Genomic DNA, 72089 nt, shown 5'->3' on the forward strand with positions numbered 1-72089 from the left:
GGGTTTGACTGAGAACAAGAGAGGGTACATCTCTTGTGGATCAGTTCTAGTGGAGGGTACATCCACTAGGTTCAAAGAGAACAAGGGAGGGTACATCCCTTGTGGATCTTTGCTTGTAAAAGGATTTTTACAAGGTTGAAAGAAATCTCAAGGACCACAGGTCGCTTGGGGACTGGAAGTAGGCACGGGTTTGTGCTGAACCAGTATAAAAATCTTTGTGTGTTTGTTTCCTTCTTCCCTACTCTTTTACTTTCCGCTGTGCATTTAATTTCTGCTTTTACTTTCTGTTAAGATTCTCTTCTACTCCTCTTTCTCTTAACAATTTAGTAAAAGCCTTAAAAGAGTAAAATTTTAATTGGTAAAGTTTTAGGAATAATTAATTCAACCCCCCCCCCTTCTTAATTATTCTGAGGCCACTCGATCCAACATCTAGTAGAGAATATGGTTCAAGGAAAATTTACCCCAAATTTGGGGGAGTGGAACTAACTGGGATGCAAAGAAAGAGAGAAAGCATTAGCACACACAACAAATAAGTTGTATGTTAAAAAAAAGAGAAGAAAAGAAAAGAATAAAGTGTGCTGATGTAACAAGGTCAAAAGCAAATGAAAGTAAAAAGCTAGTGAGCAAGCTAAGTGTATTAAAAAGACCATTGGGATAAATCTGGGATTTGTGCTCTCTGAGAATCTAAACCTTTGAATCCTAGAAAAACCAATGAATTTTTGTAGCTAAGCCTCACTACAAGCCTGAGAAAGCCCTTCTGATTCAGTTTATACATTTCTGACTTTATGGCATGAGATGAAATTCAAAGATTGGACCTCTTACTAGTTGTTATTAATGAATAGCTTAAACACTTGTGCTTGAGTAAAATAGTAGTCGTGAGACTGTGGTTTAAGCTACTTTCCTTGATATCTGTCTTATGCCTAACTCCATCTATTTGTTCAGGTTGCATTTCATTCTTCTCTTTGGATAACTGCATACCTTGTGAAAGACAAGTGATGAGGGCATTTTACTCCATTCTCTTATTATGCTATCAGTAACTTTTGTTGCATACACCTTTGTATATAGTCACTGCATGTCATTGTCACTTGAGGACAAGTGAGTTGTTCTTGATTGCTTGAGGACAAGCAAAACTGTAAATTTGGGGGAGTTGTTAGTCGGTGAAAATGACTAACTTTTGTGTATAAAACTTGTATAAATTGTACCAAACTCTCCCAATTTATGGTTATTTTGTAGTTTTATAAGTATTTTTGTTAAGTATAGGTAATAAATACTTAGTATTTTCATTTTGTGTGTTTAATAATCATTTTCTCTCAATTTCAAGTTAATTAGGCAAGCTTTGGAAAGTGTTGTTTTTCACCTTCTCGCTAAGCCAATCTGCTAGCTTAGCAAGCATCCGTTAAGCGCAAGACTCCTGGGCTAAGCGCGAGGAAGACTCAAGAAGAAGATGAGATGTACAGGTTCGCTAAGCGCATCACTTCATCTCACTAAGCGCACCGCTTCAGTTCATTCGTTAAGCGAGAAAGGCGCGCTAAGCCAAAAATCACTAACATGCGCTAAGCGGTCCATACGTGCGCTAAGCGCACGAGCACAAACAAGGCCACCTATTTAAGCCTGAAATCAGATTTTGTGAAGGGAGTTTCGACTGGGATTCAGAGCTTTGCATGTCTAGGGTTTCTAGAGAGAGAAGGGTCAAAGTTCCAGAGAGTTTTGAGAGATTTTGATGTGTGAAGATCTGCAGAGACCAGAGCTTGAAGTAGGAGCCGGTTTGAGAGCTTGAGATGAGTTTGTGAGTGATTGTGAGATCCTAGAGGTGAAGGAGACATCCTCACCACTTGTATTTTTTCAATCTTTCATCTTGTTCTTCTCTTTTTTGTTCAGAAGGCTTCCTGATATGGAAAGCTAAATCCTCTGTTGGATTTTCCCTATAGGTACCTGATGTAAATATATTTATATCTATTCAATGATGTTTTGTGTGTTCTCTGTGCTATCTGCTTTTCATTCCAGTATTCCTTTACCTTGATCACGTCGATGCATGCTTTGTTAGGGTCATTCAACAGTGGAAATTGGTCTGACTCTAAAGTCCTTGATAGTGCAGGGCTGAGTTGTTGTGCTTTCATGAGGAATCGAGGTGCGGTAATTTAGTTGAGTATGTGTGTCTTAATGCAGTCCTGGTTGAGTTTAGTCTTACAAGAGGAATCTGCGGACGATGCTTGATCAGGATTAGGCTAAACTATCATGAGGAATCGGGGTTTAGTATCTCAAGAGACACCATAAGAACACATGAGCATTGTTAGATAGAGAATATCTTTTTAGCATCAAGCACCTATTAGGAAGAACAACGTGTTCTCTACTTGTACCCTCTCTTGTTCTCGGTATAACAATCCCCAAGTAGATGTACCCTCTACTTGTACCACAAAGGATGTACCTTCAATGTGTTGGGACAAAGAATTCTCAGGCAGTTAGTCCTTTGAATCTTTGTAAAAGGGAAACAAAAGATATCTCAGGTGGTTAGTCCTTTGAGATCTTTTGTTTAAGGGGAAGGAAAGAATCAAAAGAATTCTCAAGCGGGGTCCTTTGAATTCTCTCGGAAAGGGAGAAGAAAGACACAAAAGAATTCAGGCGGTTAGTCCTTCGTTCTTTTGGCAACGGGAGAAGAGAATGAAAAAGATGAATAGCACAAGTTTTTGAACAAAGAACTTTTCCTGGAAGAGAATGTGTTAATAAAAAACTTTTAGAAAGATGAAGAGAAAACAAGAATCATAAAATTTTGTAGACAAAGTTGAAAGATATTGAATGATGTTGAAAGAGGATTGAAAGATAGTTTGAAAGATAGATGATTATGATCAATTAATTTTTGTTTCATGCCAAGGTCACATATTTATAATTTCTTGATGACTCAAGTCAAAACTTGTAACTCTTGGCAATTCCTTTAAAACTAATTAATTAAAAAGTTATGACTTTTGAAAGAATCTTCAGAAACAAGTCACTTGAAGAATTGTGACTTTTGGAAATGAATTTTTCGAAAACAGTCACTGGTAATCGATTACCATTAAGGTGTAATCGATTACACATCAACATATGTGACTCTTTATTTTGAATTTTGAAAATCTTAACTTTTTAAAACACTGGCAATCGATTACATGATTATGGTAATCGATTACAGCTTTGTAAATCAGTTTGAAAAACAATGCTGGCTACTGGTAATCGATTACTACCTTCTGGTAATCGATTACCAGAGAATAAAACTCTTTTGTAAAAGATTTTGTGAAAACTTCATGTGCTACTCAATGTTTTGAAAAACTTTTTAGTACTTATCTTGATTGAGTCTTCTCTTGATTCTTGAATCTTGAGTCTTGAATCTTGAATCTTTAATCTTGAATCTTGAAACTTGAAACTTGATTCTTGAATCTTTGCTTGAAACTTTGCTTAACTCTTGGTTCTTTGGCATCACCAAAATAACCTTGGAAGGCATTGCTTCCATGGTCCGCACAATGATGGCCATAATTATTCCACAACGTCCCAGAGCTTCAACGTCATAGTTTCTAACCACATCCATGGTGGATTTCAGCATGCCCATAATGTGTCTTTTTGGCTGATATCTTCATGAAGCTATAGATAGGAGTTGTTTTCTATATCTTTTTATATTTTACCTAATTTACGAATTTGAGAGTACTCTGAGGGGTTTTGAGAGTTTTGAAGTGTGGGCAACACCATGAGGATGGATTGTGATCATTGTTCCTACCTTGTGGTATGTCTACGCTAATTCTTATATGTGTTTATGGTTTTGCTTTGATCATGAGCAAATAGTCACCCTAGTCCGGGAGTTATGATATAAGTGTCCAATTGTACCCTTTTCTCTGTTCTTCATGAAATTTCTCATTGTTTTATGCTAATTAATTATCTTCCTTATTCTTATTGTTTAATTGGGAAATGATCAATCCTATGCTTAATCAAATGTACTTTGGTGATAATTTGCACACATTAGGTAAACCTAAGTAGAGAATGTTTTACACCAAATTGCATGATCAAACTATTTGATAATCTCCAATAGATTAATTAATCCTTAATTAATCATACATGGTATTGATTATATCCTTTTGCTTAAATTGATATGTCCATGATTATTGATATAAGGCAAAAAGCATCATTTGACTTTGATCATAGACTTTGGTTGACTTTGGAAATCGGTAATTAACTATGGAAGAAACTTCATTAGAGTTGGGATTAGGGAAAAATTGGTACTAGTAAATCATAATCCTAGTCGCTTTCAATATCATAAAATCTCTCTTTTACAATAGTTAATTTGATTTTCTTTTGAAAACCAAAAATCACAAAAATACTTAAATTCTCTTTTCAATCATCTCAACTACTTAGTTTAATAATTTTGACTTTTGGGAATACTGCTGAATTTTAAGGTTTGATAACCAAACTTTTAGTTCATTGTCACTATTGCGTAGGATTTATTTATCCTTGCGCAAGCACTCTTTTTACGCATCAATGATCTTGCAAGTGTTATGTGTCATGGAAAATGTGAGAATTGTTTTAGAAGGAAGCCATGCATAGGGAGAGTAGGCCCTTGACTCCCAATTTCCCTCCCCGCCCCTACCCCCGCCCCCGAAACCGACAGGGGTGTATATTTGCATCTCATCCCCGTCCCCGACGAGGTCGGGTTTTCCCCACCCTGCCCTGTCCCCGACATTTTTATAAAATTTTTATTAAAAAATATAATTTTTCATAAAATAAAAATATATAATTTTAAATAAAACATAAAACTCAATTCAACACTAACATAAAATTCAATCTAATAGTTTCATATTTCAATGTGTTATATATATTAATTATTAGTGGGACGGATTTGGGGTCGGGTTCGAGGCAGATATTGAGAATCTCATCCCTAACCCCGAACCTGAATTTTGCTATCGGGAAAAACCCAACCCGGACCCCGACCCCGATCAACTCAAATTTTCCCTGTCAAAATTGGAGTGGGTCCGAGGCGAGCCCCATGGGTTCGGGCCTCGTTGCCATGCCTAAGGGAGAGTGTGTTTTTGCAAAGTGAGAAGAGGTCAAAAAGGACAAAAAAAAGTGAACTTCTTACTTATAAGAAAGAGAGCTAAGCCTTTTTTATTTAAGTTTTTGTACAAAATTCATTAAATTAAAAATTTGTGGACTTTTAACTGAACCATGTAGCTGTTCTGTTGACCATAAAAAATATTTTGTTTTTTTATAATTATTAGATGGTAAAAGTATTTTTTTAAGAGGAAATTAGATTAAAATTTTGAAGTAATTTTAGACCAAACTAATTTTGTCACCGTCTTCTATATATTTTTATGAGTCTCCAATTTTTTCGCGTAATTTTTAGATTTATTAATTATTTACATTCACAGTAATTGTTTTGCATAAAAAGCTTACTAATTAACTGTTAAATCTATTTTTTCAAATAAATATAATATTTGGATTTCTTGCAAATAAAAAAATCTATTAAATAAAGATAGGCTAATCATAATTTTTAATTTTTTTTCTTTTGCTTTAAAGCTCTCTGTTTAACTATATGTAGTGTCTCAAGGGTATACCAGTTAATTTGCAAAAAATAAGTGTCTTAATTAATTTCTAGAAAATTCTCATAATTATTGTTAGCTATTTGGAGTGTATTTGTCATTTAAAAATAATTTTAAAACTTTTTAGATATTTTTACTTTATTATGCATTTTTTTTAGGAACGTTACGACTACTTTACCGGTACTCGGGAACCAATCCGAATAAAATATTAAAAATATAAACTAGATACAACTTACTAATACAAATGTATTTGAGGGATCATTTTTAAGATTTTTCACTTGGTTCTTTATGATCAATTATAATATAATTAAGAAAATACACTAATCTTTTGCTGCAGCTCGCCATTTACGGTAAAAAAAAAAACGACAACTCTTAGTACACTTAGGATTATTCATACATCCACTTTCTCTTTCATTCCCCTTTACCTCTTTTATCTCTATCTCTCTCTTTTTTCATCGCCTCACCTATCACAGAATGTGATTCACATTCATTACTTTCTCACTCTATTTTTTTTTTTCTTTCTATCTTTTTTCTAATTCCCACTCCAAAACACCCCATAAATCACAACTTATACAAAATGGATTGATTTTTGACCATTTGGATGCACAATTGTGATGTTTCATTTTTTATTGCATGAGAAACTAAAAATATATTTTTTTAAAATTAAAACACTAAAGAAGAAAATTTAAATTTAGGTGAAAAACATAACAGTAACCTAAATTTGAGGGATAAAAACATATTTAAACATAATAAATAAAAACAAAAAAAAAGATTAAGAGAATAAATAATAAAAAATATAAATAATCATGAAATAAAGAAATGGATCAAGAAAAATCCTTCAATAAATATATTAAGATTATAAAAATAAAGGCTTAAACCTGCTCCCCCTTTACCTCAAATATTTGGAGCTTTGGTTGTGAGTGGAGAAACTTAGAGAAGTAGGAGATGAAACTTTGGTAACCAAACTTGCAAAATATGGTCTTGAAAGTGTTATGTGTGATGAAAAATGAGAGAAGAAAATTTAGAAGGAAGTCATGGAGAGGGAGGGAGAGTGTGTTTCTGCAAAGTAAGAAGAGGTAGAAAAGGGGAAAAAAGTGAATTTGGTACATATAAAAAGAGAATTAAGCCTTTTTATTTAAGTTTTTGTTCAAAATTCATTATATTAAGAATTTGTGAACTTTTAATTAAACCACATGATTTTCGTGCAAGCTGGTCTATTGACCATAAAAATTATTTTAATTTTTTTTATAATTATTAGTTGGTAAAATAATTTTTAATAGTTAATTAGGAGGAAATTAGATTAGACCAAACTAATGTTACCACAATCTTCTATATATTTTTTTGAGTCTCCAAATTTTTTTCGTAATTTTTAGATTTATTGATTATTTATATTTACAGTAATTATTTTGCATAACAAGCTTACTAATTAACTGGTAAATCCATTTTTTTTCAAATAAATATATAATATTTGGAGTTTTTAAAAATAAATAACATATATTAAATTAAAATAGGCTAATCATAATTTTTTAAAATCTGTTTAACTATTTGTCGTGTCTTGAGGGTATATCGGTTAATTTTAAAAAATATCTTAATTAGTTTTTAGAAAATTCTCATAATTATTATTAGCTATTTGGAGTGTATTGCTGATTTAAAAATAATTTTTAAACTGTTTTAGATATTTTTACTATTTTACTCTATTACGTAATATTTTGGGGATATAACATAACGATTATTTTACTGTTACTCGGGCACCAACCTGAATAAAATATGAAAAATAGACTTACTATATTGTAATTTTAAGATTGTCACCTGATTCTCTATGATAAAATACAATATAATTAAGAAAATATTCTAGTACCTAAAAGTAGGGATGATACACAAATTAGTCAGTTAATGGGTGATTATAGGTGTTCCCTTGCTCTAAAATTGCTTTTTCTATGAAGCGTGCATTCAATTCCAGATAAATTAATATTTTAATCCATGATAATCATATTAGTTTTTATAAAATATTTAATTGATTGCTCACAAAAAATAGCAGAAGCTTTTTTTATAAGCAAAAAATTATTATTGAAAATGCTTATATTGTTTGTTTCATAATATAATCTAAGTTTCAATTGAATATTATTTGTTATTGAAAATGTTTCATAATATAATCTATTATTTAAACTTTTAAAAATGCGAGATAGATTCGCTGTAGATCTATCCAAATTCAATAAAATCCAATAAAGATAAGACTGAATTTTTTTTTTTATTCAAACCTGTTATAACACGAACATACTTCGTCAGCCATACCCATTAAAAAACCATGGAATTGAAGGAGGATTTAACTGCAACTTATAATGTAATTTTATCATTTTTCTTACACGATATTAATACCAAATAACATTGAAAGGGATAATTAATTTTTATCAAAAATCATAAATATATATAAGATAAATATTTTTCTGTTAACATAATTTATTTAATATTTAAAATCAGATTCAAATCACTACAAGTCATACAAATCCCTACCACATATCTCCATCATTGTTGGTACGTAATTTTATAAATAAAATAATATAAATACTCTTAGAAATGAATAAAATAATATAAATACTCTTAGAAAAGGGCTCGAGGTGTAATTTGCATAACGTTGGAGGGTCAGTTAGCGCGTGGGTGCAGTAAAAAAAAAAGTTAAATAAATAAATAAAATAAATTAAAGAGGCGTGAGGTGAGTGGCAGGACCAAGAAGAAGAAACAACCTCAAAATCCCTTTCTTGTGTCGATTAGATTACTTTCACACCAGAGTCGTTCGAGTACTTCACCTTCTTTCTCTCTAAGCGCAAAACCTCGTACTGTTTTTGGCGGTTAAGGATGTCGGGGAAAGGAGCGAAGGGGTTGATCACAGGCAAAACCTCCGCCGCCAACAAAGACAAGGACAAGAAGAAACCCATCTCGCGTTCTTCTCGTGCCGGCCTTCAGGTTCTCAGATCTCTCTCTCTTTCTCTTTCTCTTACCTATTCCGATTCATTTTTACCTGTTCGAAAACTCTACACACTCATTCTGTAAATTGTTGTTTTTTAACCCTCGTTGTTGTGGTTGCACAATGTGAACCGGTTTTTTGGGGTCTCTTAGAGATTTAATGTTCCTTTTCGGTAGGATAGTTGAAGTAGCGGGAGAAAAATCAATTTTTTTTTTTGCTCATCTGAAAGGTTTAATAGGAGCCTTCCACTGAATTAGTGAGTTTGATTAACTTGTTGTAGATTTTACCCTCTCTTTAAAATAGGGTTTTGCGATATACTACCCCTAATATTCTGCCACGGGAATAAAAGGCTATATTTTTTTATTATATTATTAGATTATCAGATTAATTTCTTTATCGTGTATTAATTGACAAACTTTTGAAATGACGTTTAAAAGAGGAACAAAATTTATTTGAAATTTTGGCGGTGTGATTGAATCTTGAATAGACCACTTGTTCCTGTTATTTTGACTTATTTAACAGTCTGTATTGAGTCTTTGTGAATTTGACTGATACATGCCGAAATTTATTGTGATTATGTGACATTATTTTGCTTATAATATATTTGCATATCTAGACTTTCGGATTATTGTATTGAAATTATTTGAACTGCATAGACATGTAAACACGTTTATTGGACCCTAGTAAGATGACTCAAACCCATTTAGACCTGAAAATTTCCACTGTTGATGTTTAGAAGTAGGTCGCAATATTGTTTAAAGAAACATATCCAGAGTCAGGCAATTTGCTTAAACGAGTTTGGTCTGGTGTTTGTTTTCTGATTTTTAGTTAATTGTTTGTTATTATAAATTATAAATTCTTCTTCAGACATCACAGGTGTGGTTCTGTTGTGCAACAGTTAGCATATTCTTCAGGTTGATGGTGATGAGAGATTGTCCTATGTATTGGGTTCTTTTGCCTTTTGGGTGATTGAGGACACTGTTTAGGGAGATCCTTTGGGTTTGGAAATTGAAATCAGTCCCTTCTTGCTAGCCTAGTAGATTGAAGCTAATTACCCTGACTAGTCACTATTGATTTGATATTGATAATCTTATTTATGATGTTTTTACTGTATGACACTGAAGCAGAACCACGTATGTCTAGAGGCCATGCTTCCTAAATTTTCAAAATCACCTTTGTAATTTGTTTTAATGAAATATAAGTGTATAACTTTAATCCCACCAAGCCTTTTATTTTGGCCTAATCATCTTATTCTGATTCCACACAATATGCTAGCATGTATTTTGTGTGAGCTAGTGTAAGCCCGCATGTTCTTCTCTTACATAGCTTCTTCTATATTGTAACTTGCAGTTCCCAGTTGGTCGTATCCACCGGCTTTTGAAGTCAAGGACAACCGCTAATGGTAGAGTTGGGGCCACAGCTGCTGTCTACTCTGCTGCTATCTTGGAGTATCTCACTGCTGAAGTATTGGAGCTGGCAGGGAATGCTAGCAAGGATCTCAAGGTCAAACGTATTACTCCCCGGCATTTACAACTAGCAATCCGCGGGGATGAAGAGTTGGATACCCTGATAAAAGGAACAATTGCTGGAGGAGGAGTGATTCCTCACATTCACAAGTCTCTTATCAACAAGTCTTCCAAGGAGTAGATTACTAGTGAATAATAGCTTGCTTGATGGAAAATTTCTCTCTACTAATTGTGTAATTTTTGCATGGCACTTGAAAAACAAAGTAGGGCCTTTTATTTATGACTTTGTTGCCTGTTGTTGATCATGGATATAATATTTAGTCTTTCTCTTTGTTAATTTATTATGTCTCTATCACTGAAAATCTTAATTGAGGATAGTTCAATCTGATGATTTGAAATATGGTTTGATTCAACCTGTTTTTTGCATTGCATTTGATGATACTTATAATTGAATTCCTTTCCCAATCATGCTAGTAGGGCTTGTGCATGTTTAAAGGTTGATTTTTCTTATTATCGTCACCCTATAGGAGACTGTATTTGGCAAGCATTAAACTCATTGGAATAGTTTTGATATAAAGCATTTAATCTTTATATGACAATGACAGTGATGATAACATTGTAGTGATTGCTGTTGGCACGTCCTCTATGATTGCGGTAGGCAAAGTGCCGATATGGAACTGCTTTTGTTGATATAATAACAGCGTCGCGGTGCAGCAAAGTTGTTACGATATGGGACTACTTTTGTTGGTTGTGATGATAGTCATATTGATGGTTTGAATTATGGTAGACTTAACCATAGATTTATTTTTGTTTAATTTAAATTTTTGTGATGCAAGTTTAGTAGATGCTGGTAGCAATTTTGGCGAAGCAATTAGGGTGGTTACATTCATTATTCACCTTATTGCGGGCAATAATTTTGATTTTTAATTTTTCATCACTTAATATAATAAATAAATTAGTTTATCTGTTCATAGAGTTGCGGTGCTGACTATTTGTCAATTCTAAATACAAATCAGTTAATTTAATTTGTCAAACCAGTCTATATATACAGCCAAATTGTGAATATTTTGCTTAAGCCTTCTTAACGAGCACACCTTTTCATCAAATAAGGGATGAGTTTGTTGAAACTTAAATAATTTTAAAATAAGTGTTTTTTTTATATAAGTGTATTTTTAAGTAGATAAGATTTGTTTTTTAAAATAAGTGAAAAACTATTATTTTTTAAGTATAAGTGATTTAGACAAACATACTAAAAAAATAAAAAATTACTTATTTTATTAAAATAAATACTGATTTTAATAAATAAATCGGTCCTAAAATTCGATAGTTTGCATTCTTTTCTCTAATTTTCACATAACCCTAAACTTGTTGGATTCACACACGGCTACAACATCAATATGGAAGCTCAGAAACAACATTATCTTTAACAATCACCCTTTTGTCATCTCCAAGCTGGTGGATAATACAATTTTCCTCTCTTGGTCCTGGATGAGGGGGTGGGAAAAGGATTTTAGTGTTCCTTTTCACCAATGGTCATCATCTATGGCTTTAGCTTTTAAGTAGTGTTTGTGATGTTGGGAGGGGATGTATTGTTTTTGTTGGGGTGTTAGATACTTTTAATTGCTTTCTGACTCAGGAGACCCTACCTCCTGAGGTTTCTTGTAGTACCTCTGGTACTATGTATCTTTTATTATCTAATTAATATATTTTGGCCATTCAAAAAAAAAAAAAAAAACACGCGGCCAATAACATGTAATATATCAAAAGGCAGGCAAGAAAATAAAGAATGGTCAAATAACAGTGTAGAAGCCAGACAAGGACTCTCATCCCCCCCTCATCTTCACCAAGTTTTACTTCTTACCTTATAAAAGTTTTCATTTGATCTTTTTAAGCATGTTTTCAATTATCCTTTTTCAACTACTTTTTCAGTTTTTGATGAAATTTTCATTTCCTTTTCTTCATATTTTTTTTGTTCAATGTATTTTTATTCAAAAATCCAACTGTCCTCGAAATGTTTATTCTGAAAGATCTTTTTTTACAATACCTCCTCTTCCAATTGCTTTTTTTTTAAAAAAAAAAATTAGACATAGTTTCTAAGATGCATATTCCATTTGAATGATGTTCTTCATCAAAACCTGTCTATTCTGTGAAGGTTTAGGTATCTGGGAAAATCTTAAGATCTTGCATGCATGCTCAACTGTAAGATTTGACGCTAGCTCAGACATTTTCACCAGTGGGAATTCCAACTTCAAGAGCACAATGATCACAACATGGAGGACATCAAAGATTCTCTTGGTTTTTTATAGCAAACTCTTAAGACGCTCTCTGATTTCTTTGTGATGTCCAAATATTGCCCTACAACACTTTATTTAATGAAGTCTCACATTTGGTCATCTCCTTTCATTGCATTTTCATTTTATTGTCTATTGATATTGATTGATAGAAAAAGGAAGAAAACATCAAGATTTGATGCAACAACCAAGGGAGTATTTCTACATCTTATAAGTATCTTTGCATTTTTCGTATACTGTGCTTTACTTCTGTCTAAGCTTTTTGGATCTGATAGTTGTCTTTGATGCGCGTGCTCTGATATCCCTTAAAGTCCAAAGAACAGTAATTTTTTCCTAACTTAACTTTGATATTAAGAATAAAAAAATTATTGAAATTAACACCTCAATTAAATTAAGGATATTTTAGAAAAGTAATATTAAATAAGATAAAAATAATTAAAAGTTTCTTACATTTGAAATATAAAATAGGTGTTTTTTTTGTTATATTTGAGACTAGAGAAAATATATTTGTCTGTTGAGAAAAATTGTTTCTCCTATGTCATCAAATCATTGATCATTAAAGTTTGTCATCAAAAATTTTGACGGAAATAAAGGTTTTATATTTGAATGAAACTATGTTTTTTGTGGAGAAAATTATAAAAAACAGAGGAGAGAAGAGAGACAATACGTATGCGGAGGAAATAGAATTATTATATTCTAAATCAAATTATTCTCAGCAATGATACAATAAATAATAAAAGATAAACTAATTAGATAATAAAATATTAACAAAACATAATATTAAAACTAACTTGTTTCTTAAATATAGGAACTACTTATCGACTAGGCTAATCCATTAAAACTAACTTACTCCTAAAATATAGGAAACCAACTTATTTACTAAATCCTATTTTAAAAACTGAAAAATAAAATATTATGCAATTACAAAAGTATATCTTCAACACTCCTCCTTGCTTTTGGAACTGCAAACTTCAATTCTTTGCCTTAAGAGTTCAAGTTTATTGATAGGTAGTGACTTTGTAAACAAGTCAACCAATTGATCTTTAGACTTGCACTAAATTAAGTTCACTTCTCCACTTTGTTGCATCTTTATCAAATAATATAACTTGATGTTGAAATGTTTAGTCTTCCCATGACACATGGAATTGTTTGCAATAGCAATGGCTACTTGATTGTCAACAAAAATTCCAGTTTTGTTCTTTTGAGCAAATAGAATGTTTGGCCTTGTTGTAGTGAGATACATTAGACATCCAATCAAGCTCCTATAATATCCTTCATCAATGTTATCAACACCTTCTTCCTTGCTAAACTTGTCATTTTGATTCATTGGTGTGCTAACAGATTTGTATTCCTCCATTTGAAACTTCTTCAAATTTTCTTTTGCATATTTCCTTTTTTTCATGTTTAGCATTCTTTCAAGATGGCAATGACCAAGTCTCTTGTGCCAGAGTTCCTGGGTGTGACTTGAGTGAAATAGGTTGTATGCTCCTCCTCTACTGGATCAAATGAGAAGCTTTTACCTTTCATTTTAATCCTTAGAACTTCCCGGCGAACAATGTCATAGATAAAGCAATGTTGATGTTCAAAGGAAACTTTAAATTCCTTTTTAATCAACTGACCTACACTTAGTAAGTTTTGGTCAATGTTAGGTACATAAAGAACATTTGATATTAATTTGGTACCTGAACACGTTGAAATTGCAATAGTTCCTTTTCCTTTTACAGAAATATAGCCACCATTCCCAATTCTGACCTTTGAGACATTAGTTGGCTTCAAATCCTTGAATAGAGTCTTATCATATGTCATGTGGTTCTTACAACCACTATCAATCAACCAACATGTAGAACTACTCTTCATCGAATAGCATGTTGCAGCAAAAAATATAATCTTCTTCGTCTTGCTCAACAACTTGAGCATCGGCTTCTTGCTGCTGAAATTTGCTTTTACAAATTATAGCTTCATGTCCAAGCTGATTGCACTTGCTGCACTTTGCGTTTGGCCGTTTCCAACATTTGTATGGTGGGTGACCCAATTTTCTGCAATGCTGACAAGGTGGATAATTTTTCTTTTTATCCTTACCTTTGTTTTGGTTGTTTGCACTATTTTCGCTGCTTGCTGGCTGATTCTTCTTGAAAAAAATTCTTTTTGCTTTCATCAACTTTATGATGTTTGGCGGCCAAAGCACCTTCAACAACACGATCTTGCCTCATCAACCTTCACTGCTCTTGAGCTTGCAAGGCATGTAGCACTTCTGCCAATGTGATATTCGACAGATCCTTTGTGTTCTCCAATGAAGCTATAGATGCTTCATACCTCTCCGGCACCGTTACCAAAATTTTCTCTACAATTCTCGAATCAGCAAAATCACTTCCAACAACTTTATCTTGTTGGCAATACCCAACAATTTGTTTGAGTATTCTTTGATTGTCTCTGACTTTTCCATCCTTTGAAGCTCAAATTTCCTCCTTAAATTCAGCACTTGCATGCTTCGTATTCTATCATCTCCAGCATATTCCTCTTTCAGATAATCCCAAATTGCTTTGGGTGATTTAAGAGTCATGATTTTGGTGAATATCATTTGTGAAACACCAGTGAACAAACATGACCTCGCCTTTGCCTTCTTCATCTTTCTTTCCTTGTGATTTTTAATTTGGGCAATGGTGGGATTTTCAAGCAGCGAATATATTTCATAATCCTTTTCCATAGCATCCCACAAATCCAAAGACTCCATGTAGGATTGCATTTTCACTTCCCAAAGATCATAATTCTCTCCATCAAAGATTGGAAGAGTTATGTGGGAAAAACTTGCTTCAACTTCTATGGTATAGGTCCCGTAAGAATAAGGCTCTCGATACCAATTGTTGGTTTTGTGGAGGAAATTATAAAAAACAGAGTAAAGAAGAGAGACAATAAGTATGCAGAGGAAATAAAATTATTCTATTCTAAATCAAATTGTTCTCATCAGCGATACAATAAATAGCAAAAGATAAACTAATTATTTAACAAGATATTAGCAAAACAGAATATTAAAACTAACTTACTCCTTAAAAATAGGAGCCACTTATTGACTAGGCTAATCCATTAAAACTGACTTACTCCTAAAATATAGGAAACCAACGTATTTACTAAATCCTATTTTAAAAACTGAAAAATAAAATATTATGCAGTTACAAAAGTATATCTTCAACAAACTATCTTAAGAGAATTAACAAAATGATCTGGTGTACAAAATTAGATGAGACTTGAAGAGCAAGATGGTGAGAAATTTAGTCTTAAGCATCGAACTATGGAGCCTTACAAGGATCGTATGAAGATTGTTTGATGGGATAATTTCCTAAATGCATATGCTATCGCTCTATCGAAAACATAAACAAGGTCGTGATGTATAAACTAGTTTTTGATTTCCTTTCTAACAGTGGTGAATGGACAAATGTTCTGAGGGCAAGATGTATATCAAAGGGCTCCTTTAGAACTCAATATGTCTCCTCAACAATATGGCTCAGCAAAGAAGAGTTGTTAATGAAGTCCATCTAAATACCAATTGTCTGCTTGGTGATGAAAGTCCATCAACTTTTGGAGAGAGATAATCTTCACACCATAGTTAATCTCTTCATCCATCAGAATTCTTGGATGATCCTTGAAGCTTTCTGCCAAATGATTCCTCTAGTTGTCAATGAAATTGAGGACATGGTCATTCCATTACAACCTTCCCAGGATAGGCTGATCTAAAACAAATCAATTTCTAGTATTTTGATTCTCAAAGATGCATAGTCTTTTATACATCATCCGCCCTCAACTCAGCTTTCTTTCAAACACATTGGCACCTTCAAATCTGCCTTCAGCTTCATTCCTGGATGGCGCATCATGCAGCAAAAACTGCTAACTGATGATAGATTTTGGGAAAAAAAGTGTTGGATCAAGTGGCCTCAGAATAATTAAGAAGAGGGCTTGAATTAATTATGAATGTGTCTTGAAAAATTAAAAAAACTATCCTTCTTAATGTTACTAGATTCAATTAGGATTTTACTACTAAGTTAAGAAAGTAAAGAATAGAAATAGAAACTTAACCAAAAGTAAAAGCGATAATTAAAAGTACACAACGAAAATTAAAGAGTGTAGGGAAGAAGAAGACAAACATAAGATTTATACTGGTTCGGCCACAAATCGTGCCTACATCCAGTCTCCAAACAACCTGCGGTTCTTGAGATTTCTTTCAACCTTGTAAAATCCTTTACAAGCCAAAGATCCACAAGGGATGTACCCTTCCTTGTTCTCTTTGATAAACCAAGTGGATGTACCCTCCACTTGAACTGATCCACAAGAGATGTACCCTCTCTTGTTCTCAGTATAACAATCCCCAAGTAGATGTACTCTCTACTTGTACCACAAAGGATGTACCCTCCAATGTGTTGGGACAAAGAATTCTCAGGCGGTTAGTCCTTTGAATCTTTGTAAGGGGAATATCTCAGGCGGTTAGTCCTTTGAAATCTTTTGCTTAAGGGGAAGGGAAGAATCAAAAGAATTCTTAGGCGGTTAGTCCTTTGAATCTTTTGTAAGGGAGAAGAGAGACACAAAAGAATTCAGGCGGTTAGTCCTTTGTTCTTTTGGCAAAGGGAGAAGAGAATGAAAAAGATGAATAGCACAAGTTTTTGAACAAAGTACTTTTCTTGGAAGAGAAAGTGTTGAACAAAAACTTTTAGAAAGATGAAGAGAAATAATTCAGAAAGATTTGTTGAAAGAGATGAAAGAAGATATTGAAAGATAGATTGAAAGATAGATGATTCAAAGATGATTGATTATAAAGATGTTGAAGGATGATTGAAAGACTCATTGTCATGGTCACATATTTATAATCTTTTGATGACTCAAGTCAAATTTTGTGACTCTTGGCAATTTCTTTAAAACTAGTCACTTAAAAAGTTGTGACTTTTGAAATAATCTTTAGAAACAAGTCACTTGAAGAATTGTGACTTTTGGAAATGTATTTTTCGAAATCAGTCACTGGTAATCGATTACCATTAATGTGTAATCGATTACACATCAACAAATGAGACTTTTCATTTTAAATTTTGAAAATTAAAACGTTTAGAAGCTCTGGTAATCGATTACAAGTACTGTGTAATCGATTACACAAGTTTAAAATGATTTAAAACTGTTTAAACACAAGTTGCAACTCTTGAAATTTGAAATCTTAACGTTTTAAAACACTGGTAATCGATTACTGATTACCAGAGAGTAAAATTCTTTGGTAATGATTTTGTGAAAACTTCTTGTGCTACTCAATGTTTTGAAAAACTTTTTTTAGTACTTATCTTGATTGAGTTTTCTCTTGATTCTTGAATCTTGAGTCTTAAATCTTGATCTTGATTATCCTTAAATCTTGATTCTTGAAACTTGATTCTTGAATCTTGAATCTTAATTCTTGAGAACTTGATTCTTGAATCTTTGGAATTTGTTCGACTCTTGATAACCTTCGAAGACATTGCTTCCACAAAAAGGTTGTTACACATTCTCTATGTGCAATCTCTGTGAAAATGCCTATGGAACCTCTGATCGCCTAATCCTCCATTGCCTTTTTTTCTGAAAATATATGGACTTGGATTCAAAGCCTGTTTAATCTTCTACTTAACAAAAACTCCATTCAGGAGCTTCTTTTTTCGATTCAAACAGGTAGGTCAAAGCATATGCATGAATAGCCCTGGCAGTAGTCATTTTCTCATTATGGACTATTTGGCATTGTAGAAATAGTAGACGTTTCAGCAACAAAGCTATATTTGTTCAGTCCTCTATATCTTTTATTATCGGTAAGACCAGGATCTCGGGGAATGCCTCATCAGCTTGTATGAACTCTTCAATGTTTGAATTTGTTATTAGAAAGATGCTAGGAATCAATTATCATCCTGTGAAAGCGGAGCACATATCCCCGTCTTCTGGAACTCTCCTTTAAGAAGATGGGTTAATTGCAACACAAATGGCTCGCCCAGGTATCGCGGGCTGTGGTGGAATTTTCAAAGATCATTCATCTGCTTTTCTTGGTTGCTTTTCTCATAATTTGGGAATAAAAAAAATCTTCTTTTGCTAAGCTATAATGGGAGCCATATTAGCTATGAAGATAGCTCATAAAAAGGGTTGGAGAAGTCTGTGGCTTGAATGTGACTCTACTTTGGTGGTGCAATCGTTCAAGATCGTCTAGTGCCTAGAGCAATAAAAAATAGGTGTAATTGTATGGAATTAACAATATATATATGACTTTGTGGTATGACACATTTATAGAGAGAAAAATACTTGTGCAGATTTGCTTGCCTCTAGAGTCTCTATTTATAATGGGATTCTGTCCCTCAATTTATAGCTTCAGATTTCAATAGAAATAGATATAGTTTGTATTTCAATAGAAATAGATATAGTTTTACAAACTATAGATTCAAATAGTTTGGTTTCTCATGGGGTTAGGTTCAAACCCGCATGCTTTTTGTTACCATTTGTTTTTATTTTTTAATGATATTTCCTAACATGTTGCTTTTGCGGATTTGCGTTAAGGGTGTCAACCTGATTAGAATGTTTAATGCTGATCTTTTGATGTAGTTAGCAGTTTTGGTAAAAAAAAAAAAACTCATATGTACACCTAGGACCGAGCTTCAGTACAAAAAATATGAAAGACAAGAGGAAGAACTAAATGGAGCAGTATCATGACATTAAAAAAAAAAAAAGAAAAAAAAAACTGACATAAAATTGCCCAATGCATAAAGCAAGTGCGCAAGACAATTACTCCATGTATTAAGGTTGTGTTTGTATTTTTTTTTTTTGAAACCCATATCTTTTACACTATAGTTTAATTCAAAAATGTCTCTTCTATTTTTATTATTTAAATTAAACACACCCTAATTTAAATATTCCTCCAATTCTAGAACCCCAAGTCACAACATTCATCTTCTCCAAATTCTATATAAAAGAGGATAATGATCTTGCTACATATCAAAAAAGCTAAGAAACATTATTCCTTTGTTCATTTCTAAGTTTCATTATTAGTTCTTGCACCTTTTGTGCAGTTTTAGAGAATACTTTCAGTTATCATGGAGTATTTATTGTCTATCTCCTAATAACATCAATTTTTTCTTTAAAGTGAGGCTAAAGAGGTTTCTTTGAAGAAAGAATACATTAGTTTAGAAAATAGAGACTTGTGAAAAGAATAGTAGAATGTGAGAAAACTATTTTTATTCTTAGTCTATATATAGTGAAAAATTCTAATCTATAATATTTGGATGTACTAATATTGTTCCACATAGTTTGAAAATGAAATATGATAAATCTATTGCATGATTTTCTTCTTTCTATTCTTAAGCTTCAATATTACTATTTTGGGGTCAATGTTGAGAAAAAATTCATGTCTCACATAATTTGAATATAGTGTAAAATAAAGTATATAAATTATGGTCATTTTTATTTTATAAGTTAGTTTTGTAGGATTGAATTAGACTTAAATCTATACTTTGATGATATCAAAATTTATTCTAGATTATTAAAAGGTTTTTGTAGGATTGAATTATTACCAAACCCACATTCTAAAAGTAGACTTTATTTTTTATTTGTATTTTTTAACTTTAACTAACATTCAAAGACATTGTCTGCTACAACCCAAAAAAAAAAAAAGACATCCTCTGAAACATTAGACGATACCTTTAAATTACCTCACTATCTTATTGTCTTATTTAAAAAAATTCTCTTAAACGCTTACTTTTAAAAACAATTCTTTTCTTTTGCAAAGATGTTTTAAAATATAATTCAACATTTCCTTGGCGTTTTATTACGTGATTTCTAGAAAATATGATAACAGTGTGTTTAGGATGATGTGGCAAATATGAGAAGACAAAAGAAGGCCAGGAAAGAGGAGTTGTTGATAAAAGAAATAAAAAAAAATGAGTGAAGTTATTAAAAAGAACTTCTATCTAAATGACACTACTTAAATTAATGGAAAAAAGACTTTTATGGTTGCAGTGATTACCGATTAGTATACCTTCCAAATCCCAAAAAAAAGGGAATGTCATGAAACCGGAGAATTTCTATATCAATTCGATGGTTGGCACCGTACAGGACACAGGTGCACGTTCATTAGAAACCAGAGTATTTCTATTTCAATTCAATGGCTTTTTCTGTCTAATAGCTCATAATCATTGTAAAGACTCATACATGTTCAAAATGGGAAAGAATTGTAAATGTATCAGACAAATCCCGAATAGAATTGTAATTACAATTCACTACCACAGAGCAATAGATTGCTGAGAACCCCGGCAGTCCAAAGCTCTTGCACAAGTCCTTGACTAAATTAATTAAATTTAATAACAAACAAAATCTATCCCAACAAGACCTACCCCTCATCCCCTTACACCACCTCAACAGCTACCACCTAATGCTGACCCAAAAATACGTAAAACTGCTTTGTTTAGAGGGGCGAAATCCTTGGAACTTCAACTGGGAACTTGTGGATCTCATCCATCCAAGGATTCTTCTCCTTGGCAGGGTTGATGGTCCTGAGAGCCTTCCACACTGCACTGTTGCACTTGAATCCGGAACCGAATGCTATCTGCCATGTTCTGTCACCCTTCCTGATCCTCCCTTTGGCTTCTGTGTAAGCCAATTCATACCAAAGGGAACTGCTGGAGGTGTTTCCGAAACGGTAAAGCGTCATCCTTGATGGCTCCATATGCCAAGTGGACAGCTGCAAGTTCTTCTCCAGTTCATCCAACACGGCTCTGCCTCCAGCATGGATGCAAAAGTGCTCAAAAGCCAGTTTGAAGTCTGGAATGTAAGGCTTGATCTTCATCTTGAAAAGCTTCTTCCCAACCAATGTGGCGAAGAACAGGAGCTGTTCAGACATTGGAAGGACAAGAGGCCCCAATGTGGTGATGTTGGTTTTCAAAGCATCGCCAGCAACTGCCATCAAATCTTTTGACAAAGTGACACCAATCTTGCCATTGGAATCTTCCTCTTGGACAACGCAGCCAAAGCACTTGTCATCAGAACCCTTATTAGTGCGAACGGTGTCAACCAGCTGGTATTTTGATCTTCTCCTATCAGAGCCTTTGTTTGAAAGCAGAATGGCAGCCCCTCCCATACGGAACAAACAATTGGAAACAAGCTTCGATCGGTCATTCCCAGAGTACCAATTCAAAGTGATGTTCTCAGTGCTAACAACCAATGCATAGGAATTGGGGTGGACTTGGAGAAGGTCCTTAGCAAGATCAATCGAAATGAGACCTGCACTGCATCCCATCCCACCAAGGTTGAGACTCTTTATGTTCCCTCTAAGTTTATAATGATTGATAATCATTGCCGAAAGCGATGGCGTGGGGCAAAAGAGGCTGCAATTCACAATCAGAATTCCAATGTCCTTAGGCTTCACAGAAGTCTTAGCAAACAGCTCATCAATTGCACCAAACATAACAGCCTCAGCCTCTTTTCTTGCCTCTTTCATTGAAGGGTTGGGAGGATCATTGAGAACAGCCTCTGGAAAGTAAGTGCTTTCACCAAGGCCAGCCCTCTCCAGAATCTTCCGCTGGAATTCAAGAGTTTCCTCTGTGAAAAAACCACTCTTCCGGGACTGGTCCATGAATATCTTCTTCGAGCATTTGCGAGCTTCTTCTGGCTTGTAACATGAGAAATTGACAAGGTACACGGGCCGTGGACGAGTCATAATGTATAGGGTAGACAAAAATACAATGAGAGTGGAACAAACAATAACGGATATCAAATTGTACTGTAGATTCTCCCAAATGACATGGAGATCTTCAAGGGAGAAGCTCGAGAGCTGTGCAGCAATGAGCACCACCAGAGGGGAAAGAAAGAGGTACATGCCATGTGTTATGAGGTAATGATAACCAAGCTTCACATATTTCAATTTCACGGACTTCTTGAAATCTGGAAGGTTCCGCGATGATGGTGGCATCAACGGTGTGTCTGGTTTTGTCTCTGCCATTTTTTCCTGTTCAAAATTTGATTTGAATATATTTAGCTTACATAACTTGATAGTTGAGACGATCAAAATGAGCATTTATGCATAGATACAGCTGAATCAATTTCATAGCTTACAATCATACAATGCAATCAAGCCCCTGAAATAAGATATGTTTGGATTGAAGTTTGGAAACTACTTTAGTGAATTCCAATTTCCAATGCACAATTACAAATTTCAATACACCCAATGAAGAAGGAAAAAATTGTTGCTTCGAGAGTAAAAGTACTTTTGGGTTATCTCAACTTTAATCCAAAATACACATAACCCTTCTCCAGTAACAATTTTTGCTTGAAAATATGGTCAAAAAAGGGTTGCTTTCCATAATTTATGATAACATTAAATGAGCATTTATGCACATAGATTGAGAGGTGAAACAGTTTTATAACTTAACAATGATATGACACAATAAAGTCTCTCTGGTAACAATTTCATTGCTTTCACCAAAGTCAACGAAATTGAAAAGGACAAAGTTATCAAACATCCTTGGATAATTAACTAAGTTGTTTCTATGGCAGACCAAGGCGTAAATCCAGATCTTAATTTCATATCAAAAAATGGGGAACTGTTTTATTAAAAATAAAAAAAATTCATTTGCATCAATCAATCGATATCTCCAAAGTGTCACGACAACATTTCAGCTAGATATAAAATAAATAAAACAAATAAGAAACAGATCAATCTAGCAGTGAAACAAAAATGTACCTTGAAAGGCCAAAGACTCCAGAGAACGCAGCAATGTGGGCCGTGAAACGCAAAGAGACGCGGATTAGAGAGAGAAAGAGTTAAATAGATTTGAAGCAGTGGTTTAAAATGACGAAAGTAAAATGGAGTTAAATCTGTTGGTTAAGAGAGAGAGTGTGGCGAAATGGAAGGAGATATATATATATATATTTTTGGGGGGGGGGCGCGGTGATAAAATGGAAGGAGAGTTAGTAAAGAAGTTGCATTATAGGATTATGATCTAATTATAACGTAAAATATATATGTAGGGAGGCACTAACTAGAAAGAAGGGTGGGAGGGAAGTAAGTTCGAAAGAACGAACGTTGAGGCAAAAACGGCATTGAGAACGCGTAGTGATTCATTCATTCGCATTATTTTTTTCAAGGGCGGCGCAGTCCAACTTTGACCGTTCGCATCACAGCCGGTCACTGGCGTTACATCCAACGGTTGTTATTGTTTGTCCTGCTGCCTCCGTCCACCCTACTGTTCCAGTCTGTCCTACTCCCCCCTTCTGTAATTTTTGTTTTAATATCGGTACGAAATACTCCTAACACTAATAACTAATATTTGTTGACAATTATTAACACATATATGGTAATATTTTTTAAATATAATTTATTTCATATTTAATGTTAGGATTTGTATCGTTATTTATTTAGTTAACAACTGTTAATTATTTTTTTAAGAAAAAGAATATTTCTATTCGGTTATATACTAGATATGACCTATGAGATGCACGGTGAATTATGAGAATATAAATTTATTATATATATATATATATATATATATATATAATTTTAATGATAACATTATGACACATAAAAATTAATAGATTATCTTTGAAATTGGTTATAAAAATAAATTATACTTATGTTATTAAAATACATGTTCCACGCCAAAATTCGTATTGATTTTTATTATCCATGTTAAAAAGTGATTATTTTAATTACTTATGTAATTGATTATAAAATCTAGTTATATATTATACACTGAAATTCATATTTATTTTTATGTCTCGTAATAAAAATAGATAGAATCAATTTTTAAATCAGTTTTATTAATAAATATCATTAATGTATTAATTAATTAACATTTGTCAATCTAAAGTAAAAAAAATGAAAAACTAATATAAGAATGAATACAATATAAAAAAATTATTTTAAAATATCAAATTTATAATATTCATTCTAATGTTTACCAGATTATAATTCAAAATAATAATTAAATGCAATCAAATCAAAACAATATAATAGTTATTTATAATTAAATATTAATAAATCAATCCATTTAGTGTTAAAAATGATTTTTTCCGTCATTCATCGTTAATTATCAACCTCTAAAATATCAATTAAAAAAAATTCAGCTCGATAACAAATATAGATTACACTTAATAATATACAAAAAAAATAATTATTCAGTATAATATAACTGTAATAATGTTTGATTTTTAAGGAATTCAAATATAGTAGATTTTCTGTGCATATTTATTACTGGCATTATAACTGAAATAATATTTGCATTTGTAAGGAATTCTTATCCTTTAAATTATCACTTAAAACAAAATTTCAATCCTTAGAGATACCGTAAAAAATATTGACAGTATTTATAAAATTTGAGATGTTTGGTTTGAGATGTAATAATTGTGTAAAGTTATTTTTTTAAGTATGATAGAATAGTTGTCCTTTTTCTGAAATTTCCTTTTGAAACATTTTACATCATCTTCTAAATGTATAAACTGAACAAAAAAATTCAATACCATATACTGAACAAAAAAATTAAATAAAATAAAATCTTACCTTACATAAAAAAAAAAAGACATGTGGTCTCTAATCCAAGACAGAAAAATAGAAATCAAATTAATAATGATAAAAAAATAAAATGTTTACAATAAAAGAAATATTACTATTAAAGAAAAAACATATAAACAAATGAAAAATAAAACAAAAACTAAGCCTCATCGGAATAATTTTGAAGTCTTTTGCATCATGTTTTGCGTTTGTTTCAAGGCCTGACAATATAGTAGGAATCACATCTTTAGAAATTATAAGTGAAAGTATTATTTCTAGGTATATTTAAAAATTTGTTTGGTTGTGCTTTAATATTCCCAAGAATATTTACAAATTTTAAAATAATTAAAATAGAAAAGGAAGTTATAAGAAGGATTGAAAACATAACTACTCACATTCGCATGGAAATCAAACTTACTCACCCCTAACCTCACCATGGCAATAAGAATGAAGCAAATTATGTGGTAATCATATTTCCGAAAATGAACAATACCCAAGAATATTTTTCTAAGACTTCAAACAAACATGGAATACTACATTTCCATGGGAATACTACATTTCCATGGGAATATTCCTGGAAATAATTTTTTAATTCGCAAAACACACTCTTAAATATATAAACAGCAGAAAAAAAATTATCAACCAAATTTTTAATATCATATACAAAACAAAAATAATTAAAAGTAATAACAAAATATAAATCTAATGAAAATTGATAAAAAGATAAAATGTTTTAAAAAATATTACTATTAAAGAAAATGAAAATAAATTAATGAAAACTATAAAATAAAATTAAAGAAAAACTAGATCTTGTTGCAATAACATTGAAGTCTTTTTGCATCTTCTTCTAAATGTATAAATTGCAGAGAAAAAAAGTTAACATTGGAATGTGTAAAAAAAAAAGTCAAATAAAAAGGCGGATAGGATTACGATTAAGAAATAATAAAAAGTTGATGGATTTGCATTTTTTGTTTGATTTAATCGATCCCTCCATTAAAATTGAATGAAGTGATAAAAATTACTAGTAATTAGGTATTTTAAAAGAACAAAATAACAATAAAATTGAAAAACAACAACGTACCTTCAGATATTTATAGATGAGTTGCTCATATTACTTTTTGTTTCATGAACCTCAAATCATGCAATAATTTTTATTTTTCTAATTTAAATATGAATTTGCTAAAATTTGAATCAAAACTGTTGACAATTAATATATTAAAGTAATCAAATCAAATAATATATAAAATAATACTATCAATTTGTATTTATTATAAAATGATGATAATAAAAATTGATTTGAAATGGGATAATTGATTGATTTGTTAACAATTAATATAATTGCATAACAAAGTTTTCAGAAAAAAAATCAAAAATTAAAATGGAAATGATTACCCGTATTAACGAGTATTTAACATGTGAACAGACAAACACATTTGGTCATTATGCTTTATATAATATACTAGTCTGTAACCGATGCACATGCACGGATTGTTTGGTAAGTGTTTTCTAAATGTTGATGGACATCAAGATAATAGAGTTGATTATAAGGAAAATGAAGATTAACAGCAAAATGTTGATTGAAAACAAAGTTGATTAACAGCAAAATAGGATAAGTAAACATTAACAGAGTTTGTTAGAACTAAAGGTAGTCTAATTGTTGTCAGTATGCTCCCAATCCTCTTGTCTCCTAATTATGATATCCCAAGTTTTTTTCATAATACCTATAGTAAATAGAGATTTCATCTCCATCATCAAAATCCATTTCTTTAAGAAAATCGTACCATGATTGGACAACACCTTTTCCACCAATAGCAGGATTCAACTATATAAGATTTAATTGCAAACAATATAGAATTTCATTTTCTGAAATGGAGTCAAATTTCATTAGACATTAAAATTTGCTAATTTAATTTGGGGTATTCTTCTTTTCTTTCCCTAAAACATGACTTAATAATAATAATAATAATAATAATAATAATAATAATAATAATAATAATAATAATAATAATATACATAAGAGAAAAAAATACAATTAGGGTATTCTTCTTTTCTTTCCTTACAAAGAAGTTGAACGACCAAAGTAGTCCAAGATTATATAAAAAATGGTCTAACTTAATGACAAAATTCAAAATTAGATAATCTCAATTATCACGAGACATGACATTCTAGAATCTAGAAAAGATGAAAAATAAATGCATCAGAGCATGTGCACTCATAATGCTTTTATCTAATAAGCACACTACCTTGTCAATCGTAGCATAATCAGATATCACCAACTGAAACTCGGCAAGAATCAGGTTTAAATTAAATGCTTAAAAAATATTAAGCAAAAAATTAAGATGAGTAGAATTTAAATAATGCAGGAAAAAATGATGGACAACTAAATTGAATTAAAGCTAGCAGCAAATAGTAAGTATGAGAGAAGGTTAAAGCCTCAACTGCTGGAGAAGTTGCACCATGAGATCCTCCAATTTCCTAAAACATGACTTAGTAATAATAATAATAATAATAATAATAATAATAATAATAATAATAATAATAATTTTCAGAGAATGGCAAGGTGGTGGAATCTTGGGATGTGTGTAAATCAAAGGGGAGGGAGAAGAAGAAGAAGAAGAAGGGGGATGAAGGGGATGCGCCTAAGGCTGGGTGTTGGGTCAGGTTGAGGTTCATTGGGAGCTACATTTCTTCAAGATCCAAGGTTGATACCTGAGTCAGTGGCACTGGCACCAACACTCATTATGGTAAATTCATCACTATTTTACTCTTATTTCATGTTTTTATTTATTTATTTTTATATACATCTATTGGTTTTTTAAAGTATACATTGAATATTTTCCTTGTAACCCAAGGATCATGTGCGTGGAATAATGTTAAAGTTGAAAATATTAATGCTTTATGACTATTATTATGAATAACCTTATGCAAGAAACTTGATGTAATGTGTAGGATCCAAGCGCCACAAATACAAAGAAATTTCTAGTCCTTTCCCGAAAGTTGATATCCAATTCCAAGCTCTAGATTTAATAGTAACTATAATAGAATCCATATTACATCTCTCCTGTTTGAAAATAGTTGCATTTCTATCCATTTCCAATCAACTTGTTGGTTACTCATGTTTAAAGATAGAAATAAAGAGAAGTAACCCCGCAAAGTAAACAATTATGCTATAAGATTATATAGTTTTTTTATCAGCGCTATAGGAATATATATAATTTGTAGTATAATCAAATTTTAGTGTTAATTTCATTGCTATAACATATTTGTAATTCCTTTTGGGCTATTGAATAACTATTCAAAGGTGTAGTATAAGATGCTAGCAAAATGTGTTTCAACCATAAAGTTAAAATAACAATCACATTTGAGATCATGCTTCTATTGAGAAAATAATCAAGATATTTCAATTTTGATCATAAGGTTCAAATGGCATGTTCATGTTCAATTATTCCCTAATAAGTCCCCTAGCTAGAAGCAAATAACTCCAAAAATTAAAATTATATAGCAGTTAATTAGTTAGAATCAACTAAGCAAATGTCTCTTTAGCATGATCTCATTCTAATTCTTGCTGAATGGAATAGGTGTGGTAGTCCTTTGTGGGGTCAAACCAAAGCATGTGCCTCATCTTACGCCCACGAGTTCCATTCTTGTATACATTAGTCTGAATCAAATAAAGCTCTCCTGTTTTGTTCCCCAAAAACTCAAAATCAAGCTCATCTCTTTCTGGCCCTGCACCATTTTCTGAGCACATCTGCAACAATTCCCCACTCATCACAATGAAATCAAAGAAACATTGACAGAAACTCATTAAAAAATAAACAATGTATAAGTGGACAAAACATATAAGCATTCTCAAAAAAGAAAAAGGCCCTAAATAATAAATAAATTGAAGCAAGCAGTTTATCCTTGTACCATGTAAATATACTAATAATTCAAAATTAATATACATTCTCAAAGTTACCAGCAACACACAAAATAGTAAAAAGTTATTCATATTCACAAAACTTATCCATAAAACTCGAGCCCTAAACACAAAAATGATCATTTTTTCAAGAACATTACACATATCACAACCAATATCAGTAATCCTGTTACTAAAAAATGTGTTCCACCACAAACGTTCGAGACAAAAATGATGCAGAAGAAAGCCACACTAAAGAAGCGGAATCACAGAGAAGAAAGACAAATAATAATAATAATAATAATAATAATAATAATAATAATAATAATAATAATAGAGAAAATGCATCATGAACCTGAAAGAGGGATTCTGCATAATCATTGATATTGTTCATTGCTCTGTGTTTCGCTTGCACCCTTCTAAACCTTCTTGAGGTATGGTTGCTCCCTCTCTACGATTAAACTGTTCTCAGCAACAAAACATGTAAACAACACTTTTCACGTAATCAAATTACATCGAACCCCCACACCTTCTCATTGATTCAATAAAAATAATATTGTTGGGTTATACAAAAATGATGCAGAAGAAAGCCAAAGCAAAGAAGCGGAATTGCAAAGAAGAAAGACAAATAATAATAATAATAATAATAATAATAATAATAATAATAATAATAATAATAATAATAATAATAATTAATCAAAACAAAAAATAACAAAAATTAAGAAAGAGTACAAAGAAGACATGTGTTTGTTCTAAACTTCATTTTTTTTTGCCCCACTGAACAAAGATAAAAGAAAATACAACAACAAAGCTACCATTAAAAAACAGAACAACAAAAGTACCATGAACAGAGAAAAACGATAAGCTAACATGCATGTAAGAAAGGATGCATGAAAATAGCATCGGAAGAGAAGCCAAACCTCGTCCAACACAAACAAAAATGAAAAACTAACATGCATGTAAGAATGCATACATGAAAACAACACTACTCTTGCTTTAAACAAATTGAGATTTAAGGGTAAAAATGTTGAATCTCAAGTACCCGTAAATTTATTTCAGTTTTTTTTTGCTTGTTGCAAAAAAATTGAAACTTTAGGGGTAAAAATGTTGAATCTCAAGTACCAAAAGAAAAAAGGTTTTCTAATATAAAATCTTAAATATAAGATTATATACTTTTTCCTCTTAAATTAGATATGACTCAATGTTAGGTTATTCTTTCTACAATAAATAGGAAAATTGTCATAAGAGAACAATGAATTGTGGCTTTTAAACCTTAGAAGAGAACCAACGGAATGCACAAACTTGTTTACTCCAAAAAAAGCCATGTCCTTTGAAGTTGCAGAAAATCTGATATGCATATGTATGAGGCATCCTTGCTGCATTCCTATTTTCCTTTGTTAACTAATTGTTCACTTTGTTTCTCAACTTTTGACTAAGAGAACCAAAAGAGCCTAATTATTAAATGCTGAAAAGAGACAAAATCAGATAGTGCATCAACAAAGGCAAAGAAACAAAAATGCGCATGGCAAAACGATTTATGAGTAGCTTGATATGGCATTTAAAGGAAAGGAATGTAACTTAAAATGCATGCCCCTTGGTACACGCTTTAGGGGAGTACCCAAAATAAATATAAATTGCAGAAGATTGAAAGATGTCGCAAGCCAAGAAGGACCAAAAAGAGAAGGCGGATACAATTTGCAACTCACATGTCATCTCCAAGTATGCCTCCATGATCGTTGTTGAGAAAACCATGTCAAAACCTCACTTCCTCTTTGATCATCAAGCAGTCTATAGTTTATAGATATAGGAACCTGAAACAGCGAATAATGATTAACAACAACATTCAATCTTGTTTCCAATGAAACTGGATCATCAATTATTATGCTTATTAATAAATATCCTATAAAAACCGCTTCGTTGTGCACAAAACTTATGCCGTCAAGTAATTTTGATAGCCTATCCATCCCATCCTGTACATCAGTAGCATTTTCAGTATGATTGGGAAAACCTTCAAGGCCTGGAAACATTTTCTTTGTCCTGTGTTTTAAAGACAATATATTAGAAGAGAGTGGTAACCAATGTCATTGATACCTAAAGTTTGATGCGGTAAATCTTAAAATACTCTTGCATTTTCGATTTCCAGCTAATGGAAGTTTCCAAAGCCAGGAAATTCCCTTCATGTGTTGCCACTGCAGAAGAAACTCCACCTTAAACCAATATGCCTGTGGTTCCTTCCTCTCCAAATGCCAAACCTATCAACATGTGGACACACTGCAATGGGCTTAATTTTTAACAATTGAAAATAAAAGCCTCCAGGAAATTTTTTTTGGAAAAATTTAACATTTTGAAACAATAATCCACGGTAACCAGAACTGTCTTCTCCACGATTTCTAAGTGCTTGATGAATTGCGCTACACAAAATTATTTTTAAAAAATAGTTGATTACACGAATGCTCATTGGTAAACCCAAAAAGAAAACAAACCAACGCAATACAAATAGAAAACACTCACCAATAGTCATTTCTCTCGCTAAACCCCCTATGAATATCTTTCTGCAATCAATGGGTCCAAGGTAATTAGATAGAACCAAATCTAAGAAATTTGGAGAAAGGGAGCAAAAACAAAGTTGAAAAATCAGTAAGAAAAAATAACTATTATTAAGATAAAAACATGCATAACAAAAAAAAAATTAAAACCTTCCAAATAGAAACAAATAGTAATGAAACAAACATGCATAACAGCAAAAGGGAAAAAAGTTGCCTAGTGGATGCTTCTTCGCGATAGTCTGGGAAAATAAAAAGGAACAAAAAATAGAGTTGTAAAAATCAGTAAGAAAAAATAACTATTATTAAGAAGGAAACATGCATAACAACAAACAAAATTAAAACATTGCAAATAGAGACAAATAGTACCAAAACAAACATGCATGACAACAAAAGGGAAAAAAACTTGCCTGCATGATGCTTTTTCGTCGATAGCCCGAGAAAATAAAATAAAAAACAAAAAAAGTTATAAAATCAGTAAGAAAAAATAACTATTATTAAGAAAAAAACATGCATAACAACAAACAAAATTAAAACCTTCCAAATAGAAACAACTTGCCTGCTGAATGCTTCTTCGTCGGTAGCCCGGAAAAATAAAAAGGAACCAAAAACACAGTTGAAAAATCAATAACAAAAAATAAATATTATTAAAAAGAAAACATGTATAACAACAAACAAAATTAAAACCTTGCAAATAGAGACAAATAACAACCCCAAAAAAGGGGAAAAATAGTTCAAAATGACACCTTTATTATTCAACACCGTCCTGACCTTTAGCACCGCCGTTGTTACTGTAGTCTGTCCCAAAAATCAAATCACAAAAAATCAGACCAAAGAATAGAATGAAGATGAGAAGAGAATCATATTAAAAACAGAAAATGCAACATGCACAACACAAAGAAAATGACTTTCTTGCAGCTAGTTGTGTTCGAATCGGAAGAGAAAAGAAGAAAATAGAAGAAGAAAGAAAGAAAGGAAGGAAGAGACAACCAACTCTACAGGAGAAATAAGGAGAGAAATGCAATTGTATAATCCCTCAACCTACGCGTCAACAAATGAAGAAGGACAAACTGCATGTGTCAACAAATGAACAAGGAAAAAATACATGTGCCAACAAATGAAGCAAGGTTAAAATGACCATAAATACAGGAAAAGAGACAGGTGTCAATTTTCTAAGAAGGGACACACCAGTAATTTTTTTGGGGTTCTCTTTTATAATATATATAGTAGATAGATAGTAGATTAGATTGATTTGTATTTTCTAAATCTATCTAAGAAAGATAAGTAATACAATATGTAGTTAATGTAAAATAAAATTACATTTTTGTTTGATAATATATTGATACGTCATCTCAATATATATGAAATTTCTCTGTCCATCTGCTTGTCATTGGCAGATGTCAACGACAGGACAATGCAATTTTTTTTTCACTTTTCACTTTTTTTTTTCTGTTTTTTAGTTTGATTTTTGTTTAAGTTGTTCTTTGCATGGGTCCCACTGCTAATATATATTAAATCTGATCAGGAGCTTGTCACGTGTCTAACTGTTAGACAATGCAATATTTTTTTTGTCTGTTTCTTAGTTTGATTTTTTTTTAAAACCGTTCTTAGTTTGATTTTTTTTTAAAACCGTTATTTGCATAAGTTATTTTATTCATACGGGATATTATTAAGTAACAGATATAAAAAAATTACTTATGCAAAGCACACAAATTAAATTTATAAATTTTTATATATTAAAAATATCTAAATAAAGAAGAAACTTCTAAAATTAGTTCATTAGATCATTTTTGTTTTCATTTTGTTTGTGATTCATTCTTTGGTGATCATTATGACTTGAGGTCGGGGTGTGCTAGAAATCTCATGCCCTCCCAATATTCTTCCACGGTATAACTCCATTTTTTTTTTCTAGAACACCTTTTAATTATTTATTTTTCCGTATAAAAAGATTTCTCAAAAAAATATTATAAATAAATTTATTTTGATATAAAAGAAATGTGTAATATTAATCAAATTTTAATTTATATTTTTTTTTACTAAATTGTATAAAGAAGTTTATATGGTTAATAATTGTTTCTCACACTTCTTATCTGTCATGCTTTTACGTCTTTTTCCATATCTGAAAAGATAAGCAGCACAACACAAATCAAACGACGTCACACATAATCTCGTTGAAACCACAACAAATTTATACTCTTCATTGAAAAATCACAACCTTTCACACAACTATATTATTGGAAATAAAAGCAAGCGAGATCGAAGCAAGAGTTGTCTTCCATGAAAGACAAAAACATATCATAACTCGCCAATTAACCTATATCTAAACAAGGAAGTCACAATGTGACTCTTTGTGAGGTTTGCGAGCTAGACCTCCACTGTTGCACATGATTGGGTTTGGCAAGTAGAGGATTTCTCATCTAACATTTACAATCAGGTCGGCGCGAAGATGAGCAATACAAAGAGGGGTTGAAGGTACGTTTCATTGGAAGATGATTCTGACTAGCTCGATTGGTCAAACCTCATCCACTACTGAGCATTGTTGTGTCTTCTTCTTTGCCTTCGTCAACATGCTACTGCCGGTGATGGTAATGAGACAATTGTTGTTAGGTGAGGCGACAATTCCGGTCGCGCAGGGAGGTTGAGATGGAGATGAGAGCAGGGACGAGCAGTAGTATTCTTGGGTCGACGGTGAGAGGTAGAGTGGCAAAAGGAGAAGATGTCCTTACCCATTGTGATTGTGAATAATTGGTGAATGTAATTATTATCGTTATTAAATGATTAAACTAAATGAAGAGAATAATAACAATAATAGGAGAGTGAATATTGTTGTTGTTTGTGGTTTCAAATTCATCTTTACTTCATTCACTTAGTGATTTTTAACTTTTTAAATAAAAAAGATAGTGACGATTTTTATCCATCAGTATGTTAATTTAACTATTTTAAAATTTAAAATACTTATTGACACTAATTTTTCTAACGAAAAATTGAAAAAAAGAACCAAAATCGCATATTCCAAAAACATAAAAAACTAAAATAAAAATTTTAAACATAATATTCCAAAGCGAAACAACTACAAAACGTAATGAATCAAAAACGATATTAAACCATTTTAAAATTTAAAAGTTCACAGTTTCTAACAAAGAATTAAAAAAAACTAAAATGATATTTTAAAATATAAAAGAGCATAATAAAACTTTTGATTTAAAGTTTTATTGATTTAACTACAAATAGGCCGAAGAGGCTACATCTATTTTCACTGATTTAAACTAATGCAAAGATTAGATTATATTAAATTGAACTTTGTTACTTAGGATGAAGAAGAAGAAGATTTCCACCAAAATTGCCTTCAGAAATTAGAATATCGTATTCTCTAGTTGCTGTGATTGTTTCTTTTATTTTCATTACTCAATACTCATTTATCAATTACTCAAATAATCTAATTTGTTATTAGTTGATAATTTACTCAATTCTTTGTGAGATTTGACCCTACTCATTTTTATCTTGACACGATCCATGTGCATTTCCTAGGGGTCTATTTCGGTGTAAAGTATCTTGAATAGATAAGATGATTCAAATTTAAAAGTAATCATAACGCAGTACCTTTTCTTTTGTTAAATTATGCCATACATAAATAACAGGTGTATAAAGAATAAATATATTATTGCTCTCTGTTCTTTTACAATTTAATGAATAGCAGCTAATAAACAAGTACCTTAATCCTCCCCTATATAACTTTCTACTTTCAATGCGTAGTATATTTGCCATTTTGGTTCCAAACATCCCTCCTTGATAAGAGAATTTCTAATCATATCTTTCATATACTCAGCCAAAAGATATGATAGAAAATTTGCTATGTGCAGTGATGATAAAACGCAGCTAGGTACGGTTACTGCATTGATGCTAATCCAACGAGAAGTCATCGAGCCATATGAGCATTTCATTCCTCTTCCATGTCATGAACCACAAAACAAATGAAGCAATTGTAACTAGTTAAGCAGATGAATATCAAATTAAGGTAACAACTTTAAAAAGGAGAAATTTGATCTTCGATGAACATGGAGTAATTCAACTATGGGCAAATTTCCCCAAAGCGGGTGCTTTTACAAAATATTTCTCCAAATGGGGTCCTTTCGAAAAATATTACATGAGGGGGCTCTTTTCTACATACTTTGCATGGATAATATAGCAAACCGCCACTTCTAGTGACGAGTTTGCTGGGAAAACGCCACGTGGCACGGAAAACGCCACTCGTAGTGGCGAGTTGCCCAGCTGCAGGCCTAAAGGGGAGTTGCAACTGCAACTTGCGATTTGAGTGCAAGTTGCAACTCCCATTGGCAACTCCCATTGTATAATTAAATTAGTTTTATATTTTATTTTGTAGTTTCCAGTAAAATAATTTGTATGATGATTTTTTTTAAGTAATTATTAATTAAAACTAAATGTCAGCTTTCAAGTAATTTTTTTAAATACATACATAAATTTAAATAAATTACCAATTTATTTTCCGATAAACAAAGTTCAAAGCTAAAACAAATGTCACAAATCTTCTTGATTAATTTTAATATAAAAAATAAAACTCTTTTCAAACTTCTGTTTTCTTCGTTGAGTTATATTTGAAAGGAGAAAAGGATTTTAAACTTTTCGTAGAGTTATTTTAAACTCTAATTTATGTATGTATTTAAAAAAATCCCAAAAATACAATGGAAACAGCGTGAGGAAAACTGATATTTGAGTATGTATTTATACTGCCCTAAATTGCCAATGGGAATGATAACCGCAAAATTAGAATAACTCTACGAAAAGTTTAAAATCCTTTTCTCCTTTCAAATATAACTCAACGAAGAAAACAGAAGTTTGAAAAGAGTTTTATTTTTTATATTAAAATTAATCAATAAGATTTGTGACATTTGTTTTAGCTTTGAACTTTGTTTATCGGAAAATAAATTGATAATTTATTTAAATTTATGTATGTATTTAAAAAAATTACTTGAAAGTTGACATTTAGTTTTAATTAATAATTACTTAAAAAAAATTATCATACAAATTATTTTACTGGAAACTACAAAATAAAATATAAAACTAATTTAATTATACAATGGGAGTTGCCAATGGGAGTTGCAACTTGCACTCAAATCGCAAGTTGCAGCTGCAACTCCCCTTTAGGCCTGTAGCTGGGCAACTCGCCACTACGAGTGGCGTTTTCCGTGCCACGTGGCGTTTTCCCAGCAAACTCGCCACTAGGAGTGGCGGTTTGCTATATTATCCATGCAAAGGACGTAGAAAAGAGCCCCCTCATGTAATATTTTTCGAAAGGACCCCCTTTGGGGAAATATTTTGTAAAAGCACCCGCTTTAGGAAAATTTGCCTTCAACTATGCATCATGTAGGTTAAAGTGCATTGATGAACATTTACATTTTAGTCCTCAAAACTTATTTACATTTTATATTAGTCCTTAATATAAAGTTTAATCACTTACCAACTTCACCTCCTTCTTCATGAAGGGGCGGGGAAAGGTTTCTAACACGGGTGTACTACAACCTTGCTCCTTTCACACATGGGTGGAGTTAACACAGTCAAGCTTCTACTAACCAAGTTCCACCAAATTTGCACAGCCGATAAATTTTTTATTGAGGATTAAATTGTAAAAATAAGAGTAAAATACTACAATGTAAGAAGTTTCGAGGACTAAAATGTAAAAGTGCGTCCATGCACCCTAACTTACATGGTACATTAATTGCTGCACATGTTCTTTCAGTTGCATTACAGTAGAAGGCTTAAATGCAGGTACAGTATACAAGCAATAAGAAAAGAAAAAGTTGAAATCAATATCTCCAATAGGGAAAATATAATACTTTGAGAAAACTAAATTCATTGGATTCATTAAACTAAGAAAATAGATGGGAATAGTAAGTACCACTCACCGATATAAATTACGAATCATGCATATAGCAGAAAAAATCAACCATAATGGACACTCAATTCCACTATGACGTGCATATACCCCCCAAGAAACAATTATTTTCAATTTGTTTTCTTTTACTGCTGATTCTTCACTTGTAAACAAATTTATGAGAAAGTTGTTTAGTTGCAGTATGACAAATGGAAGCAAAAACAGCTTTTGTGAATTAACATATCAAATCCATCTGTAAATACATTTATAGAGTGATTTGTCATATTTATGGAAAGAATCTAGATAATAAGTCTATGCTTTTTATTGCACATTTTAGATGAATTAATGATTTAGTTTATTATATTTGGCCTGTAATAGCATATTTGAATTAATTAATTGAGAATTTGGTGAATAAACTTCAGTTCTAGATCAAATCAACTGCAGATTCTGACAATTAGCCATTTTTGAAACAGGAATAAAAGTAGTAGATCTTTTAGTTTCTTATAGTCGTGGAGGAAAAATAGGACTTTTTGGTGGAGCTGGAGTGGGTAAAATGGTACTGATTATGGAATTGATTAATAACATTGCTTCAGCAAAATGGGTATAACTAGAGTTACTCAAATGCAATCAAGGCGATTCTAACAATGTTGGAGATCTAAAGACAGAGTTATACCATTGGCTTAAATACGTTTTTGGTCCTTGTAAGGTAGTGCTTATTCATTTTTGGTCTCTATAAGTTCATTTTTTTAATTTTACTCCCCATAAGTTGATGTTTTTCCAATTTTGGTCCCTATAAGATATTTTACTCATTTTTAGTCTCCTTATGTTTGTGTTTTTCCAATTTTGGTTCCTGTATGATTTTAATTTTTTTTCATTTATAGTCCCCATAAGTTTGTGCTTACAGGGACCAAAATTGGAAAAATATAAACATACAAGGACTAAAATGAGCAAATTATCTCACAAAGACCAAAATTGATAAGGTACAAATTTATAAGGACTAAACTTAGAAAAAAAATGAACTTACAAGGACCAAAAATGAAAAAAATGCTAACTTACAGGACCAAAAACATATTTATAATTTTCATGTTTAGGCAGAAAGCTAGTTGCATTGTTTTGTTTTCATAAAATAGTATCAAAGAACACAGTCATGCTTTTTTCTAGTAACTGACAGTCTGACACAACATTAGTCTGTCTCATCTCATTATGTTGGTAGTTGATTAGATGATAGTTGATAGTTTTAGAGAATTGTTTTAGAAAGAAGACTATGTCATTGATTTCTTGGATAAATTACAACATACCAATTGCCTATTTATAGGCTCAAGTCACCAATCTCTCAATGGTGGTGAATGTTTCTACATTACTTTAGGTCTTTCTAGAGTTTTCATGATAGATTAGTATCATTATAGTTCTAGATTCTTCTATCTTATACATACACTTATAGTTCTAGATTGTTCTACCATATTCATACTCACTATAGTTCTAGGATATTCTACTATTTTCATACATATTATATTTAAGAATACTCTAGAAATTTGTAGCAATTTCAACACTCCTCCTTGATGCAAATTTCTGTGACTCCGAGCATAGCTCGTAATTCTTCAAATCTTGGTCTCGGCAACGCCTTTGTGAATATGTCTGCAATTTGATCTTCTGTTCTGCAGTAGTCGAGTTTGATCTCTTTAGTTGCTTCAGCTTCTCTGATAAAGTGATACTTGATTGCTATGTGTTTTGTTCTGCTGTGATGAACTGGATTCTTCGCCATTGCAATTGCTGATTTGTTGTCGCAATTGATTTTAGTAGGCTCATCTTGTTTTTCTCCCATGTCTTCAAGTATCCTACGAAGCCATATAGCTTGACTCGTTGCTTCAGCAGCTGCCATGTACTCTGTTTCTGCTGTTGATTATGCTACTGTAGCTTGCTTCTTCGATGCCCAAGAGAACATTCCCGATCCTAGTGAGAAAGCATAGCCAGAGGTACTCTTCATGTCATTTGCCGAACCTGCCCAATCACTGTCGGTGTAGCCAAGTAATTCTGAGTTGGTTTCGGTAGTATACCATATATCGAACTCTTTTGTTCCTTGTAGATACCTCAGAATTCTTTTTCCTGCTCCAAAGTGTATTTGACTTGGGCTTTGCATGAATCTTGATAGAAGACTTGTAGCATACATTATGTCAAGCTGTGTAGCTATCAAATATAGGAGGCTTCCAATTAGACTTCGGTATTTGGATGCATCAGCTTCTGGTGCTCCATCATTCTTCTGTAGTTTCTCATTTGTTATGAGTGGAGTAGCAACAGGTTTGCAACCATACATCTTGAATTTCTTAAGTAAGCCTTTTGTGTATTTCTTTTGCGAGATGAATATCCCTTCATTTCTTGGACTTACCTCTATGCCGAGGAAGTAACTCATCAAACCAAGGTCGGTAATCTCAAAGGTCTTCATCATGTCTCCTTTAAACTCCATCATCATCTTAGTATTGTTTCCCGTGTAAATAAGATCATCTACATATAGAGAGAGTAAGAGAGTGTACTTACCTCGAGCCTTGATGTAAAGTGTAGGCTCACTCTTGCTCCTCCTGAATCCTCGATCCATGAAATATTGATCGATTCTACTATACCATGCTCGAGGTGCTTGCTTCAAACCGTAGAGTGCTTTTCTTAGTCTTAACACTTTGCTTTTTTTGCCTTCAGACACGAATCCTTGTGGTTGCTCCACGTAGATCTCTTCTTCAGGTACGCCGTTAAGGAAGGTGGATTTGACATCTAGTTGATGGATACTCCATCCTTTTTGTGATGCAAGAGCTATTAGAGCTCTTATGGTATCAAGATGAGCTACTAGTGCAAATGCCTCATTGTAGTCAATTCTGGGTTGCTGTGAGTAACCCTTAGCTACTAGCCTCGTCTTGTGTTTCTGTATGGTGCCATCAGGGTTGAGCTTTGTCTTATAGACCCACTTAACCCCAATGATATCTTTTCCATGGGGATGATTTACTAACTCCCATGTGTTGTTTTTCTCGATCATCTGTATCTCTTCTCCCATTGCCTTGACCCATACTTCCTGCTTTGACGCTTCTTCAAAGCTTCCAGGTTCAAGTATGGCCAAGTTATAGGTTTCATATATGTCCACCAAAGATCTTATTCGTCTCGGAGTAGACTTTGGTGATGATAGTTCTTGATTTTGTTGTTGTGGTGGAGGTGAAGGTGGTTCACCTGGGTCTTCTTCCTCAGCTTCTTCTTGAGGTAGTTGAGCGGGTATAAGAACGTTCTTCTCTACTTTTTCTTCATCCCAATTCCAAGAAGCTTACTCATCAACTTCAACATCTCGACTGATGACGAGTTTCTTAGTTTGTAAGTTATAGACAAAGTAGCCCTTAGAGATATTGTTATACCAAAGGAAGATACCTCGTATAGTCTTGTCTTCAAGCTTGTGCCTCTTCACGTTTGGAATATGAATGTAGCATATAGATCCAAAGACCCTTAGGTGCTTTGTTGATGGTTTCTTCCCGTTCCAAGCTTCAATTGGAGTCTTGTCTTTTACAGACTTAGTTGGACATCTATTGAGTATGTAAATAGCAGTGTAGACTGCTTCAGCCCAAAATGTGTTAGGTAGTCCCTTCTCCTTGAGCATCGATCTAGCCATTTCCATAATTGTGCGATTCTTTCTCTCGGACACTCCATTTTGTTGAGGAGAATATGCGAATGTAAGTTGTCGCTCAATGCCTTCATCCTCACAAAATCTTTCAAACTCGCGAGAGGTGTACTCTTTGTCGCGATCACTTCTTAGTACTTTTATCCGTTTTCCTCTTTGATTTTTAGCAAGGGCCTTGAACTTTTTGAATACCCCAAAGACTTCTGATTTTTATTTTAGAAAATGTACCCATGTCATTCTAGAGAAGTCATCAATGAAGAGTATGAAGTACCTGTTGTTCTCATGTGATGGCGTCCTCATTGGTCCACAGACGTCCGTATGTATCAACTCCAATAGATCTTTTGCTCTCCATGCTCCGCTTGTTGAGAAAGGAAATCGGTGTTGCTTACCAAGGAGACATCCTTCACACACTTCATTGTTCTCCTTTATGCTTGGAAGATCTCTCATCATGTTCTTCTTATGTAACAACTTCAAGGCATGTGTGTTGAAGTGGCCAAATCTTAGATGCCATATCCATGAATCATCAACTTGTACCTTCATGGCAATTTTTGTTGCATATTTTAAATTTAGAGGGAAGCTTCTATTGCTCTTATTCATCTTTACTTGGGCTATCTAAGACCTTTTATTTTTGTTGTCTAAGATTTTGCATACACCTCCTTCAAAGTGAAGTGTGTAGCCTCTCTCGATCATTTGACCAATGCTTAGAAGATTTTCTTTTAGGATGGGAACTAGTAAGGCATCATGGATGAGTCACGTACCTTTATCTGTCTCCACTATGACAGTGCCTTTGCCTTTTGATTCAACCACACTTCCATTTCCCAGTCAAACTTTGACTTTGACAGACTCTTCAATGCTTTTGAAAATAGTCTCATCCTTGGCCTTGTGATTGCTACATCCACTATCCAAGTACCAGCTTCCTCCCTTTTCTTTTATTGAGTCTTGAGTGGCATAGAACATACATTGTTCTTGATCATGCTCCTCTGCGATATTAGCTTGATGCCTATTTTTTTGCGACAATTTTTCTCTACGTGCCCGAACTTCTTGCAATGGTTGCATTGTGGCATATTACAGAACCAACAATTTTTCTCTGCGTGGCCTTGCCTTTTGCATATATTGCATGGAGAATTTTTATCTGTTTTGTTCTTAAGGAAATTCCTAGAACCTTCTCTTCTTCTGGAAGTTTCTCCATAATTTTTCTTTCCTCCATTTTCTTTGTTTTGGGGCTGAAATTTAAACTTTGACGGGAAGGCATAGTAATTAGAATTTTCTCAACAATTTTCTTGTCAAGAATATCTTCCCCAAAAGTTCTCATTTGATTAACTATTTCTTTAACTTTAGAATAGTAATCTTTAACTGTCTCAGACTCTTTCATTTTCAATAGTTCAAAATCTCTTCTTAGAGATTGAAGTTTAATGGCACGTACCTTAACACTTCCTTGAAACTCCTCCTGCAATGTGTTCCACGCTTCTTTGGCAATCTTAGCTCCCATAATTCTTGGGAAAATTGGATCAGTCACCGCTTGTTGCAAGGTGAACAACGCCTTTGAATTTTTCTGTTTATTTTTCTTCAACTCTTTTTCTTGAGATGCATTAAGAGCTGAAGTATCTGTGGGAACGGTGAAGCCTTCTTCTACTATGTCCCATAAATCTTGAGATGAAAAATATGTTTCCATTTTAACACCCCAGAAATCATAATTTTCACCATTGAAGATAGGGACAGAAATAGTTGACGATTGAGTAGTGTTATCCATAGCTTAGAAAAAATATTATTGGAGTGGGTTAATAGTACAAAGGAGATTTTTGAAGTAGTTGGGAGGATTTAGGAATGGTAGGTAGGTAATATAACTACGCCCAATGTATGATCGAACGTAGCTCTGATACCACTGTTGGAAGTTGGTTAGATGATAGTTGATAGTTGATAGTTTTAGAGAATTATTTTAGAAAGAAGGCTATGTCATTGATTTCTTGGATAAATTACAACATACCAATTGCCTATTTATAGGCTCAAGTCACCAACCTCTCAATGGTGGTGAATGTTTCTACATTACTTTAGGTCTTTCTAGAGTTTTCATGATAGATTAGTATCATGATAGTTCTAGATTCTTCTATCTTATACATACACTTATAGTTCTAGATTGTTCTACCATATTCATACTCACTATAGTTCTAGGATATTCTACTATTTTCATACATATTATATTTAAGAATACTCTAGAAATTTGTAGCAATTTCAACACATTATAATAGAAGAAGAAATCCCCAAGGCCTAATAAAAGACCTATCATACCCCTATTTTGACAGACACTGGCTAGAAAACAAAGACTTACCTACGGGATTCTGAAGGAAAATAGAAGTATAAATAGACATCAAGAGGCACATAATAAGGGATTTTGAGAGAGATCCCATCTTGAATCTCATGATCTACCTATAACACCCTCAAACTATCTATTGCTTAGTCTGATTTCATCAAGGAATGAATATGCTCCACTGAGATAGATTATACTATCAAATTTTGGTAGAATATAAACGTGATTGGACATATTTCAAGTTCTTGGTTTGATGCTGGGGAAAATATTGAGAACATCAAGAACACAAGGTCACTCCCAAAAATGGGTTCATTCTCTTTTCTTCTATTTTATTATTCTCGAACCTAATCTCTATAACTAAATAATTCATCCAAAGCGTACATCAGATATCTATTAGTCACAGTAGAGCAAACACCGCACATATTAGAAATCAACTGACACACTCAAGCAGGTTTTGCAGCATACCATTATAAAGGTCCATGTTCGACCTGGATCATTGTACCGTGCAAGCAAACAACCAGGCTGAGGTTTAAGACCATCTTTAATAATATTGGCACGCAGGGTTTTCTCCTTTTCACGAACAATATCCTCTGTGGGTTTTCCGCTAAACTTCATTATTGCAACAATGCCTCCTTCAACCTTTCTCAAGCGAGCTGTTTCTTGATTAGGATTTGGCAAACTGGTCAACATTAAAACAGTAAGCACAAACCTTTAAATTCAACTAAAGATATTACACTTTTTTATGTTTATTATTTTCTACAAAACTGTATTTCTTTATTAAGCCAAGGCAAGCATCTCTTAGCACAAAATTTATTCAAATTTCAAAACAAGCAAAACTCAGTAGACATACCTTTCTGTTTCTTTGTCAAATGGAAGAACTATTTGGATTGACAGTTTGGACAGGTCAGCATCATTGGCTTGAGTGAATACAGGAGTAGTCATTGGTATCTTCTCAGTTATAAAAAGTAAATTTCAACCACTTCCTATTGAAGAAGTTGAAGCACTGTTGCTAGCTCACAAAGCTTGATTGCTGAAGTTACGAAAACATACTTCTGAATCGCATTCAATTAATCTCACTCAGGTGAACCCTAACTCTTCTTCGTCATTTTTTTTTTATTCTCATGTAGCGTCAAACAAGTCTTCACAATAGTATGATTTTTTTGGTCATGGAAATTTTAACCACGACATCCACCGTGGAGGTGGCGGTGGCGGTCGTGGCTATAAGGGAGGATGCTTCGGAATTAATATGGTCATACTGCATCTGTCTGTCACTATAGGTTTGATCAGGTCTATCAACCAAATCCTTCACTCACTCTACATGATCCTTCAAATCAAGGAAATACTCCGACTAACAACTTTAGTCAAAATCAGTATTCTAGTCAAGGAAATGGTTCTGGTCAAAATAACTATGGACAAAACAATGGGTTCAGATCATCAAATTCATGGAGTCAAGGTACCAATCAAAACAGGTCAATGCAAAACAATCAATAGAATCAACAGTCTCCAAGTGCAATGATTGCAAACTCTAATTCTAACTTTCAGACTGGTACCCCTATAACTTGGTTACTAGATTCAGGTGCCTCATTTCATGTGATAGGGGAATCACAAAACATACAACAACTCAATAAATTTGCTCTAGATAATGGTGTATATTTTGAATTTCATCCTAATCATTGTCTTGTGAAATCACAGGGAGCCAATGAGATCTTGCTTCAAGGCTCACTTAGACTTGATGATTTATATGTCTTCCCAAACCTTCATCTCCAAGGCTCAATTGTTGCCAGTTCAGCTTCTTGTTTTGTTTCAAATTCTGTAACCAATGTCTGTCCTGATGTAAATAATGCTAATTCTGATGTAAAAACTACTTCTGTTGCAAGTGCACGTACTAGAACAGATTCTCAAACTCTTTGGCACCTTAGATTGGGCCACTCTAGTTTTGATGTTTTGAGACTTGTTCTCAATCATTGTAAGATACCAATCTCTAAGAAAAATGTCTTCGAATTTTGTACAACTTGCTATGTTGGTAAATCTCAAAGGTTACATGCCTCCTTATCTGAAACAATTTATAATCAACCTTTGGAATTAATATATAGTGATCTATGGGGTCCTGCACATATTCCTTCCAAAAATGGTTTACTATTACATAACCTTTGTTGATGCCTATTCTAGGTTCACATGGATTTATCTGCTTACAAAAATAAATCAGAAACCTTCATTGTTTTCCAACAGTTCAAGTTAATGGCTAAACTTCAGTTTAATTCCAAAATTAAAAGTGTTCAAACAGACTGGGGAGGGGAGTTTAGACCTCTAACCAATTTTTTAGCAAGCCAGGGTATCACTCATAGATTGATCTGTCCTCACACTAATCGTCAAAATGATGTAGTCGAGAGGAAACACAAACGTATTGTGGAATTAGGACTCACCTAAAACAAGCCTCCCTACCTCTCAAGTTCTGGGATTTTGCTTTCACTACAACAGTATATTTGATTAGTAGATTACCTACCATCTCTCTAAACTTTAATGTTCCCTATACTGTTTTATTCAACAAAAACCCAGATTATAACTTCCTTAAAGCCTTTGGTTGCTCTTGTTTTCCCTTCCTTAGACCTTACAATCGTCACAAACTTGAATTTAGGTCTCATGAGTGTGTTTTTCTTGGGTATTCCACCTCTCTTAAGGGCTGCAAGTGCCTTTCTCCTACTGGCAAACTTTTCATCTCCAAGGATATTGTTTTCAATGAAGTTAAATTTCCTTATTCAGATTTGTTTTTATCTTCTCCTAAGCCTGTGTCACCCCTTATTAACCCCACTTCTTTAATTCCCTCCATACCTATTATTCCTCAACCCCTTTCTTCTCCATCCCTCTCTAGCAATTTTATTGCTGGTCCTACTTTTGTTGATCCCGCAGCAGATTCAAATTCCAACTCTAGTTCTCCTGTCAATGTTGATTCTAGTCCTACTATTGAGCCTGTAGCTCCTATCTTTGAAGTTGGATCTACTTCTGTGCAAGCTAATTCTCCTCAGTCATTAGATTAGTCTCCTTCTGAAATTTCACATTGTACAACATTGGAAAATGTTCCTACAGTTAATTCTCATCCTATGCAGATCAGATTAAAGTCTGGAATTCATTTACCTAGGCTTAATCCAACTCTGTTACTTGCTCACTGTGAACCCAAGTCTGTAAAGCAAGCTTTAGCTGGTTCAAAATGGTTTATTGCAATGAAACAAGAATATGAGGCACTGATGAATAACAAGACTTGGGATTTGGTATCTCTTCCATCCAATAGGAAAGCAGTGGGTTGCAAATGGGTGTTCAGAGAAAAAGAAAATGCAGATGGGATTGTGAATAGATACAACGCTAGACTAGTAGCAAAAGGATTTCATCAGGTGGCTGGTTCTGATTTCAATGAAAGCTTTTCCCCTGTCATCAAACTTGTTACAGTAAGGTTGATTCTAACCTTGGCCCTAACCAACAAGTGAGAACTCTTTCAACTTGATGTCAATAATGCCTTCTTAAATGGTTTTCTGGAGGAAACCATTTATATGCAGCAACCCCCTGGTTTTGAAAACCCCAATACCTCTCTAGTTTGTAAACTGAATAAGGCTCTATATGGGCTTAAGCAAGCACCAAGACAGTGGTTTGACAGGCTAAAATCTACTCTCTTGCATCTTGGTTTTTCTGCAAGCAAGTGTGACCCATCTCTCTTTGTTTTCAAAGATACCTCTCATATCATTTATCTTTTGGTGTATGTTGATGATATTATAATCACTGGTAGTTCTATCAACTTAGTCCAACAATTTATTATCAAACTTCATTCTAATTTTTCACTTAAACAACTTGGGAAGCTGGACTATTTTTTGGGATTTGAAGTCAAGACTCTAATTGATGGCTCTATTCTTCTAACTCAAAGTAAATACATAAGAGACCTTCTACAGAAAACCAAAATGGCTGAGGCTCAACCTATTGCTTCCCCAATGGTTTTTGGATGCAAGCTTACTAAAACAGGAGCATATCTCTTCTCAGATCCTACTCTATATAGATCAGTAGTTGGAGCTCTCCAATACTCCACCATAACCAGAACTGAGCTAAGTTTTGCTGTAAACAAAGTCTGTCAATTCATGGTCATACTCTTGAAACTCACTGAGCAGTAGTGAAAAGAATTCTCAAGTATCTAAAAGGCTCTTTACACCATGGCCTACTTCTCAAAGCTGCTACTCCAGGAATTACCATTCCTATTAAGGCCCTATGTGATGCAGATTGGGCTTCTAACCCTGATGATCACAGATCTACTTTAGGAGCTGCTATTTATTTTGGTCCTAACCTTATATCTTGGTGGTCTAAGAAACAACAGATTGTTGCAAGGTCAAGTACTGAAGCTGAGTATCGAAACCTATCTCAAGCTACAACTGAAGTAGTGTGGATTTATTAGAATTCTAACAGTATCATAGAGAGATATTTTGAGAGAAAGAGAGAATGAAAAATGATATTAAGCCACTTAATAGTGTAGTACAGTCTGGTATTTATAGACCAAAAAAGTCAGTTATAACAACTAACTAACTTCTAAATAACTCCCTTTAACTGGAGTGCAGTTGAATATTGCAACTCTCTGTACATTACTCTAATAGGATTCAAACTCTGCTGACTGAACTCTCTATTCCTTTCACTACTCCAACAATCTTCTGTCATAATCAAAGTGCTGTTGTCATCACTCATAATCCTGTTCTTCACTCCAGTACAAAGCACATGGAGATTGATATTTTCTTTGTTCGAGAGAAAGTTCTAGCTAAAAAACTGCAAGTCTACCACATTCCTGCCATAGATAAATGGGCAGGTGCCTTGACAAAAGCTCTATCTCCAACCAGTTTTCTTTTCTAGAGATCCAAACTCAGTGTCCTTGAGCCTCCTCCAAAGACTCAGCCCCATTGAGGGGGGGGGGGGTGTATTAGAGTATTATATGGAGCTGCAGTTAATCAACTGCAGACTCATCTAGCTTCTAGTAGAAGTTAGTTAGTTGTTAGTAGTTGAAAGTTAGTTAGACAATTCTGTTAGACTCTCTAATAGAATTGTCTATATATACTCTTTGTAAATCTGAGTCACATGGGTTAATGAATAATATTTCACTTCTTCATTTCTCCTTTCTCTCTCTCTCTCTCTCTCTATTCTCTTAGACTAGAAACTCTATGAATGCGGTCCTTTAAACAAAATGGCCCATTATTATCATGGAACAGACTACTACATCAGAAATGACAGAAAATACATTAAACTATCAGTATCAATGCAAGAACATCTATGTTGATGAATGACAAGATTGACCTCATAATTTGCCATCCTTTTCAATATTTGATATTTGGGTGATTCCAATTCTAGTGTCTTGTAAATCCTCAACTGCAAAGTGCCAAGGCTTCCAAGTTAGAATAACTTTCAGGAGACTTTGAGATAAAGAACATCCAAGGCATACATCCAAATATTGTGAAATAGAAGGGCTACCTATTTGATTACATCCAACAAACCTTCAAAAGAAAAATACTCATTTTTCTCTATTGAATCCCAAAAGTTCGGGAAAATTGAAAAATAAGAAGTTCAATGCCAATATGGAAGTAGTAATATCTCTACATTTACAAAAATAAGATGCAGTTTAAGCACCGTTGAGTGTTGTTTTCCAATTAAAACTAGACACTACAAGGAAAATGACTTTTACCTACTGTCAAGATCTATCACTAGAAGTCCAAAATCCGTAGGTAGAAGTATAAAGGACTTTGTCCTACAGACGTTTTTTGCGTCAACTTTGAGGGGGTATACAGTGACAACTAATAGTCTGTCACTATAGGCTTTACCTACGGATATATTTTTACCTACAGTCAAATTTAACTATCACTATAGGTAACACCTACTATTTCAAATGTGTAGGTAAAAGATATTAATTTATACTTATAATTTCTAACTGTAGGTAAAAGTCAATTTACTTGTACCTACGGTGTTCTGTAGGTAAATGTCATATAATAATAATAAATCTAGTTCCTAATTACACTCTTTGTTGATTATAATTTTTAATTAAATATACATGAGCTTATTATTATGCTGCACAAAGTTAGAGATCTGCTGCAACATGGCCTTTGAAAAGTTACAACAACCTGCAAAAGGAGTTACATCATGTATAACATATAAGAAACTGAGCAAGTGGACAATTTCCATTCAAATATACATAATGTTCAATAGAAATAGGAGAGAAAGAGAACCTTCTCATTTTGTGTAAACAAGCAATCTAGCAGAAGGGTGCGATCATCAGCATTTAATGCTTGCTTAAGCAAAACATGTACAGAGTCTGCACTTGGAGGCTTTGCTGGGACAAAAGATTCTTACTCTATATCACTCCTTGATTTGTTCCCATCCAGAACACTTAGACTAGCAAGTTTCTCTCCCATTGTTGGCTCATTCAAATCATCATCAAGAAGGACTCCTTCAGTAGCCTCATGTTGATCTACATTAAATGATAGTACAAAAAATACCAATCAATTCTTAAATATACTCAGATAGTGGTACTGTGGTAGTACTACTGCTCATCATGCCAAAGAGTAAATTTTACATAAACTAATGGAGGATGTCTTATGGGAAGTGTAGGACCTCTACACAGACTTCCTGAATTTAAATCACACTTCCAAACTTGAAGATGTTTATCCTTAAAATCTAATGTAACTAAATTTTTGGCATCACTCGATATAGAAATGTGCTCTACATTTCCCTGTTGAGGAATAAAACTAAAATGTAATGATGCTTTTAACTTGTAAAGACAAATATTCGTATCCAGAATAAGTAATGAAGATTACCAAATCATTAGGGAACTTCAGAATCTCTTCCCCAATTTCCCAGCTTATAACCCGTGGTCTAGAGCTGACAATAGCTAAATATTTTTCATCTGGAAAATTAGAAAAGAAACAAGTGTCAGTTGTCATGCAATAAGATGAATGAATATGATGGACCAAGCTCATGAAAAATGTCGGTAAGCAATTTACACTACTAGCGTGTTTGACAACTCGTTCAGATCCAAGTAAGAAACTCATGTTCTAAACGTGAAAAGTGAAACCAAACATGCTATACATTACATATTCACCTCGTATGTTTTAAATCACGCTGTTATGGATCATAAACCATGAAATAAGATTCAGATACTTGTTTGAATTGGTCTTAATTAGTCAATTATAACTTTTTACATTTAATATATATACCTGGTGAGAATTTACTCTCAATGTAAATTGAACCCATGAAGAAATATATAAAGAAATAAACCATGGTGCTCTTTTTTTTTTCTTTTGAAAGTCAGTATAGTACTTCTAATGTACCTTTTTGGCATTTTAAAACTTTGAAAGGTAGAAGAATGATCAATGAGATATTACAAATTACAATTTACAATAAAGGAAAAGAAAAAAAAGGAGAAGGGAAGTGTGTGTGAGGGAATTATTACCATGGAAGCAATGGCTTGAACACCAACGTACTTAACGTCCCAACTGAATTCAGTCATGGCCCAAGTGGTCCCACCAAAGTCATAAGCCTTCTCCAAAAAATAGGTTAAATATTCCTCCTTTTGGGTGGCCCTATATAGCCATATTATAAAGTGGAACATTTTCACTTAACAGTTTCCAGATTTGAGGCCATGAATTCTGTATTACAAAAAGAGGAACATTTTCACTTAACAGTTGCTAACATTTTATCAAAGCATTTCATAATGTTAAGATATAAAATATACTGCAGTAATAAAGCATTAAAGATTTGAACGAGTTGTGCTCTAAATTAAAGAATAAAGAGCAGCACAGAAATGAGTAATTTCATTTGCATCTCCTCCAATATCTCTAATAAGAATCCTTTCACAAGCTTCTAGCGCCATTGTTTGGAAGAAGAATGAAGAAGAGGCTATGAAGAATAGGAACTACAGGAACAAGGATATGTCTCACTTGAAGACAATAAAATGATGATTATATCGAGGAAAAGGAGGACCATTCATGTCCTTTCAGCTAGAAGCTTAGCCTTTCCAGATAGTTAGTATATGACAATTATATTTGGTAGATTTATTTTAGCATTTGAAAAGAAAAATATATTGCAACCAGTAACCACCATGCTTTCCTCCATTGACCGCAATGTCAACTCGACATTTGTATGGTGGATTTTAGGCTTGCTACTATCTACTAATAATAATGCCAACTTCTAATCACTTGGTCATTCATGCTCTGCTTGTTAACATGTTAAAAGAACCTTTCAAGCCAAAATTTTATGTCAGGTGAGCTAATGGAATATAAACGGTTATCTATAACAAAACAACATTAAATAAGTAAAATTAAATGAAAAACCTTGCTGTGCTGTCAAATGAAGTGATTAATAACTGGCTTCCATCACGGGAGAAGGAAACACTTGTGACACCTTGAGAATGAACACGTTCAAGACGCTGTAAGCACTGACCAGTCCTAATACGCCAAACCTAAAATGAAATGTGAAATATACAATTTTAAGTTTTACATATTAACAGTTGGGGTAAAAACATAAACATTTCCAAAAACAGCAAGTCAACAACTACAACATCGACAAGAATTGGAGATAGCAAAAATTCAAGGAACCAGAAGATAATGAGACAAAGTAGGACCATATGAAGTTATAAACACAAATCATAGAGTGAAATGGAATGCAAGATGGCCCAACATGCACAATAAATAATTTATACCACATTCATATAAATGCTCATTTTTAAAATAAAAAAAATAAAGAAAACCAAATTAAAGACATATTCATCATTAAAAAATAAAAATCAGCCTAGACACAATTACCACTAATCCAAGGCGTAATTTATAAGTCCATAACAATAGTCAAGCATAAGGGAAGAAAAAGACAGCACAGACTATCATCCATGAAAAAAAAACATGCAAGACAGGAAGGTGGGACTAACTAAGCTATGCAAAATAAAGGTGATAGGGCAAAGACCAGAGTACAGAAGTTTTGGCTGCCAAAAAAAAGGACAGGTTTGGCCAATGGCCAGAAAACACTCGGGTTGCTGGGTGGTACTTGGTAGCCAGAAAAGATGAGGGAAGAATAAGGAGGTACAAATACAGGGTGGGGTGGCTGGGTTATCTGTATGGATGAAGGGATTCTAATCCTAAAATCCTACTGTTGCAAAAAATGGAGTAAAATCACAAAAATTTCCCTACAAAAATGCGTGGCCAATGCCATAAAAGGGTGGAGGGTGGACAAAATACGTGATTTCGCCATTGCCTAAAGTTGCAACCACTTCACAATTTTGTCCATAAAATACCACCATCTAGATTGCAATCAGTGCAAAGCAAAAACACAATGCAACCACAAATTATAGCTACCAGAGGCAAATCTTCCCCACATCATCACTATACTATTGTTGCACAATTTGACGCTATTCACTATTAACCCATGCTTCAAAGTCATACAATCTAAATTTCACCAAATGAATTTTGTTTGGTAGCTCAGTTCTATTTCACAGAAATATCAAAGCTATATGTGCAGTGCACACCTGAAAATATAAAATGTACAAAATCAAGGATACAAGAATTTCTTCTATAGGTTAGCTCATGCAGCCTTATATGCAGACAAGTATTACTCACTTTAATCTTTCCATCTTGAGACCCAGATGAAAGCATTTCTGAATCTGTGCTAAAGTCTACACAAAGCACAACATCATCATGCATCATGAACACTTCCTGCAAGTTCATAGAATCAGAAAATGTCTAAGGCAAAGACTTTTGATAAACTATAAGAAATTTCCTTTAAATCAATAGTATTAATATTCTTAGACAGCATAAATCAAGCAGATATGTTCATAACTTCATACACTTACTGAACACAAAGTGAGCAAGAGACATATTATCAAAACAAGACATCATATCATGAAAGAAAATACAATCACATGAAAAAAAGGTGTAATCTGTGCATAAATTTATATATATATATATATATATATATATATTACAGAACCACCAATCTGTACTTATTTACCACCAATCTGTACTTATTTACAGTCAAAGTTGAAATAGTTCCCAAAATGACAACAAAGATCTGAGTGAAATATCTTTTCTACAGCTTTGAATGCAATTATAAATGTAAAGGTACCAAGGTAACAAAAGTGTTTGGTAACCTTGGGGCTAAGTAAACCTTACCAAGGAAATATATCAGCCAAATATCTATTTCCAAATTCATCATCAACTATCACATACAAGACATTTATTTATTCTTGGCAGGTAAAGTCGTTCAAATAAAAACTCACTCACATCAGCCTGGTACTGTAGATCTTTCTTCAGCTTTCCACTTATGTAATCCCACACCTAGAAATATGTCCAAAAAATCAGGAAGAAAACTGCTGAAAATGAAACTTTAAACTCCAATCTAGAGCACGAGGATGAATTTGTAAATAATATTTAGTTGGAAGTAACTCTAGTGCTTGTATGCAGAAACACAGTGAATGAAAGGAGAATTATGCACTAGGAACAAGAATAGTTAATAGCTCGAGAAAATATTATGACGTTATAAATTCTCAAAACCCCAAACCACTTCCCCCTAAGAGACCAATAACTAGCGATCCTTTCAAATTCTATCAATTTTAAGTATTCAACGTCTAATTTTTTACAGTGCCTTGGATAAGATGTTAGGTTTTCAATGAAAACAAGTAACAAGAATGATAGTGAAGTGAGAATGAATACCCAAGTCATAGTCCGCAGGATTGAGAAAAATGCGAAGAGAAGAAGGGGATGCATCAGATTCAGATTCAGATTCCTTCGATTTCTTGGAGAACGAGTGAGGATCGTCGTCTTCCTCCGTGAAATGCCTTTTGTTCGAAGCCATTGTTATTTGTTAAGGACAGGCGCCAAAACATTAAAAATCAGAGCCACATGCATTTTATACTCCCTGGGCACTAAGATAATACCCAAGCCACTGTGCATGTGCGTAAAGTGAATCAATGTTCTGAAGGGTAGCATAGGACTGTGGGGCAGCAGGGGTTTTCAACAAGGAAACAAGCAATGAGTAAAGATGTGTGCGTGAGAGGGAGGTTGCAATTGGTTTCAGGAGTTTTATTACAAGTTTTTACAAGGGACGCTTGTTTTGGTTCATAGTCAAGGGGCCGCACAATTGGGCAATTGGTAATTTGCTTTCGGCTTTTAGGTTACAAAATGTTTGTCATATTATCACTGGTATACTTAATATGGTATGGGACTAAAAACTTAATTAGAGAATAGTTTAAGGATCATAACCTATCAAATATTTGTTTATGAATTTTAAAAAATTGAGAAAGGTTAATGTTTTACTTCTTCTTCTACACTTTTCTCTTTGGCGAACAAGTCACGATTTTTGTTATTCTTCTTCAATCCCAAAATAAAGAGAAAGTTGTGTTGGGTTAGATTAAAGTGGATTTGAGAAAACAACGCTCAGGTCCGAAGTTCAAATGGGAAATTTGGTCACACACGTGTCACGTGTCCCGACGAATGTCAATGAAAATTTTGAATAATTATTAACTAAAATTAATTTAAATTGAATGATTATTTTTTTGAAATTGAGTATTTACTAAAAAAAACAAGAGACTAGTATTCAAATTCAAATAGTCTTAAAGAATTTTACCTACACCAACAATTGTAGGTATAAGACTTTTGAGGTTATACCTACACCAACCAATTATAGGCATAGATTTTGTGAAGTTTTATCTACATCAAGTAGTTGTAGGTATAAGTTTTTTAAAATTTTGCCTACACTGTGTTTCTATAGGTAGTAATTCTTTTGAGTTTTACCTACACTAATCAACCATAGGTACAAGTTTTTTGGAGTTTTACCTACACAACATAGTTGTAGGTAGAAGTATTTTTTTAGTTTTAATGAATTTGCCTACACCAAATAATGGTTGGTACAAGTGGTTGAGTTTTACCTACATTAGTCAGTTGTAGGTAAAAGTATTTTTGAGATTTACCTACACTAATTTATGTCTGTAGCAAAAAAGCGTCCGTAGGCATAGGTTATTTTTCTTGTAGTGAGAGTTTCATTTAAACCTTTATAAAGCATTTACCAAGGTGAAAAATAGCATCAAATGCACCAAACATGTAAATATTGTCCTTTAAAAACTCATCACTTGATAGCACAACACCACTACGAGATAGTTGGAACCTACCACATGGCTGTAAAACTTGCCATTTTCTGGGTTAATGCCCATAATGGAAGTTTCTGTAAAGATCAATTGTGGTTTCCACGGAAGTAGCACGAATTTCACAACCATGGCCCAACTTGTAGTTATCTCATATGGTCCTGTCTATAACAATTCCATTAGTTCAATTGAACAAATATTATGGTAAAATATATTTTTAATCCTATACTTTCTCAATAAAAATTGTATTAGTATTTGTTATGGTGTTGATCACTAGAACATGGAGAGCGTAATTGAGGGAGAGAGTTGTTGTTAAAAATGAATCACAGTCCCCCTATTTCGTGTATAGTTACAATTTTATAGACCGTTAGGGGCCTTTGGCAGGAAAGTTAGTTATGCCACGTGTCAACTATTATATGTGTTTCATGTCGGTTACTTCATATGTTCCGGTTTCTTAACATACGTGGGCATACCTTTACATCTGTTCGGCCTAATATATCTAACTGAGTAATCCCCATAACTGTAGCCCCCAAGTCTGTATTGCTTCATAGGACTTAGAGTGTAGAAGCCAATGTTTTTCCCATAACAGATTTCATCCCATGTACTATGACACTTATTTGTAAAATAACCTACACTAACTATAGCAATAAGGTACAGACTTAAACGGGAAATATAGACTCAGTGTAGAAAAAGGGTGCCTCGAGTTAACATCTAATTTTGAAATCCTTGCTCTCATGTACGAGACCCAATTTAGTATCTACTTTCACAAATTGTGTACCATAATCCTTAGCAACAAGGAGGCCATCATTGTCTAAGCATATTGAATTGAACAACCCTAGATGGATGATACCTTCATCAAACACAATTGTATGCGTCAATGTCCGTGATGCAGTGTCTAGATATTGAACCATTGACCTGATTTCTAATTCCTGTTCAAATGACCACTGATCAAATCAAGGTATGCTTCAATGTTGTTAATGGCGGATGGTGGTTCATGGTGGAAAGCCAAAAATCCACCATAAAAATATGGCGGATGGCGTAGAGGCAAATGGCGGATGTCATGATATATATATATATATATATATTAACAAAACAATAGATAAAAAATAAATAAATAAAAAATTAAAAAAACAATGGATTGCATTCAAATAAACTAAAAAAGTTTCATGAGTTCACACAATAACCAACACCAAATAAACTCATTCAAGAGTTCAAAATAACAAAAGGATAAAAGCATAATGCGTGATGATGGTTTAGCCATTGTAATTAGTAGAAGAGGGCTAAATAGAAACAAAAAATACAGAACAAAAAAAAAAAAAAACAAAACCAGGGTGTTGCTGTTGCCGTCTGTAGCTGTAGCCGTTGCCGTTGCCGTCGCCATCGTCGTCTGTTGCTCGCGTGCGTGGTGCCATCATCGACTTCGGGTGAGACTGTGAAAGAACTTGCGCTAGTGAGTGGTGTTGTCGTCGACTTCGGGAGTTCAGGAGTTCACGTGGTGCTCGTGCTGGTGCGTGCTGCTCATCCCATTTTGATTCCAAAACCAAGTTTAGGGTTGGGTCGGGTCAGCTCAAGACAGCCCAATTTGTCATTTTGGGAAAATTTAAAAAAAAAACGACGTTTCTTCCTCAATAACCACCATTAAACCTATGGCGGCCGCCATGGTGCCGCCATTTGAAACCCACAACGCCACCGCTATTTGGTGGCGTTTTTCCAAAAATCCACCACGTCATACCGCCATGGCGCCGAAATAACCACCATTTGACAACACTGGTATGCTTACAATTTTTAATGTACCTGATCAGTAGGCATTCGAACAGAAATTAGAAATCTAGTTAATGGTTCAATATCCAGCCACTGTATCATGGACATTAACGCATAGAATTGTGTTTGATGAAGGTATCATCCATCAAGGGTTGTTCACTCCGTTATGGTTTGACAATGATGACGTCCTTGTTGCTAAGGAATATGGTACCCACTTTGTGAAAGTAGATACTAAATTAGGTCTCGTACATAAGAGTAGGGATTTCGAATAAGTAATTTGCTAAGGAATTAATTTCTAAATAATGTTTGTACCTTATTGCTTTAGTCAGTGTAGGCTATTTTACAAATAAGTATCATGGTACATGGGAAGCAACACCGACTTGGGGACTTCTGTTATGGGAAAGACATTTGCTTCTATACTCCTATGTCAACATTACTTCTCCGATGCAATACCGACTTGGGGGCTATTGTTATGGGGATTACCTCACGTTAGATATATTAGGCCAAATACATGTAAAGTATGCTGACATATGTAAAGAAACCGGCACATATGAAGTCACTGATGTAGGCTATGAAACACAAATAATAGATGATTTGTGGCATAACTATCCAGCGAAAGGCCTCTAAACGATCTATAAATAAATATTGTAATTATACACGAATAAGGGGACTCTGATTCAGTTCTTAAGAACAACTCTCTCTCAGAATACTCTCCCTCGATTACGCTCTCCACATTCTAGTAATCAACACCATAACAATATCATTACTCTAACTTTGATTAATTTGGTCCTGAACTTAAAAAAAAAATGACATATTTCTCGGAATAAAATTAAAATGTGAGTTATTTGCAAGGATTAAAATAAAAAATAACATCTTAAAAAAAAACTAACATACCTGTAATAGGTTGGGATATGATGGTATTTTCTTTTTTATTTTTGATATATTTTCATATTAGTGTAATCATTTCAAATTTATTATACTACAATCTTATGGTGGTTATATTAATGCTATGTTTCCTTGTTGTTGATGTAAGATTAGTTCCACTTTTATTATTAATTTTTATGGCATGGAATTTTTTTTCATAGTTTCATAAGCAAAGTTAATTGAAGAGTTTTATTAAAAATTAGAATAAAAAACACTTGATGTATGAATTGAGATAATGTCATGAGGGGTGTTACAACATGATCGTAGTCCTCTAGTGGCATGCGAAGTACATGTTATTTTCCATTCTTTTGTTCACCTTTGAAGTGTAGTGGGTGAAAATTTCTAAAAACAAGGGAGGTGCAAGTATATGGAATGACACATGATCTATGCGATCATTAGGTATAAGATTGATGATCAAAGTAAGAGGATTAAGCAAAGCAAAAAATATAAATAATGAAAGATGTTATTTTCATGAACTACTACCGCAACGTATATATAGACATGAAAGGATTTTGAATGTGTAGTGGTTACTTAAGAGTGCTAAAGAAGCTATTTGAAATTTTTTAATTGAATAAAATGTAACTTCTTAAATAAGCTAGACAATGTTTATTAAGAAAAGGTTTAAAGTTTTTTTATAGATATTTTTGTGTTATTTTCCTATTAGAATTGATGTTTCAGTTGATTCAATGATGGACTTAGCATGCAAATGGTGGAGGTAAAAGTAAAGATGAACTACAAAGTGTGGAAGAGGAAAGTGAAAAATATGAGGGAAGGAATGGAAGTAAGATGATATGGTGATGGTATGCTAATAATTTACCTACAACAAAGGACTTAATTAAAAGTTTTAAAATACTTCAAAAGATAAAAATGAAAGTAAATGATTAAATTTAGAGACAAAAATGTTAACAAGTGGTTAAGTTCATGACCAAAATGATAGTATGTGGTTAAGTTCATAAACTAAATTGAAAAGTCAACTTTTAGACATGTGGCAACCTTCGGTTTTCATGTGCCATCCATATGTGTACAAAATGTGCTACGTAATCTTCTTGAGTTGCTTCGTTCATCTCTTATTTCTTCTCCACCATTATTGACAACTTGCACATTTGAAATTTGAAATGTATCTATTGTGTGCTTAGCTTATGGTCATAGTAGATCCTCATGACTTGTTGAGATGAGTCATATGGAGTCTTCTGAAGATTGATATGCAACATGTCTTCTAAAGATGCTTTTGAATATTGTAGACACGTCGGTCCTCACTAAAGTATTATGAGTGTAACTTTTAATGATCCCTTAGTCATGAGTAGTTGATATCTACCCTTTGACTAATGGTACCCCCAATATCATGATTTTGATTATGCACAACTTTTGATATTTTCTTTTTAACCCAAAAACCATTATCACCTTCTAGGTTTTGAATAGCTTTCTTTCTAGTGGTTCTGCTTCTAAATATGCAAAATCTTACTTTGACTATAGGCCTACGCCTCAAACCTTCTCCATGTAACACCACTCGTTACACTGTACCAATGGAGATTAATCTTCAGTTTGTTCAAATACAAAGACAAAATGAGTTACCAAACATGATGTTTGATGATTTGTTCAATTTAGATGAAAAATATTTGTTTGCCTTAGAAACCATGATATGTAAAAAAGAGAAAGTGGCCTATTTTTACAATGGAAAGGTAAAATTGAAAGCATTCAATCAAGGGGATTTAGTTAGGAAAGTAATTTTGCCCATGGATAAAAAATCAAAAAGTTTCGGCAAATGGTGATTGAATTGTGATGGACCATTTCAAATCAAAAAAGTTTTTTTGAATAATGCTTATTCAATTATAGAACCCACAACTGCTAGGCATATTGCATAATCAACATAAAATATCTAAAGCAATATAAGCCTAGTATAAATGAAATAAAGATCACCACGTAGACCATCAAAATAAAAATTGTTAAAGCTGCCTCAGAAAACAATCAAGGGAGATGTAAGATGCAGTCGTGGTAGATCAGTGTAAACTTGAAATGAGTTCTAGGAAGAAAAGGAAATATTAGATATTTTTGAGAGAAAAGAAGTTTCTAGAGTGTATGTAGCATGAAAGATGAGATGAAGTGACATGAAAGAAAGATAAGTTCCTTTTATAGGGTGATGTGCAGAGGGACATTTTCTCATTAGGTATGGTTAAGAAAGGGTGGTTGTAACACCTTAAAATCCTTTTTTTGAAATATTACATTAAAATCGTATAAATAATAAATATTGCGGAATAAACGTCACTAAATATAGTTTCTATTTCTAAGTTGATAAAATATCTCTACATGTTTTTTCTGAGAAAAGAAGGAACATGTATACATATATATGTTGCGCTTGATTAAAACATGTACGTATAATTAAAGTGCTCGTGAATAAAGGGTATTGTCAAAACACGTTTTCTATTTAAAAACCATTTTGAAATTTGTTCATTTTTCTTCCACCTTTACACAATGCTATAAAAAAAAAATAACTTATAAAGAATTAACTTGCAGCAAACAAAATACTAATAAACTAAAAGAAATATGTAATCATACATAATGACCCTCTATGGTCCTTAATATATAAACATGGATGTACCAAAGTTATTCAACTATTAACAATAAAATAAAATATCCACCACCCCTCAAAATATTACACACTATCACCAAAATGTTTCATACAACAAAATATCAAGACATTGAGTATAGAATTCTTCCCACCCCAAATATACATAAAAAATGGAAAACAATCACACACTCAGAGCAATCACTACCCAAGACCTAGAAGTGATATGTAGCGTGTTCCTCTATGATGATTAGTGGTATTTGGGGTTCATATAATAGCAACAAGTGGCGCCGGATGTAATCATAGTGTGCGTGGAAGCGCACTTCTTCCTCCACCGTGTAGCTGTAGCGGTAGCTACTAATCCAAGTGAACATCCTCCATGGATGCTCCATGACCTCCCCCTGAAATTGGTGGTTGCAAGGGTGAGTCCTCTACTCCTCGAACGCCATAAACAACAGACAATAGTAAAACAAAATTAAAACATACAATCTACATAACCATTGTGTGTGGTTATCTAAACAAACAACACTCTCACATCCTAAGCGCCTAACTATTACACTTAATTCACCATTGGGCCCAATCACTGCCACCAATCCTCCCAGGTCTTGATGGTCTTACAAAATCATGTGGATGACAGTCAGGAGTGATCGCTACATACGGGTACATCATGCACCGACCCCTCATCTTCCAACTGAAAAAGCATAGTCTCGGAGCCCATCAAGAGTAGCAAAGTGAGGCCTGTGAATTACCTGCGCCAAATGAGTGCACCAAATTTTGGGTAGTCACCATTCGCTAATTCCCCTAGGTTCTTCGAACCTCTCCGCCCACTACACCTCAGTGTATCTTTGTCCCTCATCCACTTCCTCAACACAACCTCACCTTCTCACAAGGAAATAGAACCACTAATTCTTTTACTCTCTGTCTAGTCCTCTTGAATCTTGTCACCATATCGCGTGCACAGTCCTCGTACCATGTACATCAATGAAAGAGTACAAACAAACAAACAAGAAAGAGAGACAGGATTCAAGCCTACGTACTACTCTCAGGGAATCAGTCGTGATCCCTTAAGCGGTAGAAACCACTTGCCACACAAACAAACGAACAACATAACAACTATAATTATAGCTATCTAACCACTCATAACAAACAATTTGTCGAGGATCAAACACCCCCAGTGTAACGACCCGCTTCATCGCTACAATATCACTACTCTACAATGAGTAATTTCAATTTTAAAAGAAAATTCTATTAATTTGATTACGAAAATGGTGGTAAATTTCTCGCGATATACACTAGATAATGCATAAACACACACACAAACCCATATATATATATATATATATATATATATATATATATATATATATATATATATATATTAAACCACTATACATCATTCACATGTCCAAATATAATTCAGATTTTACATGTTTCTAAACCCAAGATTTGCATGTCCAATAAAAAGGAATCAACGAACCAACTAAGGAAGAGTTGATAACAAAATACAAATCTCTCCCAAAATAAATTCCAAAGTTATCACATCAACTTGGCAGCTCCTACAAAAGAATCTCCCTCCAACATCACCTACTATTGATCATCTGCTCCCACAAACGAAGGTTCACAATCATCACAGGTACCAACCACACGGTACAAAATTTCAAGGGTAAGTTTATGATAAAAGATCAACAAACACCAGATGAGAATGGTTAGCATGAAAACAAAGACAATAACCATAATCATTTTCAGTAATCCATCAGTTTAACATACACTTAACAAACTAGTCATCAACTTTTTTCACAATTCAAATCATTTATGCTTGTAGAAGCAAGCTTCATGATGAATCAAGATTGATTCAAAGAAGTTTTGATGATAACAAAGGTGATGATAAAAAGCTCAAAGGACAAGAACACTTCATGATAACAAAGATGATGATCTCAAGAATCAAAGGATGAGTTCAAGATGTTCAAGATTGAATCAAGAACATTTCAAGGTTCAAGAGGAAATTTGATTTCAAGAATCAAGAATCAAGATTCAAGGTTCAAGCTTCCAAGAATCAAGATCAAGATTCCAGACTCAAGATTCAAGAATCAAGAGAAGACTTAATCAAGATAAGTATGAAAAAGTTTTTTCAAAAACTGAGTAGCACATGGATTTTTCTCAAAACATGTTTACCAAAGAGTTTTTACTCTCTGGTAATCGATTACCAGATTATTGTAATCGATTACCAGTAGCAAAAATGTTCTTCAAAAAGCTTTCAACTGAATTTACAATGTTCCAATTGATTTCAAAAAGCTGTAATCAATTACAATGTTTTTTGGTAATCGATTACCAGTGTGCTTGAACGTTGAAATTCAAATTCAAATATGAAGAGTCACATCCTTTCACAAAAAATCTTTGTGTAATCGATTACACTGATTTGGTAATCGATTACCAGTGATTGTTTCTGAATAAATCAAAAGATGTAACTCTTCTCATGGTTTTTGACTTTTTCAAATTGGTTTTAAGTTTTTCTAAAAGTCATAACTCTTCTAAATGGTTCTCTTGACCAGACATGAAGAGTCTATAAAAGCAAGACTTTGTTTTGCATTTCAATTATCTAAAACAACCTTTACAATACAATCCTTTACAATCTTTGAATCTCTTTGAACTTCTTCTTCTTCTTCTTTTTGCCAAAAGCTTTCCAATGTTTTCTGGTTTTTCCAAACCTTGAAAACTTGTGCTATTCATCTTTTTCATTCCCTTCTCCCTTTGCCAAAAAGAATTCGCCAAGGACTAACCGCCTGAATTCTTTTTGTGTCTCTCTTCTCCCTTTTCCAAAAGAACAAAGGACTAACCGCCTGAATTCTTTTTGTGTCTCTCTTCTCCCTTTTCCAAAAGAACAAAGGACTAACCGCCTAAATTCTTTTGTGTCTCCCTTCTCCCTTGTCAAAGAATTCAAAACGACACAGTCTGAGAATTCTTTTGATTCTTCCCTTTCCCTTATATAAAAGATTTCAAAGGACTAACCGCCTGAGAATTCTTTTCTATCCCCATTCACAAAGTTTCAAAGGTTTAACCGCCTGAGATCTTTGTCTTAACACATTGGAGGGTACATCCTTTGTGGTACAAGTAGAGGGTACATCTACTTGGGTTTGAATAAGAACAAGAGAGGGTACATCTTTTGTGGATTAGTTCTAGTGGAGGGTACATCCACTAGGTTCAAAGAGAAGAAGGGAGGGTACATCCCTTGTGGATCTTTGCTTGTAAAAGGATTTTTACAAGGTTGGAAAAGAAATCTCAAGGACCGCAGGTCGCTTGGGGACTGGATGTAGGCACGGGTTGTTGCTGAACCAGTATAAAAACTCTTGTGTGTTTGTCTCCTTCTTCCCTACTCTTTTAATTTCCGCTGTGCACTTTAATTCCGGCTTTTACTTTTGATTAAGTTTCTTTTCTGTTCTTCATTTACTTAACAACATAGTAAAAGCCTTAGAAGAGTAAATTTTTAATTAGTAAAGGTTTAGGAATAATTAATTCAACCCCCCTTCTTAATTATTCTGAGGCCACTCGATCCAACAATGCTGAAAATGATGCATGCACTTGACTCAACTCTCAAATGCAACGTGGTACCATTCATCAGGAAATAGCCTAAGTGTGTCCACTAGACACCCTTACTCAGGAAAACTAGGCAACAAGTGTGTATGTCACCTTATCGTGCACAAGCCACTCCCCTCCTTGGTGATTAGCATGAGTCTCAAGGAAGTTCTAAACCGAGTGACATGCCCCCAAGTACCAGTACTTTTCCTCATGAAAAACTACAAGTACTTACTGACAAAGTTTATACTATTTCCGTGCAATTTTGAAGTACGAAACATGGGTACCATCAATGCACTGACCGTGGATAGTGGAAAATTCTAAGCAATTCCCTTCCTTCTCTAGGGACGCTTGAAATTTTTAAACCAATCCCCTTCCCTCTCCTGGGATATCCAATAGGTCACTACCACCCTTCCCCCCCCCCCCCATGTACATACACAACATACATCAATCACGTGGCATCATCAACATCATCTCATCTATGTCATCATCAACATCAATGTCATCTCATCTCAAATGTCGTCATCAACATCAATGTCATCTCATCTCAAATATCGTCATCAACATCAATATCATCTCATCTCAATATCGTCATCAACATCAACATCATCTCATTTCAATATCACCATCAACATCACAAGAAATCGCATTCCACATATAACACATGCCTGAGATTCACATTTCCCAGATCTTCAGACAACATACATCACATATCCTAATAATTCATAATACCACAGGACTGATATTCTAGGGAAAATTCTAAATTAAAGAGAAGAACTATAGTATGCAAGCAACCCTTAAGCCCATTTAACATTTAGTAAAAGAAGTAAATAAGATAACAAATATAAATTTTTGGGCAGAGTTTCCTTTGTAATTAAGACTTTTCCCAAAAATCACAATCAATACATCAATAAGATCATTCACAGTTTTATTCGTTAATAACAAATATATCACATCCCATTAGTTAAAAACACATTTATTTCTTGAAAATCAGCATGCATAGGGACAAACATACCCCCATAATTGGTTTCCCTGACCCCAACTATGGTTTCAAAAGCTGTAAAAACACAATAAACTTCTTTCACCTATCTATATCTCTCTGTTAGTTCCTCGCGGCGCTGTTCTAAGATCTCTTAGGTTTAAATCCGTTCGCTCAAACACAGAGCCTATTTCGGGAAAAGAGCCCTAGAAGCAGCAAAGAGGAGCAGCTTGTGCATTGAAGCCTAGGTTTTGTCATTTGAGAGAGATTATTGAGTAGAGAGTGAGTGTGAGATGTTGAGAAGGGGAGGAGGAATCCCCCTTCTTGTGTCAGAAACTATCATTCTCTGCTTTTAATCTCATTTATTGTTAGGGTTTCTTTGTAATGGCTGGCTAAACACCCTAGTTAGGGATTTCTAATGAACAACTAATGCAAATACGTAATATCTAATTGATTGTGTTTTCTGTGTTCAATGCTTAATGTTTGTATGCTTTTGGTTTGATCACCCAATTGTGTGCACAGTTAGGTGACTTTAGCATTGGGAAATGTACTGTTGCCTTAGAACTTGATTGAAGCAGGATCAAGACTTAGTCTTTAATGAGGGATCTGCGGATTATGTTTTGGTTTTAATTATGCTATTACAATAATGCTGTTTAGTTTAGGCCTAGTCTTAAATGAGGGATTTGCGGACGAAGCTTAGGCTAAATTAGGCTAAACTTTCGTAAGCTACTTGAGTTGAGTCTAGTCTTAAATGAGGGATCTGCGGACGAAATTCAGTTTAAGTTAGTCTAAACCTAAGAGGGCTGTCTAAATTGGGCTTAGTCCAACAAGAGGGATCTGAGGACAAAGCTTGGATTAATTCGGCCTGACGAGGGATCGAGGGTTTAGTAATTTAGGCTATAACATAGAACACAAGAGCACGATTGATTAGAGAAATATATTTCTATGCATCAGCTTGTTTGTTAGAAAGACCCAACATTTCTACCTACTGTTGTCATTTTATTTACCTTGCATTTTATAGTTTTTAGCATAAAAGTTTAGTTTAAATTCTGTTTGAAATTATCACTCATACATGTTTTCTCAACAATGCTTCGATTCTAAACTTAATTTAGGCTAACATTAGTTCCCTGTGTTTGATACTCGGATTCATCCGTTTCAAATTTTAAATACTTGACGATCCGGTGCGCTTTCCAGTAAACCCCATTGAAATTTCCTTGAGACATAAATGAACAAAAAGTAACTACATTGGGGAGCCAACAAAAGTATTTATGGCGCCGTTGCCGGGGAATTAAACTGTTAGTAGAGTTGAGTTTAGTTTTGTAGCATTGCTTTAATTTTACTTTTTCAATTTTTTTGATTCTTTTGACTGTGACATCCTGGAAATTTCTACTCGGAATTTTGTAAGCGTTATATTTTAAATAATTATATATATAAGTATTATTCAGTGTGTATATATATATATATACTCTTGGTAGAAGAATGTACATTGGGGGAAAGATGCGCGGGTTAGGCTAATTAACGAAGAGTAATCCATAACTGGACAATTATAGATTAATTCTCAATTAATTAGTCTAAAAATTATCGTTTTGCGTGCAACTAAAAATTTAACAAAACCAACCTCTGAGCCACGCTCAGGGTTTCATTCTGAGCGTTTTGATATATATATATATTGCCTACTTTCGAAAACGGGCCCCGACGGGTGCAGAGAAACGCGAGGGACTGGAACCAGAGAAATAACACGCAAATCGAGGCAGGATTTTAGCATTCAAAAGGTCAAATTTTTCTCTCCTTGTGGCTGAGTATGAAGTCACATCAAGGGGAAGAGGTGGGCCCCTTTTTGCTCCACTCAAAAGAAGACATGTGGCATAGCTTTTTTTTTAAAAAAAAAGAAAGGAAAGAGAAAATCCTTTTAAAATAAAAGCCACGTTCTCTCTCTTCACTCAGCAGAATTCAGAAGCTTTTCCCTCATCTCCTACGTTGCTTTTCTCTTCTTCTTGCTCTCCATTGAAGCCTCCATTAAAGCTCCAAACTTTGCTCACCATTTCTACTCCAAATTGCAAAAGGAAGCCATTTTCGGAGTCGTGAAGCGCACCTCTACGTTGTGGGACTTCGAATTTCAGGTATGGGTGGACTTCTTCTCACATGAAATTCGTGGGTATTGGGTTTTTGGGAGATATGGTGGGTAGTTCTACTAGGTTTATGCCTTATGGTAGTTATTTGTGAAGGAATTTGTTGAAAGCATGCTAAACTTGACATGTTTGATGTGAGTAAAGCTACCCATTCTGTTTTAGGGTTTTATGATGATGCTTTGTGATGTTTGTGTGCTGAAATTGTTAATAGAAAACTGGTAGAGATGATGGGGAAAGTTAATTTAGGGTTAAATGTGAGAATGACAATGTGGTAGGTAGAAAAGTGTGAGATTTTGAGGGTTAGAGAAGCTAAATTTGGGGTTAGTGTAAATTGGAGTCTAAAGTGAGTTGATCCTAGTTTAAAATGTCAATTAGGACTTGTAGGAAAGCTTGGGCAGAGCAAATGAGAAAAATGAGTGATAAATGTGAAAGCAAGAGTCATTTCTAGGATAAATTGGGTGTTGAGGGGTCAAATCTTGAATCGGTGGAGTTTTCGCCTAAAAATCAGTTTGAGCAAGTCTAAATTAATACTATAGACTTGTTTGAGATGAGAGTTTACCCCAAAATTACCCAATTCTCATTTTCACTTCTCAAACCTTGAAAATCCACTAAATTGATGGGTTTTGGATACCTAGATTTTGATTTACCTTGATATGAAGCTTGCTTTTGGTTTAAATATGATTTATACATGATTTAGGACTTGTAGGATCCAATTTGAGCAAAATTGGATGTGGGTAAGATGGATTTCGAAATCTGCCAAAGTTTGCAGCAAAAAGCTGTCAAATTGTGCAGCCAACTTGACCAAATGTGCAGAAAAATGCTTGTGCATTTCTGGTTATGGGAAAGGTAGTACATATTGCATTCTGGACATTTTCTAGAAGATCCCAAAGGTCAAAATGTAGATTTATGTACTGGGAACCTCCAGTAAAATTTTAGAGTCGATCCAACGGTTAACGAATCGGAACGAAGAGAATGTTACTGAGGTATTTGAGTAAGGAAAGCTATAATATGTGAATGTGTTTTGGGCAGAGTTTTCTGCCTATGCCCTGTTTTCTTGGTTTAGGGTAGTTCATGATAGTTGGAATTGAATTGCTTGGATATTGTGGAAGCTTGGAGGGGTTGATGGGGACCCGATGCTGAGGGGAACGAGGATAAGGGCTACGTAGGAGTACGTGAGCTCAATTGAAGGTGGGCAATTGGGGATGGTGGGTTCATGTTTGATGTGTGGATGTGGGAGAGTTGATTTGCACCATCGCTCGATCGCTACCTAGTACCACATATGACGGGTACCCCATAATCCAACAAGCTTGATGTGAGAAAGCGTGGAAGAGTCAGTCTTCCTACTTTTGTTTGTTGACCACAGAGTGGTACCTGGAGATATGTCGCGAGGGTCAGGAGACCTTGGGGACGTCAGGTGGGGTGCTATTGCCCAAAACCAAGCTTGACCAATCCTGACCCAACCCGGGCATAGTCAGTCAGTGAGAACCTGTGACGTACCTAAACAGGCGAGCTCCTGGCAGTCAACCAATAAAAGAACAAAGACCACAAAGCAAGGAGGCTTGTGTGGTGGCTGGCCAGCTATGAATCTTGAGGGGTATTTGGAATTTGGCCTCTGGTAATCAATTACCAAGGGTGTGTAATTGATTACAAGGCTTAAAAATGGAGACAGGAAGTTAAGATGGCCTCTGGTAATCGATTACCAAGGGTGTGTAATCGATTATAGGGCTTAAAAATGGAGACAGGAAGTTAAGATGGCCTCTGGTAATCGATTACCAATGGGTGTAATCGATTACAAGGCTTAGAAATGGAGACAAGATGTTGAGGTGGCCTCTGGTAATCGATTACCAATGCTGTGTAATCAATTACACAGAGTAATAGGACACTGGTAATTGATTACCAGTTATGTGTAATCGATTACACAGTGTAAATTGCAGGTTTCCATGTGCAGAAGCTGTGTAACTCGAGTTTGGACATTGTTAATCGATTACATACTTTGGTAATCGATTACCAGAGAAGAAAACCCCTGAGACATACCTTTTAACTATATGTAGCGGTTATGGGACACATTGTATTGTTTCCTGTAGTTAGATTTCTTGTGAAAGAGTTTACCCCCTTTCTTTTATTTCTTGTAGATCGCGATGGCAGCGCAGTTAATCCATGATCGCGTGGTGATGGAGTGCCTAGAGGGATTTTGGGAGACCCTCGAAGGCAATGAGAGGTGCCAATTCCGTGGCACGATTCGACTCACTACTACTTCATTGGTACATCGAGAGGAACCCGCACGCACGCTTCAGCAGCCTGTGGAGTGGATACTACCTACACCTACTCCATATCGACTAGTGGAGCCAGTTCAAGTGATAGAGGTGTCATCCTCTGAAGAGGATCCTGAGGAGGACCCAGAGGAGTTACCTCCTGAGCCTGCTGTGGATGCTCTTGACTTACTTGAGGATGATGAAGACCCACTCCTTGATGTTGATTTTCCAGAGGATATCATGTCAGCATCTGAGGCAGACTCTACAGAGGAGAGCGGCCCTAGAGGGACAACAGATAGTGAAGACTCTTCATCATAGCAGACGGCTCCTTAGACTAGGTTTACATACTTTTTGTGGGTGGGTGTATCTAATACAGACTGCTAGGTTTACTCTTTTGATTTTTGGGTGGGTAGACCTATTGTATAGAAATTTTGATGATTGTATATATGAGGCTGAAGCCACCACAGTTGATACCTTTGCTCTGGATGTCACTATGTATTTTGCAAACTCCCATATTTTGGACAGTTTTAGATGATGAATGTAATTATGTTTAATCTTGTTATTTGAAAAGGAAGTGTTAACAAACTTCATTAAAAAGAGTTTATCGACCGCATTTTATTATTTTTCACATGACGACCTAAAATGATGGCTGGTATATTTTTCTTTTTGAAATAGCAAAATAGTTTAGAGGTTATGAGTGATCAGAAAGAAATGACTCCGAATAGAGTTGTGAACTGGCCATTCAGGACTCTATAGTGATAATTTTCCTTCTGAATTTAATTACCGTGAAAAGAGAGAGAAAAGAAAAAAAAATTTCCCATGGTTTCTGTTATTTAAATTATTACTATTAAACCAGTCATTATTTAGGGACGCCACATTGACTAACATAGTAGTTTTAGTACATTCATTGTTCTTTTGAATTGGATAACTGTTGTACTGTTCTTGTATGCAAAGAAGATCTTTTGCAGGTTGTCGCAACGTGCCCTTCGCAGGCGAGCGAGGGCGAGGCTCACGGGTGTGCTTTCCAAAGGAGGAAAGATGCGCGGAGTCGCCACCAACGTTTATTTGTGGAAAACGTCGGAAAAACCGAAGGAAACCGGTCAAAATGAAAATTCTAAGTTCGGGAGTTGTATTTACGCTTGAGGAAGGTATTAACACCTCTCACGTTTGTCTCAAAGGACAACAACCTATTTTTTAGAATTGTGGAATTGTGTTATCTTAACTTTTATTTCTTTTTATCTTTTGAGGTCGACGAAAGCGGGGCTTTTGCTCCTACGGACCCTCCTTTGGAGAGGAAATCAGACCTACGTAGTTCTTTCTTAGGCGTGAATCAAGCGATTCTTTTTTACTTGAAAGGTGATCATTTTAAGGCGTTGGACCTTAAAAATGATCCATTTTACTTGGTAAGAAACAGAAATGATAAACTTTCAAAATCCTATTTTTGTGGACGAGCTTGACTAGGCGAGTTGATTTTAGCCTTAGTTTCACTTTAGTTATTAGTCAATTCAATTAAGAATGAGAAATCCCAAAGAGAAAACGTCCGATTGATCTTTCGCTTTTATTTTACTAAAAGGTATTTTTGATTATTATATTATTATTTTACCTCTTTTTTGATTTCCAACGTGGTTACGGCACGACCGAACGGTCGGAATTCATTTGAACCAAAATTAACGGATGATACAATTCAAACGATCGGTGGAAATTTATTTTATTTTTAGATTAAGCGAGAAACGACTTAAATAAATGGCTTAAGCACGTCAAAAGGGGGTATAAAAAGAAAATGAAAACGAGAATAAAAATACATGAAACAAAATGTGGACCACCACGGGTACATAGAATGAATTGAAAAGCTTGGTTTGAGGTACTTACCCGTTGAAGACTGAAGAAAACGAAGAACGAACGATGAATCTTGAAGAACGGTCGAGAATCTTCGCGTAATTTCTCACGGAAACGTTACGGAAGCGCCTCGGCTTGGATTTTCTTCACGGAAATAATTTTCCTCAGTAATTTCGAGAGAGAGAGAAGTGCCTAAGAGGCTGAACCCTTTTCTTCTTCACTTCTCCCCCTATTTATAGCAAAATGGGGGAGAAGCTTGCCACCCAGGTCGCCCAGGCGAGCAAGGTTGCTTCCTCCAGAAGCAACAGCCTTCTGGAGGAAGGATCTGGAAGGCCCAAGTGGGCCAGATTGCTATTTGCACCCCCCTTTTTACTAAGTGCACCCCCTTTCTATTTTTTGGTAATTCTTTTTCCGTAATGTTATGAAACTTTACGAATTTCGTAACGATACTTATTTTCCTTCCGCAAGGTTACGAATCCTTACGGATTATGTATTTACTCTTTTTTAGCTTTCGAAGAAGTTACGGAAACTCACGGATTGCGCAAAAACACCTCTTTTCGACTTCCGCCACATTACGAAATTTTACGGATCGCGCAAGCCTGCTTCCTTTTGATTTCCGAGACGTCTCGGGGCTTCATTCATTGCGCAACAAAGGACTCCAAGTATCTCAAAGCGGCTAATCAAAGCTTGCATGTCATCAAGTAATAATCCCCGGACGAAATTAGGGTATGACAGTTGCCCCTCTTTACTTGCCTCTCATCGGAGATAAGAGGAAAGCAAAGATAGGACACTGATTTCGTCCGTCCTGCCGTTTCCGTGATGACGACTCTCGTCTCTATTCCTTCTTTTTTCTTCTGCATAAAACAAAA

The 72089-nt window shown here is 34.0% G+C and overlaps 5 protein-coding genes across 5 annotated transcripts; 1 reads left to right on the top strand and 4 right to left on the bottom strand.

The window, feature by feature from the left end:
• Window positions 1–8254: 8254 nt before the first annotated feature.
• Window positions 8255–10371, top strand: LOC114409587 (probable histone H2A variant 3). The gene is made up of 2 exons (XM_028373089.1): window positions 8255–8516; window positions 9868–10371. Exons 1-2 carry the CDS (start codon window positions 8409–8411, stop codon window positions 10162–10164), a joined length of 405 nt encoding a protein of 134 aa, XP_028228890.1. The 5' UTR covers window positions 8255–8408; the 3' UTR covers window positions 10165–10371.
• Window positions 10372–20376: 10005 nt separating this feature from the next.
• LOC114409588 (3-ketoacyl-CoA synthase 11-like) lies at window positions 20377–23241 on the bottom strand. Its single transcript, XM_028373090.1, has 2 exons — window positions 22986–23241; window positions 20377–22250 (listed from the first exon to the last, which is right to left on the bottom strand). Exon 2 carries the CDS (start codon window positions 22242–22244, stop codon window positions 20712–20714), a length of 1533 nt encoding a protein of 510 aa, XP_028228891.1. The 5' UTR covers window positions 22245–22250; window positions 22986–23241; the 3' UTR covers window positions 20377–20711.
• A 5028-nt stretch (window positions 23242–28269) lies between these two features.
• Window positions 28270–29150, bottom strand: LOC114408158 (probable xyloglucan endotransglucosylase/hydrolase protein 8). The gene is made up of 2 exons (XM_028371253.1): window positions 29045–29150; window positions 28270–28539 (listed from the first exon to the last, which is right to left on the bottom strand). The coding sequence occupies exons 1-2, from the start codon at window positions 29081–29083 to the stop codon at window positions 28342–28344; spliced, it is 237 nt and encodes a 78-aa protein (XP_028227054.1). The 5' UTR covers window positions 29084–29150; the 3' UTR covers window positions 28270–28341.
• A 5665-nt stretch (window positions 29151–34815) lies between these two features.
• Window positions 34816–44042, bottom strand: LOC114410727 (the record flags this gene model as incomplete). The annotated part of the gene is made up of 3 exons (XM_028374666.1): window positions 34816–35177; window positions 43539–43752; window positions 43924–44042. Coding segments are annotated over 3 exons (378 nt in total), but the record flags the coding sequence as incomplete, so codon positions are not given.
• Window positions 44043–49633: 5591 nt separating this feature from the next.
• LOC114409589 (suppressor of mec-8 and unc-52 protein homolog 1-like) lies at window positions 49634–54140 on the bottom strand. Its single transcript, XM_028373091.1, has 7 exons — window positions 53780–54140; window positions 53351–53404; window positions 52688–52783; window positions 51413–51540; window positions 50533–50728; window positions 49898–49986; window positions 49634–49812 (listed from the first exon to the last, which is right to left on the bottom strand). The coding sequence occupies exons 1-5, from the start codon at window positions 53831–53833 to the stop codon at window positions 50698–50700; spliced, it is 363 nt and encodes a 120-aa protein (XP_028228892.1). The 5' UTR covers window positions 53834–54140; the 3' UTR covers window positions 49634–49812; window positions 49898–49986; window positions 50533–50697.
• Between the last annotated feature and the right edge of the window lie 17949 nt (window positions 54141–72089).

Source organism: Glycine soja, chromosome 4 (genome assembly GCF_004193775.1).
Source record: "Glycine soja cultivar W05 chromosome 4, ASM419377v2, whole genome shotgun sequence".
NCBI lineage: Eukaryota > Viridiplantae > Streptophyta > Magnoliopsida > Fabales > Fabaceae > Glycine > Glycine soja.

Bases quoted from the DNA above. Each gene is read 5' to 3' on its own strand.
- LOC114409587 (XM_028373089.1), top strand. From the start codon at position 8,409: ATGTCGGGGAAAGGAGCGAAGGGGTTGATCACAGGCAAAACCTCCGCC. The intron at 8,517-9,867 runs GTTCTCAGATCT...TGTAACTTGCAG, and splicing joins CTTCTCGTGCCGGCCTTCAG to TTCCCAGTTGGTCGTATCCA.
- LOC114409588 (XM_028373090.1), bottom strand. From the start codon at position 22,244: ATGGCAGAGACAAAACCAGACACACCGTTGATGCCACCATCATCGCGG.
- LOC114408158 (XM_028371253.1), bottom strand. From the start codon at position 29,083: ATGAACAATATCAATGATTATGCAGAATCCCTCTTTCAG. The intron at 28,540-29,044 runs GTTCATGATGCA...GAATTGTTGCAG, and splicing joins ATGCAGAATCCCTCTTTCAG to ATGTGCTCAGAAAATGGTGC.
- LOC114409589 (XM_028373091.1), bottom strand. From the start codon at position 53,833: ATGCATCCCCTTCTTCTCTTCGCATTTTTCTCAATCCTGCGGACTATG. The intron at 53,405-53,779 runs GTATTCATTCTC...ACATATTTCTAG, and splicing joins TCCTGCGGACTATGACTTGG to GTGTGGGATTACATAAGTGG. The intron at 50,729-51,412 runs GTTTTTCATTTA...TTTGTAATACAG, and splicing joins TCATTTGACAGCACAGCAAG to AATTCATGGCCTCAAATCTG.